Source organism: Lycium barbarum, chromosome 3, assembly GCF_019175385.1.
Source record: "Lycium barbarum isolate Lr01 chromosome 3, ASM1917538v2, whole genome shotgun sequence".
NCBI lineage: Eukaryota > Viridiplantae > Streptophyta > Magnoliopsida > Solanales > Solanaceae > Lycium > Lycium barbarum.
Window position 1 is genome coordinate 9249460 of NC_083339.1, and position 71910 is coordinate 9321369.

At 35.4% G+C, this 71910-nt stretch overlaps 6 protein-coding genes and 1 long non-coding RNA gene across 8 annotated transcripts; 3 read left to right on the forward strand and 4 right to left on the reverse strand.

The window, feature by feature from the left end:
* Positions 1-8892: 8892 nt before the first annotated feature.
* LOC132630190 (uncharacterized) lies at positions 8893-11528 on the reverse strand. 2 transcript variants are annotated; one of them, XM_060345770.1, is made up of 3 exons: positions 11266-11528; positions 10621-10741; positions 8893-9305 (listed from the first exon to the last, which is right to left on the reverse strand). In XM_060345770.1, the coding sequence occupies exons 1-3, from the start codon at positions 11296-11298 to the stop codon at positions 9148-9150; spliced, it is 312 nt and encodes a 103-aa protein (XP_060201753.1). In that variant the 5' UTR covers positions 11299-11528; the 3' UTR covers positions 8893-9147. The 2 variants fall into 2 exon arrangements, with proteins under 2 accessions (XP_060201753.1, XP_060201754.1); XM_060345771.1 differs by having other exon boundaries at positions 10621-10726; positions 11266-11523.
* Positions 11529-20837: 9309 nt separating this feature from the next.
* Positions 20838-23204, forward strand: LOC132633713 (uncharacterized). Its single transcript, XR_009579755.1, has 3 exons — positions 20838-21187; positions 21938-22061; positions 22780-23204. It is a non-coding gene; the product is annotated as an uncharacterized LOC132633713 (long non-coding RNA).
* Positions 23205-23688: 484 nt separating this feature from the next.
* On the forward strand, positions 23689-24369 carry LOC132630250 (uncharacterized). The gene is made up of 4 exons (XM_060345838.1): positions 23689-23712; positions 23833-24003; positions 24102-24134; positions 24235-24369. Exons 1-4 carry the CDS (start codon positions 23689-23691, stop codon positions 24367-24369), a joined length of 363 nt encoding a protein of 120 aa, XP_060201821.1.
* Positions 24370-25381: 1012 nt separating this feature from the next.
* LOC132633714 (uncharacterized) lies at positions 25382-27961 on the reverse strand. Its single transcript, XM_060350216.1, has 2 exons — positions 26017-27961; positions 25382-25878 (listed from the first exon to the last, which is right to left on the reverse strand). The coding sequence occupies exons 1-2, from the start codon at positions 26326-26328 to the stop codon at positions 25840-25842; spliced, it is 351 nt and encodes a 116-aa protein (XP_060206199.1). The 5' UTR covers positions 26329-27961; the 3' UTR covers positions 25382-25839.
* Positions 26344-28529, reverse strand: LOC132630251 (uncharacterized). Its single transcript, XM_060345839.1, has 4 exons — positions 28469-28529; positions 27409-27964; positions 26695-27245; positions 26344-26627 (listed from the first exon to the last, which is right to left on the reverse strand). The coding sequence occupies exons 1-4, from the start codon at positions 28527-28529 to the stop codon at positions 26344-26346; spliced, it is 1452 nt and encodes a 483-aa protein (XP_060201822.1).
* A 5665-nt stretch (positions 28530-34194) lies between these two features.
* Positions 34195-55570, reverse strand: LOC132630252 (serine/threonine-protein kinase AFC1-like). The gene is made up of 14 exons (XM_060345840.1): positions 55557-55570; positions 54462-54613; positions 53557-53681; positions 45147-45318; positions 43861-43887; positions 43161-43314; positions 43027-43075; positions 42797-42911; positions 42493-42581; positions 40565-40724; positions 40421-40485; positions 39208-39305; positions 39015-39120; positions 34195-36798 (listed from the first exon to the last, which is right to left on the reverse strand). Exons 1-14 carry the CDS (start codon positions 55568-55570, stop codon positions 36646-36648), a joined length of 1479 nt encoding a protein of 492 aa, XP_060201823.1. The 3' UTR covers positions 34195-36645.
* A 373-nt stretch (positions 55571-55943) lies between these two features.
* LOC132630254 (uncharacterized) lies at positions 55944-58235 on the forward strand. The gene is made up of 4 exons (XM_060345844.1): positions 55944-56323; positions 56603-57063; positions 57222-57775; positions 57888-58235. The coding sequence occupies exons 1-4, from the start codon at positions 55944-55946 to the stop codon at positions 58233-58235; spliced, it is 1743 nt and encodes a 580-aa protein (XP_060201827.1).
* Positions 58236-71910: the final 13675 nt, after the last annotated feature.

The following is a 71910-nucleotide window of genomic DNA, read 5'->3' on the forward strand; positions in this document are numbered from 1 at the left end:
ATTGCTAATTTGTCTGCGTTTTGGATTGTGTGTGGCTTAAAATTAGGTGGAGGACCTATGATTCATGTAGGATTAGAAAGGGGTAGATTCTATCATTTAGGATTACCGCTCTGAACATTAAGTACTTATTTTCACCATATAGAGTGCATCATTCATATAATAATATTTTAAACTTATGTTAGCTATAAGTTATTTTTTTTTCTCAGAAGCTATTTTCTTAAATTTTAAACCTCAATTAATTAACCTAAGATTGGCCGGATACCCGTAGTTAACGGATTCTAAAGGATGCCTAACCCCTTCCCTTTAGGATAATATAGAACCCTTACCTAGAATCACACTGATTAAGCAGACTATTAACAGAGGTTTAGTTAGCTTTGCCTTAGTTAATAAATTAGGTGTCCTAATTCACCATTAAACTAATTAGGTGACGAATCCTTAAAATAAAGCAATATAGGAATCTCAAATATGTTGTACTCCGCTTCAACCCGGTTAAAATGGGGTATAACATTATACGACCAATTATACAGTCCGTATAATATTATACGGTCCGTATAATGGTTCGCAGAATCATCACAGTGAAGGTCCCCCACTGATGGGATTATACGGTCACTTATACGGACCATATAAATTTATACAGACCGTATAATGTGCGGTATAATGGTCACAGAATGAGTTGCTGATTGGGATGATTTTACGGTCACTTATACGGACCGTATAAATTTAAACGGACCGTATAAGTGTCCGTATAATTATGTCGCGACAGATTTTATGTTTTTAAATAAGAGACCCAAGTTCATTATTTTCATTTCATTTTCATTCTCCACAACTCAAGAGTTCTCTTGAACCTTCCACACACTTCATATACAAGAACCCAAGAGAAATTGGTAATCAACTTCTTCAAACCAACAAAATTAAGTGTGAGAAACACATTAAAGTTCATCCAAGTCAAGAAATTCCATAAGAAGTGGAACTAGGGTTTTGCTCAAGTGAAGTATTTCCACTTAAAGCTCATTCCCACACTATCAAAGGTAAGTTTTATGGTATTTAAATGTTATTTAAGGTGTTGAAAAGTTGAAACACTTGGATTGTAGAAGGGTATAGGAAATGGGTCATGAAAGTGGGAATAATGTCATTTTTTAGTAGTAGTTTGGAATGAATCATGAATATTGATATGTTGAGATTGTAATTACGTTATGAAGGATGTCAAGAGCATGATAGAAACATTAGATGAGAATGAATGTAATGTTGTACTCTGATCATGATTATGGATGACCTTGAGAGGAAATTGTGGGGATTGGATAATGATGAATTTGATAGAAGTTATTGATGATGATATTATGAATGTTGTTATTGACGTTTGGGAGTTGATATATGATATGGAGAAAGTAGTATAAATAGAGGAGACGCTGCTCAAATTTCTCTAGCTTAGTTCAAACGCGCTTATGTTATCGATTATCTAATATGAGTATGGACTTTCTTGAAGGTAGAAACGCGAGCAACGAAGAAGAACGATCAAATGATGGAATAGCTAAACGAAAGAGGTATGTAAGGCTAAACCTTTCCTTCTAAGGCATGAATCTTCCTTATTTTCCACAATCTTCTTTAATAATGGAAATTATGAGTCCATGACTATAGAAAGCTACTTATGCACATGATAAAGAAAGGAGACACGATATGAGCATGTTAATGATGATGATGAATATAAGTATGAGGAATCCTAGAGTAATATAAGATGTCCATGAAGCTAATGATCCTAAGTATAGTTTCATTGATGATTTTCCTTGTGTACACTCACCTTAAAATGCTAGTCCCTCCAAGGTGAGACATGACGATTATGATCACTCCATAACGTAGTCGAGGGTTCACGACCTTATGTCACCTCGACCTAGCCATGGTTACCTCCAAGTTCTAATGTAGGATTAATGATGAATGTATGATGATGTTAAGTTATGATATGCCTATGAGATGTGTAATAATGATGAGTTATGATTGATTATATGATGATACGATTTCACCGTGCCTAGTTGGCTGGGCATGTCACCGCGAAGGCGGGCTGCATACGATTCCACCGTGCCTAAATGGCCGGGCATGTCACCGCTAAGGCGGGCTGCTATGTTTACACCGAGCCTAGAGGGCCGGGCATGATCACCACTGGTGGGCGGCATATGATGGTTACCCGGACGCGAGTTAACGATGATGATTTATATGATACGATGATGTATGCGCTATGATGATACATGTACTATGATTATATATATATGATATATGTATGAAATGTATCCACCCTTAAAAGTTACGCAGGTTGTATCTTTACCTAATGACTTATGATTTCTCTATCATGTTCATTCCATTCATGCCTTACATACTCAGTACAATGTTCGTACTGACGTCCGTTTTCTTTGGACGCTGTGCTCATGCCCACAGGTAGACAAGGAGGTGATCCAGACTCGTAGAAGTTATCAGCAGATATACAGGAGCACTCCATTATTCCGGAGGTGCTATTTGGTTTATTCTTTTGTGTGTGTATATATATATATATATATATATATGTATTTTGGGCACGACGGGGTCCTGTCCCGTCCATATGTCTAGTACTCTAGTAGAGGCTCGTAGATACACATGTGTGGGTAGTATGGTCTCACGATGTTACTATTGTATCTATATTATTATTTTGATAGCCGAAGGGCTTATGTTTATAAAAGTAAGCATGTTTCAAATGAAAATGGTTTTCCTATGATTATGAGCACAAGACTAATGAATGAACGCATAGTGAGTATGATAAGCAATAGAATGAGTGGTGCTCGGTGGTTAGCCCCGGGTACCCGTTACGGCCCCTAGTCGGGTCGTGACACCTGCTCCTCTCCGTTTCCTAACATACCATAAAAAACAACAATGGTATGCCTGAGTACTTCGTACTCAGTGAGTGCCTCGGGGACAATAAGTAATAAGAAAATAGAGTACATAATACATAAAGAAATTAGTCTTGCCAGTCATGTGAGAGCAATGTAAGAACAGTTATTCAGTTCATGTATCTCAAAAATAAGTATCAAAACCGATTATAAAACATCTTGTCAAGTTAAAACTTCAAATATGCCTTTTAAATCAATTAAGATAGTCATCAACAATTCCATAAAAGAATAAGAATGCCACACATGCCAATACAGGCCCAAGAATCAAGCATACCGCGCATAGCGCACCATACCGGAACATATAATTCTCGGTGGCTATCCTTCCTCCCGAATAGCTAGGCATAAATCACACCCCGGGTAGCGAACCCAGCGGTGACTATCCTTCCTCCCGAATAGCTAGGCATAAATCACACTCCGGGTAGCGAACCCGGAAGTGGCCACTCTTCCTCCCGAATGGCTAGGCAATGACACACTAGGATCCATAGTGGCTACCCTTCCTCCCGAGTAGCTAGGCCAAACACAACAACAAAGTTCATAGCATAGAAGCCGATTCACAATTTGTTTCAAAGTAGTCACTCCATCAAATAACATTAAAGTTCATTATGCCATTATGAAAATCCATAATTTCATAGATAATCTTGAAAACGTTTCCACTTCTTTAAACAATATTAATTTGTCATAGTTCCTTTGTAAAATCATCAATACCAACAATTAACCATCATCACTAAGGATCTCTCATAGAGGGAAACATTCATAATACCTTATACATATATAGGGTTTGTTACAATCTAGGTTTAATGTGAGCTTGTCCCCTCACGCACATTAACCATTAATCAAAGCGTGTAATAGATTTCAAGAATGTAAAACCAATTCATCATATCATTCAAAACTTACTTTTATAAAGAACCAATCTTTCAAGAGAGTTTGTAAAAGAGACATATGAATTACCTTTATATTAAAAAAAAAAGGATTTTATTTTTAAAGAGACATACAAATCATCTTCATAGTCAAAAGAGTATGTTCAAAAGAGACATACCTTAATCCCGCTAAAAAGCTACTAAATTGGATTCCCAAGGTTCAACAATCATAGATGAATTCCACACGCCCCTATCTTCTTCTTCTTGAAAATACAAGAACTTAGGGTTTTAGAGAGATGATTTGCTATCAAGAGGGGATGGATATGGTGTGGGAATGATCAATATTGAGTGAGAACTCACCTTAGGTTTAGAGAGACTTTTCTAGGGTTCTTGTCCTCAGAAATATTGATTTGAAACGAAGTGGGAAATAACACAATGAATTAGGACTTAAAGGAAATTCGAAATCAGAAAATAATTCCCGATCCGTGCTGAGTCCGCGTCGCGGGTTCAGCACCTGATCACTTTTTTATTTTGGTCTGCAGCTGATTTTTCCGTGTTGGGTCCGCGACGCGGGCCCAACACAATATTTTTCTTTTTCGACAATTGACCTTCGCTCAGTAAAACGATCATAACTTTTTGTACATAACTTTTCTTGGGCTGGGAGACCTACCATTGGAAATCTATTTCAAAGATCTACAACTTTCATCGAGGAAGTTTTTCCAAATTCGCAACACATTTTCATGAAAATCGCCCAGAAGATAGACCTACCAAAACTTAGGCGAATTTAAGAGCCCTTAAGAACTTCAATTGTTGGTTTGACTTCAAAACGACCATCTTCCACCCGAATTCATCAAGAATGGATTCATATAGGTATAATATCATCTTAACACTAGATTTTTACACATTCACACCTAACTCGAATTTACGGAATGTGATAGCAAGACTATGTTGTTGGTAATGATAATGACTTATCCGACGAAGATATTGTGAATTTTGCTCTATTTGCAGACTGTGATCCAGTTACTTTTGAGGAAGCTGCGAAAGATGATTGTTAGATACATGCAATGAATGAAGAAATTCATGCAATTGAGAAAAATAACACATGAGAATTGACTACTTTACCACCTTCGAAAAGGCCAATTGGAGTCAAGTGGGTATACAAGACCAAATACAAATCAACTGGAGAAGTTGATCGCTTTAAGGCAAGATTAGTTGTTAAAGGATACAAGCAGAAAGCAGGTATTGATTATTTTGAGGTATTTGCACCTGTTGCAAGACTTGATACAATTCATATGATTATTTCTCTTGTTGCCAATAGTTGTTGGAAAATTTATCAAATAGATGTGAAATCTGCTTTCTTGAATGGTGTTCTTGAGGAAGAAATGTATGTCGAGCAGCCTGCAGGCTATGTCAGAAAAGGGTCAAGAAAATAAAGTTTACAAGTTGAAGAAGGCGTTATATGGGTTAAAACAAGCTCCTAGAGCATGGTATACTCGTATTGATTCTTATTTTATTCGACATGATTTTCATAGATGTCCCTATGAGCATAAACTATACATCAAATTTAATTCTGGTGGAGACATTCTCATTGTATGTTTATACATGGATGACTTAATATTTATTGGCAATAATCCCAAACTAATTTCTGAATTTAGGGAGGTCATGATTAGACAGTTTGAGATGACCGATTTGGGACTAATGTCTTATTTCCTCGGCATTGAAGTTTCTCAATTGGAAGGTGGAATTTTTATCTCTCAGAAAAAATATGCTGGTGATATTTTGAAGAGATTTAATATGGACAAAGCCAAGCCAATTCTGGCCCCTGTTGAAAAAAAGTTGAAGTTGACTAAAAATGGAACTAGTGATTTTGTTGATGCGACATATTTTAGAAAATTGGTAGGGAGTCTAAGGTACTTGACTTCTACAAGACCTGACATTACTTATGGAGTTGGATTAATAAGCAGATTTATGGAGTCGCCTCGTCAATCACACTTGCAAGCAGCTAAGAGAATTTTGAGATATATTCAAGGTACGCAATCTGATGGCATATTTTATTCAAAGACCAATGATAGTAGTCTTGTTGGATTTACAAACAATGATTGGGCTGGTGATATGATGCAAAGAAAAAGCACTTCTGGTATGCATTTTATTTGGGGTCTGGTATATTTTCTTGGTCTTCAAAAAAGCAACAAGTTGTTACTTTATCAACAACTGAAGCAGAGTACATGGCTACAACAAGTAGTGCTACACAAGCATTATGGTTGAGAAGGATGTTTGGATTTCTTCAACACAAGTAAGATAGTCCTACAAAAATATTTTGTGATAGCAAGTCTGCGATTGAGTTAACAAAGAATCCAGTTTTTCATGGCCGCAGCAAACACATTGACATTAAATATCACTTTATTCATGATTTGGTTCAAGATAAGGAGATAGTTGTCGGTTATTGCAAGAATGAAGAACAAGCTGCTGATGTTTTCACAAAGCCACTAAATTGGAGTTGTTCATAAAGTTGAAGAAGATGCTAGGCATGGTCAAGTTTGAAGATCTTGGTTTAAGGGGGGTTATGTAGGAAATAAACCAAGAGTAGAGAATCTAAGTTGTTTAGGATTTAGTTTATTTAATTCATGTCTAGTTAGTATTTATTTATCAAATCCATAGTGGAATAGGTTTTTTCTAGTCCTAGTCTATTTTGGTTTCTAGTATTATAAATAGGGATGCTATGTCACATATTTTCATTGTAGTGAGATTCAAGAGTTTTGAGTTATTAAATAAAGTCTCCTACCTTCTCTCTTTAGTTTGATAAATTTTTTCTATATAGTCATTGTTGAGTCTTTCGCGTGTGCTTATATTAGGCCTTAGTGGGTTTTTTTTTTTAAAAAAATTATTTAATATGTAAGCACTAAAATAATTATAAAAATATGATAGTATGATACAACTTAGAAGACGATATAAATTTAGTAAATGACACAATTTTAAAATAAATTTCAAACTTAAATTAATAATATTGCAAATTCAAAACATACAAACATGATTTTTCTAATTTAAGTGGGATGAGACAGTTAAATAGAACGGGATGAGACGGGAAACAAACTTAAGGAGATAGAAAGGACCGGGATAGAAGTACATATGATGGGATAGGAGGGATGAAACACTAGTCCCGTCCCGTTTGACGAAATGGGACGGGACGGGACGGGACGGAGATATCCCATTTCATTAGACAACCTTAGTTTGAACATATACTGGTGAATTAAATATGACATGATGTTATAAATACACTGTTATAAATAACCGTATTGTGGACGTCCATTCAAACACACAATTCTCATTGATAAAACTTACAATCAAGCAGACAGCTCACAAATAGCTTACACAGCAACTTGCAAGTAGCTTCTCATGAATAAGCTTGCAATCAAGCAGGCAACTTACAAGTAGCTTACACAGCAGCTTCAGTTCTTCTATAAATAGGAAGTTAATTCAGTTCATTTGTACATCAACTAAAAGACCAATAAAATCCCCCCCCCCCCCCCCCCCCTCCAAAGCTTTTTTGGTTATATTTCTTATTATCGTGTAGTTTTAATATTGTTTTTTAACTATCATGTGATTTTAAATTATTAGTCGAGATGCCGCACAACTAAGCTCAAACATCACGATGTAAAAAAGATATACCATTGTATCCACGTGGAGCTAACTTATACAAAGCTCGAGCTCTTAAAATACTTGTACGAATCCACACGGAGCTAAAAACCTCGAGCCCTAAAGTGTTATGGACCCAAAGATGTCACATATATGATGGCCATTAGAAAGGTCACTTTTCACACAATTCAAGATTATATGTTGCAAACAAATCCGTCCCCTTTTTGTCACTTGCCCTGTTATTTAAGTTGCATATATAAACAACTACAGAAAACCAAAACAAAGATGACAACATGGACTATTTTAACTTTGACACGTGGACGGAGGAGGCAATGGAGTCTGTAGGACATGGCAATAACGTGTCAAACAGTTTTGCTTGTCAGCTTCACAAATCCCAACTCTTTTATCTTTCTCACATATAGTAGTACTCCATAAATACTTAGGTGTCACTTTTGAAGAAAGATATGCAAATTTTCTTTTTACTTGTATTAAGGGCGTGTAAAATTAAATATATATTCATAATAGTTAATATTTAACTTATGTGCATAGCGTAATTTTCGGCGAAGAGTGTGCACCTGACCACTCTTCGCCTAAGGTGACTCCGCCCATGATCCCAGGATAACTTATCCTTATCCACTCTTTCACAGAAATAAAATAACACTACAATTCCGAAATAACTAATTTCGGAATTAGTTATACCGTGATTTCATTCCAATCAAATGTGGAATAAACTCATCTCAAATATAATCTAAGGATTATTTATTCTTATCCCTCGTACGAAACAAGCCCTCAGTGATTCATATTACTAACATCAATTATGTGATATTGAGGATGTTCAGAGGGTCAAAGTTGTTAATTTTTTACTTGATTTTAAATACTGATTTTTCGAGTATATTTTACAATAAAATTTACATATTTAAAAATATATAAAAAATATAATTTTACAATATATAAAAAGAGTTGAAGAAAATCATAATTAAAGAAAAACCCTCGTATAAACTGAAAAGGAGGAGTACATCTTTTTATCCCACGAGAGTGAACTTAAAGCTTGTGGACTAACGAAAAGTAAGATTTAAATTGACCAATTTTTTAATCAATAAAAATTACACGCAATTAGTGTCATATCAGTCATGTAAACCAAATAATTAAGTTTTTCCCAGGAATAAGCGGTAGCTCAGCCACATGTATATAAGGGGTGTTAATTGACACGTGTAAAATTATATTATGTAATTGGATAAAAATTTCATAACTCCTCTTAGCTTCTTTGTGGATGTACTTCTTTACATTTTAACACTCTCTTAGTAAAATTCATGTCTCCACTTTGTATACCGAGGATAGATAACTGATGTCACCAAAGGTTACGGTTAAATTTGATGGTAAATCTCCTTCTTCTTTTTTCTCTCTCTCTCAACTATATAAAAGTTTCAAATTCGAATTTTAAAAATTTAATTGTCAGTAAAAAGTGTTTGCAAGTAAATTTTCCAACACAAATCTAAAGAAGTAGTAATCATAAAGCAAATACCAAACATTAGATTTGTATGAAAACAAAAATTGAATAAGACAACCTAGTTAGGACTTAGGACTACACCTTCCCTACAACCCTATCTTGTTTTATTACCCTAGAACCGTTTTGAGGTGCCAGAAGTTGGTAATATGCATGAATGAACTAACCCTTAAAGCTAGTTTAATTTTGAAAGTTCACATCAAACATCGTTGTCCCAAGATTAAAGAGGAAGGCAATATTGTTGTCACTTGTTATTGGAATCTTTAGAAGAAGAATCCAATACCATATTAAGGATTCTTTGTCTTGTCGTCTCCAATAATTGTATTGATGATCCTTTTTCCTCTCTCGTTTTCTTGTACGCCACAAAGAACTCTTTGTTCTCCTTCTCCAACTCCTTCCACACTGCATACAATTTAATTATTCAAGTTAAAATATACATACAACAATCTCTCTGATCTATTTTATGTGATAATTTGTTTTTTCCGATTATTTGATATATATGTGTGTGTATATATATATACTTTTGAGTTTTGACTTATCAAACTGCACTTTAATTTGTAATTATAGTTGAGGTTCAACTCAGGCTAAACTAGAACTAAATTTTCAATCGTATAAAACTAAATAATGAATCCTATACTCTACAGTATTTGAAGTATACATTTGGATTTTGATATTTTTCGAAGCCAACTTGAGTCGACATTAATTTATAATTTTGTCTTTATCCTCGTCATACACGATACATAAACGTGAATTTGTGCGTGTTCATATTTGTTCACTATATTCTCCGGGAAAGCTGACCAAAATTGTGAAATTCAATTCAAAATCTTAAAAATAGTGTAAAAACTTCAGAAATTTGTTTTGTATACCATTGTTTGCCTGAAATGGGATATAATGAAAGCTAAAGTAATATTTGCGTTTCTTACCGCATGGTTTAAATAAATTAGGAAATATATTTATTCTTTGTTGAAATTGTCAATATTGTTTAGGAATTAAAGAATAAATTCCTCCTAAGGCCTACCAATGAGTAATATTTATCAATTCGGCGCTAAAACGTAACTAAGCAAACACAACCCTGCGTATGAGAGATACTATGTATCATTTAATTATAGAAATCAGATTTTAACATGCCCAAAACAAACCAACAAGTTATAATACACACATCTCCACATGTACATGTTCTCTTCCTTAAAGCTCAAATTATTCTCGACTGTGAATGTGCGTTTGAACTCTTCCCAACTTAATTATCAGGCAAATGAAGCTATACTAACACTAAATAGTATTCATAATAAAAGGGAAAAGAATTAATGGATTTATCTTTATATTCGCTGAATTTTTAGGCAGTCAGTGTAATTTAATTTGTCAGAGAAGGTCACTTGATCTTTTGATAAAAAAACCAGGTAATTCTACTGATACACATAGGAGATGTGGTAGGATAAATAAGATTCATCTATCCTTTATTAAAATTTTCGAGTTCACACCCTTAGAACAGAAAAAGTCCTCAGCCTTATATATACGGCGCGAATCTAAATTAATCGTGATCCAAGTAAGGGATACCAAGGAATATATACCATATAGTTCCACGAAAAAACAAATAAATCCATTGACTATATTGTTATAACTACCTCCCCCAACCCCAAGAAATTATACCCAAGCAAAGAACAAGAGAAAAAGGAAGCAAGAAAAAAAAGAAGTATAAAAAGTAAGCTGGTGGAATTACCGGTGGAAGTAATAACAGGTTGAATATTTGCATGTTTGGAAAGTGCTTCCATACATTCTTCTTGGCTCATATTGAATATTATACATTCTTCTATCAAGTGTTGCACCTGCATCCACCACCCCTTAATTTCTTCATCACTAAATATTATACATAACCCCCCATCATTTATTATCACCTAAAAACTTACCACTGAAAAAGAACAATTCAAAACCAAAAAGAAAATAGTAGTAGAAGAATTAAGAGAAAAGAAGTTTAAGCTCTACACATCAATAGTATAAAAATATTTATATAATCAAATCAATTAATAGATAATTGCAAATAACTCTATTTAGTAAGCATTTCATGATAAGTTACCATAAATAACAAAAATAATCTGCTATAACAAGTTAAATTACACTGATTTTGACGAAATTCATTACAACTTCAATCGGTGACGCACCCAAAAAATGATTTATAGATGCACGACTATCGTTAATCTATAATTAGTCCCTACGATTTGGTGCTCGGTCAATATCTTTATATGTTATTGAGCCCGCAATGGCCTCAATATATAGTTCCCATTGCCGTAAGTGCATATAATTTAAATCCGATTCAAAAGAAAAAATTACAAGAGAAGATGTTAACTGGTAATACTTAGTTACTTACCATGTGGATGTATTGAGCAGAAGAATCACCCATTTCTTCTATCTTGCACAAGAAATGATGAAAAATCAATTGATTAAGACCTCTCTATTGAGTTCTTTTTCTTGTTATTTTAAACATGAAGAGGAGAAACAACTAGAAAGAACCCCAGTTAATTAATTAACAAGGCGAAGAAATCAAAAGGAGAAACATTTGAGTAGAAACTATGAGAAAGATGGAGAAAGGGATGATAAAGAAAGAAAAAAAAAAGAGATGTTTTTTTTTTTAGGGTGAAGAAGCAACTAGATTTATAACTATCAGAAAAAGGCTAAAGCTACATTTGGGTTCAACACTTTTTGGCAAAGTTGGCCATATGTTAGCGACTGCACAAAACAAATATGGAAATATTTTATTTTTTGTGGGAAAAAAATACTCTCCGTCCAAATAATACTAACTAATTAACTGGAAAAAACAATCATCAAGGTTGTGAGGATTATCCTGGTTCAATTTTTGGGAATGAACAATGAAGTCACACCTTTGATAAGAGAGATCTTTCGATTCGAATTCGAATTATTCAAACCCCTAACAAATATATTGGGCACGAATGATAGGCCAAAACAAGAAAATTAAATACAAGGATCAAACTATTTTACATCGTTTATATTATTCAAGCAGCGATTCCAGAATATTTTAAAGTAAAATACATTCAAAATCATATAGAAAAATTGTAAATTATGACTTTTTATTCTTATTTTTAGAAAATTATGAAAAATGATAAGTAAATTAAAAAAAAATTATGTTCCCTAGACAATACTCCTTATGATAGTGAATTATATTTATTAATTAAATTATTTCAACATATCTGAAGTTTCCAAAAAGCAAAGTCATTTTCATATGTTTTTCATCATCTATCCTTATTGTTCAGGTAGTGAAGTGCTAACTAAATGAAACTTTTAAGGGGAATAAATAACATTACTACTAAATATCCTTATGATTAAGATGTTATACATACTTTTTGAAAACTTAAAAGACCATTTGGAGAAGTGGAGTATCATTCATTGTGAAAAGAGGCGGTACATTACGGTTTATGTGGTACACGTTCTATTATAAAACGTCACATTTTTATAATTATAATTTTAGAATTTACCCTTAATGAAACCATTTATAACCACATCTAAAGTTTGTTTCATACAACAAATTTCAAATAATTTTCTTTCTTTTTTAAACTCTATGCCTAGTCAAACAGTGTCACATAAGTTGAACGAAGAGAGTATTAAATAACAATAATAATACACTAGAATAAGAATAATTTTGTATGTACTTTATTAATTTATATAATTGGAGAAAAAGTTTTGATTGCAAAGCAATGTACCAAGAAAATAACCTATAGCTATTATGAAACTAATTTAGTTAGGATCTAACTAGTTACTTGGTAACCAAATATTTCTCTTCCTATAAATATCTCTTATTATTTGCAATATGAATAAGATCATTATCAAGATTATCAAAAAAAAGTTATAGTATTAACTCTCTCTAAATTTCACTTTATTTCTATTACTCCTTTAGTCTCACTTCAAGTATCTTACTTTTCTTTTTGGTCCGTATCAAAAAGAGTTTCTTTCTATCTTTGGTAATTATTTAATTTTAAAATCCTACTTGATGGGTTTAAGACCACAAGATTTGAAGGAAATTAGCGCACATCACACACACCTTTAGTTATAAACCACATAATTCAAAAGTCTTCATTATTTTCTTAAAAATTTATGTGTGGTTAATTAAGATCCAATTTATGTGATACACTTTTCTTTTTAGTCTATCGCGAAAAGAATGATACATTTCTATATTTAGAAATAATTTAATTTAAAATTTTCCCGTTTAGCTTTAATGAAATGATTTATAACCACACAAATATCTATGATTTATTTTAAATCATAAATATTTAAAAAAAAATCTTTTTAAATTTCATATCTAGTCAAACTATATCACATGAATTGAAAGAGAGGTAGTGATAAGGTGATGTCATTGTGTGATAGGGAGACAAGGCCTACGTGGTATGAAACCTACGATTGATTGTGATGGAATTAGGCCAGATATTTATTCAGCAAAGTCCACGTGACAAATTAGGCCCACATGACTAATGTGTTTAGCCCCAAAGCGGTTACTCATCTAATCACGAAGATTTGTTGTACAAATGTCTATTTCGGGGTGATCTTTAATTTTTGTCCCCTAAATTTAGGGTCTTTAGTTTTTTTCCTTCAACAATTTTGCCTCAGTATAAATTAAATTTTAATCAGCATAGTTAACATTTAGTTTCAGCATATATATTACAATATCTCACAAGTTATATTGGATTTTATCTATCCCTAAAATTATGTGTGCAATTTTTAAAATAAGAACAAACTCCAGAAAGTGATCACAGAAAAGACAATTCTGTAACTCATCCCTTCTCGTTATTCATAACTCTACGGCATGAAATAAAGATACATAGGATAAAAAATAAAAAAGAGTAGCTTGATGCCCAAAACATTCCATATTAACAAAATTCGGAGAAGGAACACATCAAGGGTGTGATATAAATAGTCTTTTAATACCTTTAAATTAATTAGAGTTAGTAATGTATCACTTTCTACCTCGGTATGCACTTTCTCTAAACTTGTTTCATTCGGTAGGGATGAGAAGAAAATTTACCTTTTAACTCATTTCTTATATATATATATATATATATATATATATATATATATATATATTAAGCTCGTATTGTTACTTAATATTTAAATGTAATATAATTATTTCTACATAAAAAAATTAAAACATACATTTTAATTAATTAAAAGTTAAACGTGTTAAATCATATATCACATAGACCAAAATTGAAATTTACTAATTACTGAGGGACCTAAAATACTATTCTCTCATAAATAAATAAATCGAAAAATAAAGGTGAAGGTGAAAATCAGGCCAAGACCTTCGAACTAAGATTCGAGTAAGAAGACATATACCTAACCTTACATAATTAGTAATTTTGTATCCAAAATATTAACATCATTTGCACACAAAAAGATTCATATCTTGTTGACGCTAAACACGTGCAGTTTCAATAGATAAATGGACCATTATCCATGGAGTTAATCATGTTCCAATCAATATTCCTTCTTAGTTCCTCACATAAATGCTTGTTCTAAAAAGTTGGGAAGCCAAATTGGCAAAGATGACAAGAACTTCCTCCAAACTTCTAACCAATATAAACCACAAAAACTACATCAATCTGTTTAAAAAATAACTCAACCAAAAAAATCATTTATTGTTGATTGAACGTATCATTGTATGCATCACAATATTGTAACGTGACAAAATTATGACCTGAAAAAGAGAGGGCAATTCGCAGGAGTGCCCTTATTTTGAGGTGGTCTTTAATTTTTGCCATTAAATTGGTGGTCTGTAATATTTGCCCTTCGCCTAATATCATGAGGTTCGGGGTTCGAATCTCGACTCAGTAAAAAAAAAATTAAAAAAATCGCAAGGCAGAGTTTGTAGCAAGTTAGGCCTCAGGCAGAGTTTTGAATGCAAAACTCTGCCTTGCGATTTTTTTTAATTTTTTTTTTGATTGAGTGAGGGTTCAAACCCGGAACCAAAGGGCTTCTAGTGAAGAACAAAACTTAAAGACCACCAATTTAAGGGGAAAAACTTAAAGACCATTGCTTTTGAAGGGCAATCTGCACAAAAAAATGAAAAAGAGATATCTCCGAAAAGTTTTGTAGACTTAGGCCTCATTTGTTTGCACTTAATGGAGGTCTGAATTTGATTGGATCAGATCTTGTGCCATTAAGGCATTTGTTTACATTAAGATCTAAGCACTTATTTGATCTGAATGGGTCTTAATCATTAAGATTTTGAACAAAGTCTTAATATCATTAAGAGGTATTTTGTATGATAATTTTTACCACCAGCTCCATCCCTCCCTCACCCCCCTTCTTCCCACCACCACCCCAAACCCCCCAACCCACCACCCCAACCCCACCTACCCTAACCACTACCCCCCATCCTACAAACCCACCCTCGCCCTATCCACCCCACCACCACCCACCCAAACCCTCCACTACCTACACCCAACCCTACCGCCCACTTACCACCACTACCAACACCACCCCAACCTCACTTACCCACCTCTCACCCCCACCTACCTTACCCCAACTCCCTTCTCCTCCAACCACCACCACCACCCCTACCCCCATACCCGCTGCACCACCACCACCCTCACAACCCTCCCACCACCATCCACCCCACCCCCCAAAACCTAACCCACCACCCACCACCACTATAAACATCTCCATCGTTACTAGCAAATATAAATGTTTCATTTTTTTTATCAAATAGTATTTTTATTTTATTAAATTTGTATTTATTTTTTAATATTTAGTTACTTTTTTATTTGAATTATATATTTATTATGTTTAAATAAATACATTATGATTCAGATGTTGAAAAACAAACAGTCTTAACCATTCAGCATTCAGATCTAGAGATAACATCTTAATCATTTAGATGTGCGTTCAGATTCAGACGTCTTAATCTTAATGAAAACAAATGAGGCTTTAGACAAGACTCTAATGCATCGTCTGTCCCACAGCCTATATTTTCACGTCTCTTAAAATAGGAACAAAATGTAAATGGTAACGTAAAAAAGAGACATTTCTGTAAATCAGCCCCCTGTTTTTTCTAATCACCCTTCTAGACTCTCCAACTTGAAATAAAGTATTCGATAGAATATATGTAAAAATTAAATGTGAGTTCGTATGGCTTATTACCATTAAAATATATAGGTTTGTTAGTGTGTCACTTTCTTCCTCTGTGTGCAACTTTTTAAAAATTTCTCCATTCGGTAGTGACGTAAAGAAAATTTACCTTTTTGCACAAATTATTACCGATAAATATTTAAATGGTCAAACAAATCTGGTGTAAAAATATCTTTCTTTATTGGTTAACCTCATTTGTTTACTTAATGGAGGTCTTAATATGAATGGTTCAGACCTTAGACCATTAAGTGCATTTGTTTACATTAAGATCTAAACACTTATTTGGTCTGAATTGATCTTATTCCTTAAGATCTTGAACAAAGTCTTAATATCATTAAGAGATATTTTGTATGAATAATTTTTACCACCGGCTCCATCTCTCTCCATCCCCTCACTCCCACCACCCACCCACCCACTACTTACCCCCCTCCACCACCACTACCCACCCCAACCCTCCACTACCCACCACTCATACCCCAATCCCTACCCCCCACTCACCACCAACACCACCCCAGCCTCTACCCTCACACCACAAAACCACCCACCACCCCTACTCCACAAACCCACCCACCCCTACCACCCCACCACATTCACCACCCACCACCTACCTTACCCCCAACTACCTCCTCACCATCAGCCGCGCAACCCCCCCAACCCCAGACCCCCCCCCCCCCCCCCAAAAAAAAAAAAAACACCCACCATCACTACAAACATCTTCATTATTACTAGCAAACATAAATGTTTCATATTTTTATCACATAATATTTTTATTTTATTAAATTTGTATTTATTTTTTTGTTCCGATTTTATTTGAATTCTATATTTATTGTGTATAAATAAATACATTATGCACATTCAGATGTTGAGAAAACAAACAGTCTAAATCATTCAGTGTTCAGATCTAGAGACAACATATTAATCATTTAGATGTGTATTCAGATTCAGACGTCTTAATTTTAATGAAAATAAATGAGGCCTAAAAGTTTATAAAGGAGGTGGGAAACCCCAACTTATAGCCTGTTTGGCCAAGTTTCTAAAAACAGCTTATTTTAAAAAGTACTTTTGGCTAAAAACAATTTGTGTTTGGCTAATTAATTTAAAAAGTACTTTTAAGCAGCAATTGGTGTTTGACCAAGCTTTTAAAAAGTGCTTCTATGTGTATTTTTCTCAAAAGTACTTTTCAAAAAATTGCTTTTGGGCAAAAGCTATTTTTTTTAGCTTCCGAAAAAATGCTACTCCCCAAAAGTACTTATTTTCTCCCAAAAGCTTGGCCAAACACATCACTTTTTTTTTTAAAAAATAAGCACTTATTGAAAAAATAAGTATTTTTGTGGGAAAGTTCTAAAAACAACTTATTTTAAAAAGTACTTTTGGCTAAAAACAATTTGTGTTTGGCTAATTAATTTAAAAAGTACTTTTGAGCAGCAATTAGTGTTTGACCAAGCTTTTAAAAAGTGCTTCTATGTGTATTTTTCTCAAAAGTACTTTTTAAAAAAGTGCTTTTGGGCAAAAACTATTTTTTTAGTTTCTGAAAAACTGCTTCTGCTACTCTACAAAAGTACTTATTTTCTCTCAAAAGCTTAGCCAAACACATCACTTTTTTTTTAAAATAAGCACTTATTGAAAAAATAAGTATTTTTGTAGGAAAAATAAGCTTGGCCAAACAGGCTACTAGCCAACTAGAAGGCCACTAGAATTTGAACTTGTAAACCTCAATTCCACGTATTGCCTCTAGACCACAAGCTCGTACCATTTTTTTTTTTATTATTATTTGAATTACTCTTAAAATATTACTTTACTTTACTGAGTTGGGACACTTTATCGTCGTCCGTCCTTAATTAAAAAACAAATAGTGGGCCCCATATATTGGCCCCATATATTAAAGGGAAAATAACATAGACTACTAACTTAAGACTTTTTATCACAAAATATAACGATGCTTTTTCTTATTTACGGAACATAACGACAATTTACGAAACATGACGGATTTGGGCTTTAGTACTGTACCACGTTTTGGGCTTTAGTACCGCACCACGATTTTGGGCGATTTTGGGCTTTGGCAGTTCATCTTAGCCCAACTGCGAATGCAATTTTTCTCTTCCTCTGCAATATTCCCTCTCTACTCTTAACCCACCATCTCATACAATTTTTTTTTTCTCTCTCTCTCTCTCTCTCTACTGTGTTTGCAATGTTGATGTAAAGTGTGTGATTCTCCATTCCATTTTTCCTCTGTTTCGTTCCATTTCACCACTAGTAAAGGTAATCTAGGGTTTACAATTCCTTTAGTTTTGATCATATATTGTTGTGGTACTTTCAATTATATTTTCAATCATATATTGTTGTGTTAGTTTCGAATATCTATTGATGTGTTTCTATCTTCATTTCAATCAATTTCATCTTGTTCAGTCAATTTGGACGGTTTATTTAGGGTTTCTACTTTGTATTTCCAGTTTTTTTGTGTGCGCATGTGTGAGATTCTCCATTCCATTTTCCTCTATTTCGTTCCATTTCATGATTAGTAAAGGTAATCTAGGGTTCACAATTCCTTTAGTTTCGATCATATATTGTTGTGTTAGTTTCAATCATATAGTTTCAATCATCTATTGTTGTGTTAGTTTCGAATATATATTGATGTGTTTCTATCTTCATTTCAATCAATTTCATCTTGTTCAGTCAATTTGAACGGTTTATTTAGGGTTTCTACTTCGTATTTTCCAGGTGTTTTGTGTGCGCATCATTCTGTACCAACTTAAATTGTTGTGATTCCAGTCCTTTTTTTGTGAAAATGAGTAAAAACAATTCGATAAATTCTCCTATGCGCAAAAGCCCTAGATTTTTGGGGGCCCCAACAAGCCCGAAAGTAGGGCCAATTCCAAACTTCAATTTACTCACTCAAATCCCGGTAAAAAAAGGAGGAAGGGAAAAGCAAGATTCTGATGATGAAGGATTGTTTGTTCAAAATGAAATTAGGACGAAAGTTCTAAACGATCCTTGTAATGTTGGTCCCACTATTGTTGAAATCAAATCAACCCCCCGGAATGATTCCAAAAGGAAGCGAAAAGAAACGTCAACTAGTAAGTAAAAAAAAGTCACTGACGACTCTAATTTCGAAGAAGAAACTGAGCATCCTGAAGCCAAAAAAAGTAAGGTTGAGAAAGGTGGTGCAGTAAAGAAGACGAAAGTCGAGAAAGGTGAAACAGTAAAGAAGACGAAAGTCGAGAAAGGTGAAACATCAAAGAGGAAGAAAGTCGAGAAATGTGAAACATCAAAGAGGAAGAAAGTCGAGAAAGGTGAAGCATCAAAGAGGAAGAAAGTCGAGAAAGGTGAAACATCAAAGAGGAAGAAAAACAACCCGACAAAGATGGTATAAAAAAGCATTTACACTTTAGTCTTTGAATATTTGGTTACTTGCATGTGTATGATTTGTGGTATAAAAAGGGTTTGATTGGTCTTTTTATATGCTTTTTTGAGTTCCGGAGGTGTATGGAATATGTATGTAAAGTGGTCTGACTGTATGATTTCTCTTAAACAATTGTGTATAACTTTATTTCTGAATTGGTACTGTATGAAAAATGTAAGGAAAGTGTTCTGAGTTGGTTTTTCAGTATTGAAAATAAGTGGCTAATGTCTAATTATTTGTTTTAGATTTAATTAAATTGGTGTATGATAAGTGTCTTTTTGTGGTCTTGCATTGACCGTTGGGCCTCATGATCAGCAATTCCCTTTTTGTGTTCTCTGTTCCTAAGTTATCAATTTATCTAGAGAACAAACACTGAATTCTAGATTTGGTGGTGTATGAAATATGTATGAAAAGTGGGCTGACTGTAAGATTTTTGAGTAACATGTTTAGTTATAAAGTTGTAATGCATTTTTGTGGATATAATGTGTCTAGATATGTCATTGGATTCTTGAGTTTGGTGTATAAAATATGTATGGACTTTGGTATATCTCATATTTAGATGATTTGACTAGCTTTATAGTTATGTATGCTTTCTTTTTTGTAACTATCTCTTATTTAATATATTCAGACACAGACTCATTGGTGTTCTTACACCAACGTGGAAGCCCCACTTGAAGTTAAGGACCGCTTTAACGACGCGCAATTGAAGCTGTTTAGGGAGTCCCCTTTTGGGTTATTTCTGGATTTGCCAAAGCTGAATGTTCAGCCACAGCTAATTCGATGCCTGATGTATGCCGAGACAGAGCATGATAGGGATGATATGTTTATCATCAATTTGAATGGGAAAGAGCTTCATTTCAGCATTAGAGAGTTTGCCATCGTGATTGGTTTAAAATGTGGCATGGACAGCGAATTTGTCTCGGACCCCGATTCCCCCAACAGACTGATGGATAAGTACTTTAACGGACTAACCAAAGTGCCGAAAAATGATTTGATTGAGCTTTTTCATGACAAAAAAAAAGGAAATTGGGGATGCTGATGCTTTTAAGATAGCAATACTTTATTTTATCAACACATTCTTATTCTCAACTGAGAGTAATAGAGCATTTGTTCCCAAGTTACACTTTGACTTGGTTGAAAGCGGAGGATATATGAATTATCCATGGGGAAATGATTGCTTCAAAGCGCTGTTGTAACACCCCAAAATTTTCTTTTTTGAAAGTAACACCTCAAATTTTTTAGAAGAAAAAAAATATATATTTTTTTTAGTTATGTTTCGGGTGACCTGACTTCGGGAGGTCGTAACCCCATCCGAATTTGTTAATTTGGGAAAACTCATAAAATGAAAGTTGTAGATAATTGAAATACATTTCTAACCATATATTATGGGCTTATAGGTGACATCTGGATAAGGAGATATGGACGATGCAAGTTGGGCTGGCGGAACAGCAACTTGAGACCCAACCCAAGCATTTACATTTCGGCCCATAAGTATATTTTGACCCATGAGGCCCATTAATGTTAACATATCTGGAAAATTCAGTAAATGGCTGATCATTTTACATCTAGGAACTTCCAAAATATTAGAGAGAGAGAGAGAACTCCTAGGCTAAGAAAAGCCATTTTGACCCAAAATCGGAGCCCCGAATTCCGAAGCTCGTGAAGAGAAGAGTGTTGTACGTTGCATTGCCTTCATTTTGAGCCAAAATTCAGCTAAGAAGGAGAGTGGTGACTTGGTTGCTGCATACTTAAGGTAAGATTGAGGTCCCTTTTTCATTGTTAACAAGTTTGTTTAGAGATTTAACGGATTAGAACGGAGAAAATGACATTATAAACTCGTTTGTTGCCTTATTGCAATTTATGGATTGGGGGCTGTTTTGTTGGATTTAGATGGGTGGAATTAATGGAGTTATGATGTATAATAATTGTTGATGTTGTTATTGATGTTGTTGATAAGTTGTTGTTCTTGAATTTGAAAGAATAATGTGTATGAAGATATTGTATACAAACCCGTTTTTGGATTGGGACTGCTGTTAGTGTTTTTAGCATAACTCCTTGTATACAGCTCCGTTTTGAGTGATTCAAGATGTTATGGAAATCTATTTCATATACCTAAAACTTTCATCAAGGATGTAAAACCTAGTTTTGCCTTTAGCTACCCGAAAAGAGGTGATGAAGTGCAGGGGGAGGTGCTGTTCAGATTTCTATTTTGAACATCCTACATGGACTGCTGTTAGTATTTTGGGCATATCTTTTTGTACAAAGTTTCTGTAGGGGTGATTCGAATTCCTATGAGACCCTAAGACATATATCTACAACTTTCATTGAGGACACAAAGTCCAGTTTTTCCATTTACCCCTTCGAAACTGAGCAACAATACAAGACAGTAGCGCTGTCCAGAATTTCTGTTTTGATGGTTTGGGCTGATTTCCGTTGATTTCGTGTTTAGTTGTGATGTGCTGGGACTTTTGAACTTAAGTAGATATTTATTTGTGTATTTAAGGTATATATGCTCCTGTACAAGCTAAGAGGAATTATTTGACGAAGTGGACTTTGATTGGTCTATGGCGTAGATGATTTGAACTCCTCGAGTTGTGGTAGAACTTGTTGTGTGGTAAAACGCCAAGGTTTGTGTATAAACTTGAACTTAAAATATCTTTATTTTTCTGGAATTTTGAAGTATCTTGATGAGTTATTTCTTTACTCTTCATCTTATATTATTGTATGGTTATTGTGTCAAGTATTGCAAGACTTTTGCTAAATCGCCCACTTGTACGAATTGCTTGATCATTTTGCATTCTTGTTGGGACTTTGTCCTTCTTGTTATGGTGACTAGTCATCGATATTGGCATGCCCCTCGATTCGGATCTTGCCCATCTTGACTTTGGATTTACATTTCGTCTTGACGATGGATTTTCGTCCATTTTCGAGTACGAGTGGAAAGCCACTTTCAACATGGTTCTTGATTCTCTTGATATTGGGTGACGACCCTTCTTGATATGGGCTTCGGTCCTTCTTGATTTCGGGGCTTCGGCCCATCTTGATATTGATTGTGCTTAGTGTGATGGCATGACGTACATAATGGGCGAAATTGGTTATTTGACAAATTCTCTTGAATTGAATTATAAGCTTTCTTGATACTTGAGCCTTAGAATATTAGTATTGATATTTTGAAACTCTTCAAGGTTTGTATTCGATACTTTGATATACTTGTTCACTTGGGCTTATTGTTACCTTATTGAGCCACCTACGGCGAACAAGGGAATTGGAGAATTTAATGGCTCCAAGCCCAAAGTTTATACACCACTAAGCTTCATGCTTAGCGATAGTTGTTTTCTATCGTAGGTAATGCGCGAGTTGAGGTATGAAGATGGCCAATTGGAGTAGACTTTTTGGGAGCCCTTGTGAAGATCACATTTGCATATGCATCTAGTTTTTGTAAATTTTTGGGGACTTGTACATGATACATGTGTGGCACTTACGTATGAAATTTTGAAGGCTTGTGGAAAACCAGACCATGTGCTTGTAACTTAAACTTGATGACTGGTTTTGCTATTTTAGGGTGTGTTTTTTTTAACCCAAGTCATGCCATATACTGAATTTGTATTTTGTCTTGTAATTATGTACAAAGGATGATAATAGTTTTGTGAAAATCACTAGTTTGAGTTTTGTGCATATTATGGACCCGTAATGGTGTTGATTTGGAAATAAAATTTCAAAACGAAGCTTCTTAAATGTGTTGACTATTTGAGAAGGGAATTACCATTTTAAAATGATACTCTGCTATTGTATTTCATCTAAGAAATTTTTCGGAGTGCGCAATGAAAAATAATAATAATAATAATAATAATAATAATAATAATAATAATAATAATAATAATAATAATAATAATAATAAAATGCCGTACTTCCAAATTTTTCCGCATGGGCCTTTTCCGCTATTAAATATATTTGTGAATATCTTTTGGCATAAGTTCCTTCTAAACGGTGTAAGTGTAAAATTGGCTTTTGTTCGTAATAGTGTCCTCCCAAAGGGGGGTGCTACAGCTGTTGTCTTCAATCAGTCACAAGTTGGCGAATGATCCAACCTACTATAGGTTTGAGGGTTTTCCCCTGGCCATTCAAGTATGGTTTTATGAATGCTGCTCGAAGGTAGATCCTACGGTTGCGACCCGTATTGGAAACCATTTCCCTCGTATTTTTAATTGGCGAACAACTTCGCAAAGAATCTACTTTGCCCATCTGAAGAAGGGGATGTTCAAAAAGTACAGCAATAAGGTAACAATACAAGCTAACTGGTCACATATGTTTTTCATACATTAATCATACATATTTCATTCATTCTTTTTTTTATACATGCTAACTGGTCAGCTTATACATTTTTTTAAATGTTGGTAGCTGGTTTTTACCAACATTCTCCCAACAGATGAGGAGAAGGTAGCTATCAACTTTATGGAGTTTCCAGAAGAGACAACGGTCAAAGATGTGTTAGAACCACAAGATCCCATACAGTCGAGTCCCTCTGTACGTGGTTCTGAATTTGATGCGTTGAAGAAGGACGTTGCAAATGTATGCATGTGTTTTCACTAATTGCATTCATATTTTTTTTTATGAAATAGTTGTATTTGTGGTTAAGACATTCATTAATGTTATTCTACATCTTTCAGGTCCGCAAAGATCTTAAATCATTTGAGAAAAAGGTTGACAAGTTTAATATAATTTTCAAAGTTCATAATTTTATTCTCATTGTAGTATATAGATTAGCTTAGGTTTCTTGTCATATTTTCCTTTTTATCCCAGGTCGGTGAACAGTTTGTTGACATGAAAGACTACATGGACAAGTCAATTATGAATTCACTTAAAGATCTAAAGTCCATGTTTGGCAGGCAAACTGAAACTCCTGAAGCTAAGGTTATTTATCAAAATTTGAGTTAATGTCTTTTGTATTATCCCTTTCTATCTAAATGTGTTTATACATATCTTAATAAACAAATGTCTGGCAGTGTTAAGGATGTTACAAAAGAACCAAAGACAAGCAACAAGAATGATGGACTTCAGCACAACCTATATTTTCATTTTGATGAACCGATAGGTGATTTTGACATTGGTGGGCAGGATGTAAGTGAGCAAATATCCAATCACATGGTAGTAGATGCATCTTCTTTGAAGAATGGGATTAATGCTTCTATTCCAGGTATAGTTTCCTCTATATTTTACAAATTTTCAGACCCATGTGAATGTATGCAAAATGTAGAAAAATAAGAAAACTTACGCCTTATGTGAAACATGAAGTTGGTGAGCAAGTTGGAGATGGTGAAGCATGTGATAAATATATAGTTGACCCAGACGAATTGAAGAGTCATCCTATTGATACTCTAATTTCAGGTAATGAGACCACTCAGTTTTCATTTTTACTATATGCATTAAACAAATATACATTTTACATGATAAGATCTTAAATGATTTGGTTAAGATTTTGATATGAAATTTAAATGTTCAAATTTTACAAAACATAATCTAGATGATGTGGTTGCTGGAATTGATAAGTTGGGTGCTTTGGGCAATTCTGCCACTAAGATCCCTACCCTTGATGATTTTGAAATGCCTCTACTTACCGAGTCTCAAATAGTAGCGATTGAAACCAAAGGTGGTGACATCGTTACACCTGAACAACAAGCAAGAAATAGAAATCCTGGACCGTATGGTAAATGACCATACACTGATTTTAGTTCAGGCGGCAGCAGCACAATCAATTATCCTACATACTTTCACATTAAACACCCATTCACAAATTGCATTGGCTTTGATGTTGACAATGATCACAAATTACATTGGCTTTATTATAGCCAACCAAAACCAAACACGTAATGTTGATAACCAAATTCATATCAACTTTTCAACATTATTATTATTAAAATTGTACTCAGTTTCTACTGTTACTAAAAAAAAAAGTGTTTCAACTGTCATTAAAAAAAAATCACCGCCATAACATTGTCGACTATTTAATTTCCCTTTGGAATATTGCTACAGGTCTTCTTATTGTGGCCTTCTGTACAACATCTGCTGCATGTCACTGTTGATTTCTTAAATTTCCCCTCGTGGAATGGTTTCATTCGTTTGGTAGCTGGTCTTCCTGGTGGTCTTTTACCATCTGGTGGCAACACAATCTCTTCCTTTACATGCCTCGGTATATCCCATGTACTTTCACATGGAAGAGGCACAACTGGTATTGCATATGTATCTAGGAAATTTTTATTGCTGTAGTAGGCAGAGGTATATTCCGCTCCATGTTGGTGCCTATACACTATAGCAGCCATAGCATGCCCGCAAGGTATCTCATCCAGTTGAAATCTTCCACAAGTACACGTCCTAGCTCGAAGACACACTGTGAACCTCCTAACACCATCAATCACTGTATGTAGAAAATTCAGTGGAAGCTCGTACCTGCAATCAAAATTACATTTGTACAAGTAATTCAGAAATTATACACTAAACATACAACATATATACACATATTATAGAGTTTTCATACATATGACAGAAAAAAAAGAAGGATATAAGTTAACAGAAGGATTATCTTACAGTCATACGGTGTGATAATACCCCATTCTTGTTGATAATTTCTTGATACTTTTTAGTAAGATCTGTGAATGTATTCTTTGCTTCTTCATTGTGCGTCGCATTCCATCTTTCAACCAATTCCCTCATGAAATCCAATAATTTTTCCACCGTCAATTCCCTAGCATTCACTGTAGCATTGCTTATAGATTCAGCTATGTTTGAAGTCTGTGTCCATGTTCTTTTTACTGTTGCATGTATCCGTGTCCATTTATGATAACCGATCTCAAACAAGTATCTCCTCAGCTTCCTATCTATTTTGGTCACCCTTCCCATGCATTCGTTAAACTCTTAGAGGGTGTATGCCTTAGCCATTGCATAGTATAATTTCCTCATTTGCTCTTTGTTTCTGTGGCATTGCTTAATTAAATTGTTCCACAAATGCCAAATACAGGCATAATGAGGCAGCCTAGGGTACACTGCTGCACTCGCATTCCATATACTTTCATGCCTGTCCGACACAAAGCACATGTTCTCCCTCTCACCAAAAGCATCCCTGAACCGCTCAAAGAACCATGTCCAAGATGAATCATTTTCGGAATCAACTATACCATATGCAAGCGGCAGTATACTACCTGTTTCCATACACAAATAATACAATCAGTTATAAACTTAAAAAAAAAAAAAAGATAAAAAACAAACCTCCTGGATCCAATGTACAAGCAATTAGCATAGTCCCCTTGTAAGTTGATTTAAGATGGGTTCCATCAACCACCACTATAGGTCTGCAATACTCCCATCCTCTAATACAAGCTTCCAGTGCTACAAAGGTATACAAGAAACGGTCTTCCTCTGTTTTTTCCAATCTTACAACCGATCCCGGATATGTCTTCTGTAAAATGTATAAGTAGGCTGGAATTTTACTGTACGAGTCGGTGGGATCCCCTCGTAACATAATCATTGCCTTTTGCTTCGCTCTATAAGCTTGCATGTAGGTCAATGTTACACCATGTTGTTTCCTCATGTCCCTAGATATATCCTTGGGTGTGTATATTGTTTTTGGATCTTCATACTTATCCATTATAATAATGTTGACGACATTGGAAGTTGCTTGACGTTGTTCATAAATTCTATCCTTTAACAAGCATGTGTGCACATCACAGAAATTCCTAATCTTGAAAAGCCTTGACTCATTTAGACTTGAGGCCTTTAAACACCATGAACAATTGTCACCAGGGCATACGAGATGATAGCTATTGATGAAGAAGTACACATCAGAAACATTGAAAATATACATTTTTATACATATATCATACAATATTCATACACCCACCTATATTATATATGTGATTTACATACATACATGCTTCATACATTTTTTATTTATCTACAATAAAGAATAATATTTGTTCGTACCTTTTTGTACCAGACCTTTTCACCCGAAATTGAAACTGCTTCATAAAGGCATATTGCCTCATAACTGCATTGAGTGTTTCTTTATCCTTGTAAATCTGTTTTTCCACAACAAATTCATGTCGAGGGTCGCTTATTATTTCAGTTTCACAACTATCCAACAACTCAATATGTTCACTTGAAGCCATATCAATCTGTTCAATAATATTTCCCATGTATGAAGATTGAATTTCTCGACCCCAATTTATTGAACTGGAACTACTTTCACCATCATGATGGAATTCAATTCCCTCCATTTCACTATCCTCCAATGTGATACTTAAAGGAAACCTACTGAAGAAATCTTTGTACTTTTTTTTTTTTTTATCTAAATATACCCAAACACCCATGTCGTTGTGTATGATCATTGGTGGGCATCGGTCACTAGCAATGTATTTAATCATTATGGTTTGGACGGTGGTATCTATCCCCAGTTGAGCAGCAATTGTAGAAATCAATCCATTATAGTTCGAATTTGAATCGTACTGGATTCCTTCAATTTTGAATTCTACATATCGACCTGTTACACGAAGTTCATACAACTTTAAACCAAAATTCATACATACTAAAATAGACAAATTTTGTCTGAACCAAATCAGTTCCACACTACAGACTCTACCTAGTATACAGAGTTCATACAACTTTCAACCAAAATCCATACATACTCCAATAGACAAATTTTTCCTGAACAAAATCAGTTCCACATACAGAATCTACCTAGTATACGGAGTTCATACAACTTTCAACCAAAATCCATACATACTCCAATAGACAAATTTTTCCTGAACAAAATCAGTTCCACACTACAGAATCTACCTAGTATACGGAGTTCATACAACTTTCAACCAAAATTCATACATACTCCAATAGACAAATTTTTCCTGAACAAAATCAATTCCATACTACAGAATCTACTTATTATATGAAGTTCATACAACTTTTCATACAAATTCTTTCATGCACGAGATTACATGCTTTTAATTGACTTCAAAGCATAATGTATTTGGAGTTCAAATATATTCACCTGATGCGTCCCATCTTCCACTGTGTTGTATCATTATTGACTGCATTGTGCTATCCGCCATTGTTACACTAATAAAGCTTTGATCCGTACGATTTTGATTATGACTTCTGAAATTTCAATCGCGTATAATTGATAATTTGTTTAGGTAATTGATGCATCAATCGACTTCTATTAAATCAGATTGTATTCTTCCACAAAATATCAACAACAAAAAAAGGAAAATACCTGCTCCTTTTTTTTTTTGGAACTCGAATATGTATTACTTCTGATACTTCAATGGTTTTTGATTGAGGAATTGATTGTTTATCAACGTTGCAGTTGTTTCTTCAATCACATTCGAATCCTCAATGAAAACTGAAGAGATAGGGCGAAAACATTGAGCGAAATTGGGGGAGAAAAATCGCAGGGAGATATCATGGGAAGAGTAGGAATCAACGGTATTCTACTGTGGGTGAAAAATCGCGTGTGTGATTCCGTGGGTTTGGCCTCTAATTGGGTTTTGTATAGGTTTGTAAGTATTCTACTGTTATATTTTGTAAACTGAAAACTGTTGTCGCGTTTTGTAAATATTTACTTTAAAGATGTATATATATATATATATATATATATATATATATGTACTTTGCCCTATATTAAACACCTATAATTCTAATATATAAGTGCACATCCGTTCCAATTTTTTTAAATTTGTGGGCCCCATATATTGGCCCCATATATTAAATACCCATAATTCTAATGTGGGCCCCATATATTGGCCCCATATATTAAACATCCATAATTCTAATATATATAAGTGCACATCCGTTCCAATTTAATTAAAAATAAAAAAATTGTGAGCCCCATATATTCCCCATATATATTAAACAACAACTAATATTAAAAAAATAGTGTAAATTAATAATGTCCAAAAAAAAAAAGTGCACCCCATATTAAAAAATCAAACAATATTCATGTAATTTCCAAAGTATCTCATTAAATCAATAATGATAGATTCATTGTCACGTGCGTATTCGTAGCAAATACTAATATAATAAAGTTTTAAATGCGGAGCACAAACTACAATGTTATATTAATCGTGTTTTGAACATAGTATCCCATATTGACAAAATCAAGAAATATATAAAATAAAATAAAAGTGAATTCCATATTAAAAAAACAAATAATGTCAAAAAAAAAGTGCAATATATATATATATATATATATATATATATATATATATATATATATATATATATATATATATATATATATATATATGCATAAAAATAGTGCAAATTAATAATGTAAAAAAAAAAGTGCACCCCGTATTAAAAAATCAAAAAATAAAAAGTGAATCCCATATTAAAAAAATAAACAATGTCAAAAAAAAAAAGTGCAGACTTTGTATTCGTAGCAAACACTAATATAATAAAGTTTTAGATACGGAGCACAAATTACAATGTTATATCAATCATGTTTTGAACATAGTGTATATATATATATATATATATATATATATATATATATATATATATATATATATATATATATATATGCATAAAAATAGTGCAAATTAATAATGTAAAAAAAAAAGATGCACTCCATATTAAAAAATCAAACAATATTCATGTAATTTCCAAAGTATCTCATTAAGTCGATAATGATGGATTCATTGCCACGTGCGTATCAATCCATTAGTGGGAGCAAATGTAATTACTTTTTTTCAAAAAGTTAAGTAGTCAAACCATACAGTTTTATTTTTATTTTTTATATTAGCCTGGGATCTAATCTAGATATTAAACTGTTATATTTGCTATTCCGCCATGTCATTTATTTGTTATGTTCACTAAAATAAATATACTTAAAATATTTTAAAATAAGATAGAATTTAATTACTTTTTTATTTTTATTCTTACTCTAATAAATGTGAAAAGAGATTAATGTCATAAAAAAAATATATCAAATGCAGATCAAATAATGAATAAGGTAAATTAGTCAAATTATAATTCTAATTGACGATTTCTTAAAAAACCATGCAAAAGACAACTTGACAAGTAAAATGAGCTAACCCAAGAATATTTACCAAAAATTAAAAAATAGTATTTCTTCGTTTAAATAGAAAATCAATTTCTACTTTGTTTCGTTTTAAATATGTAAAATTAATTTAATAATTTGAATTAGAATTATCCAAATAAAAATTTGATAAAAAATAATAAGTATTTTACACCTTTAAATTAATCGAATTAAAATTGAACATATCAAATAATGCTTAAATATTGCTATTATTTTATCTCAAAGAGAAGAAAATAGTTTCCTTTTAAACAAGTCTTCTCTTTTAAAAAATATTAATAAATTTGCCGATTTTGTATTCGTAGCAAACATTAATATAATAAAATTTTAGATACGGAACACAACTACATACACATAGATGCACTATAATCTAAAGTATTGGGCTCGTGCGCAGCACGGGCATGGACCGTCTAGTATTATAAGATTACGAGATCAAAGAAAGTTTCACCACAAAAATTAAACTTTCCTATTTTTCAGTGGTGCGGTTTTAGTTCTACACCTTCTTTTTTTAATGTTCTCCTCCCTATACTCCCTTCCCCTATGTTCCTTCTCTTTTTCCCTAGATTATATTTTAAAAAAATAATCTTTGAAACCTAATTTTACCAGATTAGCATACTACATTAAAAATATGTTTTTTTCGATATCAATGGTGTTCAACCTAATTTATGCGCACTTTAATCGTCCAATTGTACATGGTACCTCCCATCCCATGAGCACAAATACTAAATTATTCTGCTACCTAGACTTACTTGTCAGTAAAATCACCATACGCGATTGATTTAGAGCCTGTTTGGATGGGCTTATGCCTATAAGCTGCAAACAGCTTATAAGCTAAAAAAAATAAGTTGGGGTAGTCTAACTTATTTTTTTTGGCTTATAAACTGTTTTCAGCTTATAAGCTGCTTTAGATAATCTAAGTCAAATGGGCCTAATTATTTTTTTGAGCTTATTTTAAGCACAAAATGACTTTAAGCTGGCCAGCCAAACACTCAAAAAAGCTGAAAACAGCTTATAAGCAACTTATATGCAACTTATAAGCCAATCCAAACGGGCTCTTAATTAGAAAGAAAAATAAAAGGGCACGGAAAAATTAGTCCTAGACCTTTCACAAATACGATACCAGAGTAAGAAGGCATATACATAGAAGAAACTAGATTAGTATCCAAAAATAGTAAAGATCATTAGCCAAAAGACCACCATATCGTTGACGTTTGAGCATCCTGCTATCTCTTTCATGATGTATCATGAAACTGAAATTAGAGTGGAACTAACTGTCAAATTTCCATTGACTCTAACAATGGCACTTTCAATAGATTAATGGACCGTTGTTATTGTTCGAAATGGAGTAATCAAATTTCAACCATTATTCGTCCTTAACCTCTCATATCAATGCTGGTCCTAGAAGTTAGAAGCCAAATTGGTAACGATGACAAAATCTTCCTCTAAACCTTCTGCCTAATATAAACTACAAAATCTGCATCAACCTGTTCAAAAACTTAGACCGAACAAATCATTTGTGGTTAATTGAGCGTAACATTATATCACTAACACGTGAAAATTATGAGCCTAACTTTAATTTACCGATTGTTTAAAGTTTTTACATGATCAAAATCATTTGAATACATGATCAAAATCATTTGAACACTATTTGTACTTAGTTATCCAATTGTTATGTTACTAACACGCCCCCCCCCCCCGCCCCCCCCCCCCCCCCCCAAAAAAAAAAAAAAGGTAAACAATAGGTTGGGATTAATCAAATTACGCATTCAACCGTATCTTAAATCAAACTGTGAAAAAGAAAATACGTCTAATTTTTATAAAAAGGAAAACTAAGAAGCAACGACACACGATTCGAAACTTGGTGGATAATTAGCCGGTTTCTCTGTCTTTCTTTGAAGCCGATTTTACATGTGCTAATGTTCAACTTTTATCTAGTGCTGACAAACATTATAGTACCTCCATGCATCACGATTTTGTGTTTTGTCAATGTATCAACTGATAGCAATGGAAAGTATGGGAAAAGACTTTCGTGGCAAAACCAATTGTTTGTGGTTCAATAAAAATTAGAATCACCTTCAATCAAGGAGGTTTCAATAACAATATCAAAGAAAATTTCACATCACAAATTAATTCTTTCTGTTTTTTAGTGATGCGGGTTCGTTTCTACACCTTTCAAATTTTTGGTACTCAAAGTCTTATTCTCCACCTTGTAGTCATCTTCCCCATTCTCCTCCCGTTTTGCCCCATATTATAATTAAAAGAATTATTTGAAACCTAATTTTATCAAATTATCATACTACAACATATACTCCCTCTATTTCAATTTATATGAACCCATTACTATTTGGAGAGTCTACGAGGTGGTTCTTTAACCACGTTTTTCTTACATTTTTTTTCAAAATTATTTGAATTATAAATTATCATGACTTGTAGTGCTTTTTATATAGTTTTCAAATATATAAATTTTAGTTTTACAAACTTGAAATATTTATGTCAAATTTACGGTCAAAGTTATAAAGTTTGATCCTCATACGCCGAAAAAGTTCACATAAATTGAAACGGAAGGATTATTGTTTTTTCTCCAATAATGGTGTTCAACCTAAATAATTGACACCTCAATCATTCAATTGTAGATGCTACCTCCCACTAACACAAGTACCGAATAACTGAATAACTCTGCTACCACCCAGACTTAAAGTTTGTCAATAAGATCACCATACACAATTGATTTAATTGAGAAAAATGAAAGGGCATGGAAAAATTAGCCCTGCACCTTTGAAGAAATAACATCCTGAATAAGAAGGCATATTTGTGGAAGAAACTAGACTAGCATCCAAAATTAGTCCAGATCATTTGCCAAAAAAAATTCATATCATTGACGTTTGAGCATCCTGCTATCTTTTTCGAGATGTATGAGACAGAAATTAGACTTGAACTAAGAGTCAAATTTCCATTGACGCTAACATTAGCATTTTCCATAGATAAATTGACCGTCGTTATTATTTCGAAATGGAGTAATCAAACCCCAATCAATATTTGTCCTTCATCTCTCACATAAATGATGGTCCTTAAAAGTTGAAGCCAAACTAGTAAAGATGTCAAAATTGTTCTCTAAACCTTGTAACCAATATAAACCAAAAAAATTTGCATTAATGTGGTCAAAATTTATTTAGACCAAACCAATCATATGCGGCGCATTGAGCGTATCATTATGAGCCCGTTTGGATTGACTTATAAGTTAGTCAAACCAACTTATAAGTCATTTTTAACCTATTTGAGTGTTCGACAAAAATAGAAAACAACTTAATTAAGTTAAAAAATACTTAAAATAAGTCAAAACCAAAAGGTTGCTCAGCCCTAACTTTTTTTTTTAGGGGGGGGGGGGGGGGGGGGCTTAAAAGCTATTCTGATTTGACCACCAACTTTACCCTTTTATCCCTTATATTTTCTATTAATTTCAATCCTTACTTCTAAAAATCCTTTAAGCACTTTTATCCAAACACGTAACTGTTTATTCATAAAATAACTTTCACCACTTAAAAGTACTTAAGCACTTACGCTTAAAGGTCAGTTTTTTCCAGCTAATCCAAAGGAGCTCTATATCACTTATTTTGTGGCGTGTCAAAATTATGAGCCTATCTTCAGTCTACCGATAGTTAAATTTACATGATAAAAAATTAGTTGAACACCAATTGCACTTGGTTAACCAGAAAATGGTACATAAAATGTTGAGCATAATCAAATCATGCATCCAATCGTATCTAAAACACCAAACAGTGAAAAAAAACATCTAGTTTTCAAAGAAGGAAAACCAAGAAGCAGTGGCGCGATAAACCCGGTGGATAACGAGACCGTCCCTCTACCTTTCTTAGTAGGATTTCACCAAGTAGCCAATTTTCAATATGATAATATTTACTTTTCGCCAATTTTGACAAACGTCATTCCTCCTCCATTGCTTAGCAATTGTGCTTTGTTAAAGTACCGACGGAGAGCAACGCAACCTATGGGTAGAGACGATTTCGTGGCAAAATCTAATTCATCAATAAAAATTAGATTCACCTTCACTCAAGGAGGTTTCGAAGGCCGGCTTTGAAATAGCACGATTTAATAGGAAGGGCAGAGACACATTAACTCAAACACAGCTATACATTAAACACTTGGTAGTTTTCAGTTGTCTTAAATAGCGGTTCTCCAAGCTGCTATCTGTTCACTTGCACCCCTTTCTCCACTGAAATACCAGACTTCTGTTTGTAGTGGACCTGAAACCGACTATAACTGATGTCCGGTTGAGTAATGCTCGAGTAAGACACATTTACTCAACCCCAGATAAAGTAAAATCACATGCATTATGTATCTAGAGTTTCAAACCAGAACAAATACAAAAGAACTCTAAAGAGAGCAAGATCTCGTTCCCACAGCTTTTGCCTTGTCAATTTGTGACAGCAATATAAAAGAAAGAAAAACACATGGAAACTTTAGTAGGGAAAGAAAGGTTGGTAACTCAAAAGTTGAAAGAGTGACACACACTTTTGCTAAAGGAGGCCAACTACTAAATCTCTCTGGCATTAACAAAGATGGGAATTGGGATTATTATGATAGATCACCAAAAGGCAGCTTATAATACTCCAATCTTTGTTTCTTGGACCCTTCAAAAATGCCGCTGGGTGCGTGTCGAGAGTCCTCCAAGAGTAGTGCAGTTTTTGAAGGATCCGACACGAGTGTGGTAGCATTTATGAAGAGTCGGAGCAATATAGATTCCATTAGGTATACTACATTACTCTTGTCAGCAATTACAGCTCAAAAAGGATGCAATGAGAGCATATTAGGTTAGATATTGCAGTGAAACCATCACAAAAACTTGAGAAAATGGAAAGTTCAACCGGCAATGTCTCTGCTACAATTTGAGCCTTGTCATCACTCCAACACTTAACGGCTATTTTATACATACTGTATACACGCACCAGAGAGGAATCAACAAGATGGTGCTTGCTGTTACGGAGGCCAATGTTTAGGCTTTTACAAAGAACATTATCTAAAGTTTTATCTAAGTGTTGTCCTTAGAAAAGATTTTGCTCAGTTACAACAATCAAAGAGCACTAATCAACCATTCAAACTGCCTCCAGATGCATTGCATAGGGGACAACATTTATATCCAGGAAACTTAATGACAATGAGCACTGGCAGACCCAGCTATGTAGCTCTGGGTTCGGCCCAAGACAGTGGTGTTCAGCCAGAAATATAAAAATTAAACTAAAAGTAAGTAAAAGAACAGGATACGAACCCATAGCATTACGTAAATATGTGGTTTGATAGTAAAATCCTTGAGACCAGAGGTTAACCACATGTTAGATGTTGCAACGAGTCTCACAACTCACAAGCTACATTCCTTTATATAGTTTTTGGTAGCTCCAACCATTAGTAGAAAACAAGATGTGCAAATCCTGGATCAGTCACTATCAACCGCTACACCACCATCCTCCAAAAACAAGATTCCCAAACCATTGTGCTCAAAAAACAAAAAAGAAAAACACGAAGATTCCCAAGCTGTAAAAGAGGATATAAAGGTAATGTGGTAAGGGGTAGTTGTTTCCTTTTTAAAGAAACAAATATTTATAAGGAATAGGCCATAGTGTGTTTCATTTTAAAAACTCAAGGAAAGAGACAACAAAATAAGAGATTAATGAAACTAAAGGAAGAAAGCAACTGAACAAGCTGTAAGCTGACAGATACACACATGGTTATTCCAAGTGTATTAATTTCGTTAATGTGAACTTATTTAAAACTGCCAAAAGAAATGCAAAATTTAGCATTCCCAATGAATTACGTAACTCCAGGAAGTAAAAAAACTCCACCTCACTTTAACACTTCAATCACTTTAAGATCCAACATCTACAGAATTTCTGCACTGCTGGTCCAACCACTCACCGAAATTTAACAAGAGAGAGTGCTATCTAGATCGGGAAAGTAAAACGGCACCTTCTTGACCATTTTCAATCACTTCCGCAATCCAACATCTACTAAATTCATAACAGCACTCAGGCCCACCTACTCACCACTCACGAGTATTAAGCAATATTTCAACACTTGTCTAAATAATCCACCAACATTAATTTCATATTATCACGCCATTAAAATAAAAGCTGACGAGAAGTAACACAACACCAGGACAGGCATACTGGAAATATGACACGCGAATTCCTTACTTGATCTTCTATCTTCTTCCCTTGCAAAAGATCAATGAGATCTCCAGCAGAGTGATCCACGTGTTGTATTATCAGGTTCTGAAATATGATAGAGATAATATAACAACTAATAAAAACAATTCAATTAATGGAAAGGGGTTTAAAGAAAAAACAGAATATTAAAGCTCCAAAGCACTCATAGATCAATTATCCGTTTGGCAAATTTGGCTACATACTCAGAAATTAATGAATGAACCAACCAATTCTCAAGGATATAAACTAATGGATCAGTACCGCTAACAAATTACAATATCCAATCATGCATTTCTTTTAGTCAAAACTATTCAAAAATGTACAGGGAGTTGGGAAGCTTCTCGTATCAAGATATCACTCATATTACCCAAATTCAACATTTCCCTTGTAGAACAGGAGAAACCTAATCAAACGATCGTACAAAAGGCCGAGCGTGAAAAAAAGAACACCAGAAAACATGAAAAGGTATTATTCACAGCATTCATACTATATCTTTTCAAACTACCAACTCAAAGGTATGAACATATATATTGTCACAGGCCGACTCCTCCTAAGCGGCAGCGGCACATAAATAGCCCGTGCGGCGCTCGTAGTCCCACCTGACTACAAGCCAGCCTTTCCTTATCCTAGGTTTTCTTGGCACGACCCCATGCCTATGGTGAAGCTTGCCTTAGAGGCTTAGCTTTCCTTGTGCCGCCCGTTTGATGTCAAGGCTTCAGCATTGTCTTGCTATCATACTCTTATGGCGCATTTCATATGCTGGGTCTCGTCTATGCGCACCCCTTGGGTTGGCTACAAACATGCATATCCCTCGCCTGGCACTGAGCGTCGCTCCTGCGCGCACAGTCCTATCCTCAAGCTTGACACTTGCCTTGTGTCGTGCCCGAGTAGGGCAACTTCCAATCCTTGGCCTTCGTCCGGTGCGATCCTCTTTCATGTGCCTATGATTGTCTCATGGCATTGGCAAACATAGCCCTCGCAACTTACTTCCATCCCTCGTAGTGCAGCGTCACCCCACGACTGCACGTCTAGGCCAACAGACCCTTGCTTGTAAGGCTGAACCCAAGCCAAGCTCACAAGTCAATATACGAGGCTCTTGAGTGGTGCCTCGAGTACTCAATTGGCATGGAGGTCTTTAACATCCATAAAGATAGCCCACGGGGCATAATCAATTCCTACGTCAAGCCTCCAGCACTCGTTGTGCGCCCAACGCGGCCCGCAGGCACGGCGCCGTCCATAGAGTGCCCTAACTCGTATGGATACCTAGGACACTCCTATGATGTGCCTAGGCAGGCCCTTGAGGTCCTCCCTCAAGGTTGCTCACTTAGTGCGACTGGCCGACAGCACGCACAGGGGAGGCTGGCTGAGCTGTAGACACCTCTGCCCCCCTTATATATGCTTTAAAAAGAAAAACCCAAGTTCTAGCACTGGACATCATTTTGCCAGAGAATCACACTTGGCCTTTCTCACTCTTCCGAACTCCAAATGAGGCGCCGTCTATTCCTAACTCTTTCTCTTGACTTCCTTCACTCCTCCATGAAGTTTCATCTCATTCCCATACTCGTGGATCGAGATATAGCCTTCGGGAGCTTTATCACTGACACTGCTCCTTGGCTAAGTCAAGCCCTTAGGTGAACGATCTTCAAATAACGCCAAACTTGGTAAGCACATTCCATAACATCCTAGGAAGGGTCCTCTCACCCTAAATCCCAAGATTCCATCCATAGCTCGGAAACGCACGGGACTGACACTCAGGCTCGCGTGTGGCCTCGTCCACCGACGGCCGATGGGCTCATCCCAGACCCTTGCTAAACTTCCTTGGCACTCTTATAATACGCCATAGAGCATCTCTAGATTCTTATTGACTCTCGCCCGTCGGAGCCCCTTGTCAGTGCACGTCGCCCGCGCACGGCTAACACTGCCTGCACGGCCAACCCTGCCTGCGCGCGACGGACACTCATGTGCGCACTTATCCTGCACGACTGACACTCGCTTGGCCCTCCTGGGGCGCGCAGGGGTTATGGGCGCCAAGGCACAACGAAGGCAGCCCGTAACAATATATATATTTGTCAATGCAGTTGCTAAAAGCTAGGGAAAACCAAAAACAAAAGAAAAAAAAAAGATAAATGAGTGAGATATATCCTACATACTAAAAGCAAAATTCACACATCTGCACTTGTGCTCGTTGAGAAGTTTATCGCAACAAGGCCTTATGAAAATTCTCACAAGATTAAAAACAGAAAGATTTGCACCACTAGCTACAGCTTAGACTCAGGAATTACCGGGAGACGAGGCAATTTCCAGACAACCCTCATACTTTCACTTGAAGTTGCGCGTTCTGGCCAATCCAACCTTGCACCCCTTCTAAAATATTTCTCAGCACGACGGCTACAAAAAAATGAGGCAAATAAAATTTGTTCTATTTGATGAAATAACATAAACAACCAATAAAACCAAAAGCAACAAAAATCTTACTCAGCTCTCACATCCATGTGCTGAGGAAGAGGCCCTAGTACCTTTTCCATCATCGCAAGATGCTCCAAGTTCTCATGTGTTTGGAAAAGAGCCTCACCCTATGTATGCATTGAGGTTTTGAGGGCTCATAAGTGAAAGTCAGAAAATCAAATGTCACAAAGCAATCATATCAGAGCCCGGGTAAAGTGCAACTTTTGAAAGCAAAACCACAAATAAATATAAATAGCTTACAGTGCAACAAACAGAAGTGTGGACTCCATGGCAAGAATGTTTAGCAAAGGAAAAGATACCTAGACCTAAATTAGACCCGAGATCACAGGAATAAAGCGATTCCAAGAAGAAGGATTTAACTCCTCCGCTGGCATGCAAAATGAGAATCCTTCCTTTAGAAAGAGAAACAAGAGTTCGTGTCAAGCATTATTGTCGTCACACCCAGTCTTTTTCAAATAATTTACCACATTTTCGAACAATGCTCATTATATTTGTTTTGAGAAAGAACAAGGGATGCTCATTATATTCCTGCAGTTGGACCCAAAATCTTCTAAAATATTAATAGGAAAAGGAAGTTAACTAATCCAATTAAATGCAGAAACCATGTAACAGATGATGAACATTTTTCAATGTCTAACCGAATGGTCTGAACCTTTTTCGGAAAGCAAGCACCTGTGCATCACTGGATCATGACAGCCTTCTCAAACAAAAAAAGATAAGCCTATTGATTATCATGGAGCACACATTCAGGGGTTACAGGTCGAAAAGATGATTTGACCATGGATTTTCGTTGAGTATATCCACTGTATTCAACAGGTCTAGGGTAGTTCACAGAAATCACTGTAAAACTGTGTCATAACAATTTTCTCCAGTCATACCTCATTGGGTACTCGTCAATGCTAAATAATCACTTCATAACCCTCGGTCTTGGGGTTTTAGGTGTATTATGGACAAAATAGCATTAGGAGCTATAGTCGTGTATTGTCTTGCCATTTAAGACGATTAGGACAGATCAGAGGGCATAATAGTCCTAGCCTCAACCTTCACGTAACTAAGTTTGGTAGTAGTAGGTGAAGAAGATCATGATAAATATCCCAGCTTTTCAATAACATAGATGCTCTACTTAGGAGCAAAAAGAAAAAAGAGAACAAGAAAACTATAACAAACAAGATAACTAACAAACAAGGATGTAAAATCATACACATAATTAACTCTCACTTACAGAGCAAAGCTCAACAAGTATGCAACCTACACTCCATACATCACAGGGATAGTTCCATCCAAGACCTATAAAACAGCATAAGACAAACTAAAAGACTGACAAGATGCAACTTAAAGATGCAAATCTGAAAGAGATAGGAGCTACCTAAAATAACCTCTGGAGCACGGTAATGGTGTGTAGACACCACATAAGTATGATCCTGATGTTCAAATGTAGTAATGCCGAAGTCAATGAGCTTAATAGCACTTGACTTGGGTACATTCTTGAAGTAAGAACCATCTTTTGCAGGTCGCAGCAGGAATTTCATAGCAGACAAGAAGGGGAAAATGACATCAGTGGTAAACACTTTTTATGTTGCAGAAAGCGGAGAAATCAAAAAACAATCACGACCTGGGCGATATGCCATTTCAGAAACAAAGGACATGCTATTTTTTTTCCCGAAAAAGAAGGTAATAATGATAACACGCTAATGTTATACAATCTCTGAGCTAGATCCTGGTTTCTACTTCCTAACCAACCAAGTAGATGGAACCATTGGTAAGTTTACAATACATACAAAGGCAGTTCGTATGAAAAAATTGAGCAGAAGGATAGAAGAACAAAAACAAACTTGCTCGATCTCCTGTTTCAGAGCTAAAACACGAAAAACTGACAAAGCAGAGAAAATGTTACTTCAATAAAGTATTCTACTTTCTTTTTTGGGTTATTCCAAAGAATAACACTATCTTCTTCTTCTTCTTTTTTTTTTTTTTTTTTGATGACATGAGAACCCGCAGCCGCTACCCTTTGGGTGCGCACAGGGTAAACCCAGCTCCTGTGCAATAGCTCGCAAACCATACAGGAGAGATAATCCGCACTAGGTAAGTCCCGTGCGACGAGCTCGAATCAGAAGGCAAACCAACAGCAGGGGTTTCGAACTTGAGACCTTCATTATGAAACCCCATGCTCAACCAACTGAGCCACCCTTGCGGGTAGAATAACACTATCTTAAAAGATCAACATTTTCTCCCTGTACTTTAATACTTTTCACTGTCCCAAAAAAGGCTAAATGGCAGCACTTCTATACACCACATTTGACTCTCCATTATAAACCGCAGACTCTTACATCAATGCAGGTGCTCATAGTGAAAAAAAAAAAAAAAGGAGGAAATTGGATGGAATACTAGGTTAAAGATGTCCATTTACCTCCCTACCTCATATTTAATCTTACGCTTTATTACTTTGACAATCTGAACCGATCAAGCGGGTGCATAAAATATGTATCATGTATTCCTGTCATGACATTAGGCAACAAGGTAGTGCTGTTTAATCTGTTTAAACGCTGAAGAGCACAGTGAAGTCAGAGACACTTTGATTATTTTAATCTTTTGTTCTTATTCCCTCATTCTAAATGGATGACTTAGTTTAACTAGGCTGAGTAAAAGCTTCAATAGATTATCATTGTAGCAGACTAGATTAGACTTAGACCTTCAAAGAGCAAAGTGAAAAATTTGTCACACCAAAAACAAGACAATAAGATTCAGTATCTTTTTACAAGAGCTGGAGTTATTTAAGGCAAAATTTTGTATTACAAGAAATGGCTCTATTTACTGACAACAAAAGGAGTCAGAAAAGTAGCACAGCTGCTGATGATATATAAAATCTGTTACTTATATATTTAAAAAAAAAAAAAAAAAAGAGGAGCCAGAAAAGTAACTTGAAATGAAGAAAATCCATTGCTAAAATTTGGAAAATAACCATCCTATTTTGAAACAGTAAGCATTAGCTTTTACATGGTCCAGGAGAGAAACCATAGGCGCAATGCAGATAGACTAAACACTACCAAGACATCTCTCTCCCTATCCCCTACATGTGCCAATTATTGAGAGAGAGAGACTAATAAAGCCAAAGAATAAGAAGAAAATGCCCAGAAAACTTCAGTTTGCATTGTCTACGTTGATAGAAAGGCCAAAATGCTAATCCACAGGTTATTCTTTAGCAAACCTGATTACACAAATATTGAGTTGATTCTCATAATCACAATGCTATTGAAAAGCAATTTCAATAAGACATAGTATATGATGGATTACCTTGTAATCTGGAACTTTGACATACTCTGATGAAACAAGGAGAATATTTTCTGGCTTCAGATCAGTGTGAATCAGTCGCATATCATGCATAACTGCAAGAAGAAATAGGAATGAGCAAACTGCTAGAGTTTATGAACATCAATATTCCTAGAATAAATATTCGCAAGCATATAAGTAGAGATGCTCCCTTGCTCCAAAAGTAATCATATGTGCAACATAAAATCCAACTTAAAATGGTAACACGATCTGAGCCTCATAAAGCTTCTGAAAATTAACAGAAAAGTATGGTAAAGATTAGTTCGCACACATGCTACAGACTCCAAAAGTTGTCTTCCAAACTCCCGTACAAGATCAATGAGAAATGAACGGTAGCTGTTTTTGCGAAGAAAATCGTATAAGCTTGGACCAAGCTTCTCAAAAACCTGTTAAGACCAATTAAATCCATCCTCAAGTTTTTACACCCAGAATTATCATACAAGAAGGAGCTTAGCTGCCCCTCCAAATCCAATCAAATCATAAGCACTAATAATTACTTACAATACATATATGATTACGATAGTCAAACCAATTCCTTATTTGCACACAACTGCAAGAATAAAAGGAAGTGGTACTAGAATCACTTCAATTTCGGCTGTCAGTAAAGGAACACAAAAGGAAACAATAATTCCTACCGTTTGCCACCAAGATCATGCCTGACAAGTTTCTGTAGGACGTCTATCTCAATCATTGCTGCTTCTCGATATTTATGTATTGAACGAACAACTTTAATTGCCACAAGTTCCTTCGTTTCGTTGTCGAGGCATTCAAGGACTCGTCCAAAAGTCCCTGCAATTAGGTACCAAATAGATACAGCTAAATAAATGAACTAAAATATGTTCCACATGAGCAGTGCAAGAAGTGCACTATTAGAACTTAGAAGCTTCTCAAGAAGTAATTTAATATTCCTGTATCATTTGGGCAATCTGTCAATAGACACTACCAAAAGTATCAACCTTGATAAGCGGACACGTAGTCATGATCTGTCAATGCTCAGTGAAACTGAATATAAAAATACTGAGTAACAAAGATCACAGGCCATTTCTTTTTTTAACCATATTTTAACTCACTAAATGGAAAAATAGCAGGAAAAACCGACAAAAACATGTGACCATTTAGCCAAGATATCAAGAGAAAAGCAGTTTGGCAAAATGATCTTAATCAGGCTAGCAGGAAAAGAAAAGGATTTATTCAAACATAATTAAGATTGCTTCAATAACAGAAAGTACAACGACATTATATGTGTATAAAACAAAATAACCACCCCCTGCCCAAAACATAGAAAGAAAAGGAGGCAAGATTCAGGAAAGGAAAAGAGAGAGGGGAATAACTAACCTTCCCCCATTTTGCTGAGTATCCTATCTGCAAACACAGCAAGGAGTGGATTAGGAAAGAGAAGCAAATGTTACGAACATAACTCTTTCAGGATAATCATTTTGGTGCAGTTGCATGTGATCATCCCGCTAATTGTAGATGTCAGTTCACTAAGCCGATTGCCAAATCTAGGTTAAGGTGATAATTGGAAAGAAACTGTACCATCCTGTATTTACTCTGATAGAAAAGAATTGTTATGATGGTACTTGAACAAAATGTCCAAAACACAGGTATAATAACCCTCAAGAGGATAGTCAATTAATTTTCAAGGGACTGTGTTACTATGCCCTAAAGTATACTTAGTATCTCAGTTGTGGATAAGCCGCATCACACAAATAATGGAGAGAATGATGACCTCAATACTTCATCATTTTGGACTAGAGCATATTTGATAAAAATCACCAGGGAACAAAACTAGGCCCCACAGAAAGCCAAGAATTCTCGCTCTGCCAGAACAGAAATTGGGATGATTTCTTTTATCAGTAAAAAGAAAAAATTCTAGTAACCAGTTGGTACAAAAAAAATTCTAGTAACCAGTTGGTACCTTATATCCTTGGCCAAGGCTAATTCAACTTTGCAAGCTCATATCATAGTTTGCAGCATTACAACTCACATTCACTTATAAGAGCATATCTCCATTCTCTTAAGACACTTACACAAGGACATCTAGAATGATTAGTACTACTTGAAATACTGCTAGCTTGTGCAATTTGTCAAGTGCTAGAATCAAGTTAAAAAATACAATTTAGATGCTAAGATTCTAAATCTTTTTTAATAACCACAAAATCATCGAAGGCCAGTGGCACACGGTTCAAAACATGGTGGATAATGGAGCCGCCCCTCTATAACTCTTCCCCGCCTAAATACCATGCTTTTATTTGTGGTACGGTTCGAACCCGTGATGTGCTATTAACCAAAACATCACAATCGTGCTCTTACCACTAGACACTAGACCAAAGCCCGAATACTAAGATCCTAACTCATTTGATAGAAGGGAAAGTAAGATGTAGATCTTAGGTACGAATAGTCAAAATCTGAAAGTGCAACTTCTAATTAAAAAAATAGAAAGGCCTTTTTATTGTTTATAAATAATAGAAGGCCTTTTCAACATGGAAAGACAGAATCACTTGCCCGACTGTAACACATTAGAAATCCTGGTACACTTGCAATGTGGAGTTACCAATAGAAATAAACGTGGAGTTACCAATAGAAATAAAATAATTTACGAGAACAAAAAGGCAACTTACAGCGAGGAGTTAAGTTCTCCCCAATGGAAAACACATAGTGGCCATCTTTATCATCCGGTCTCCGAGGAGGGAATCCAATATGAGGGATCCCTTTGTAATATATTGAAGAATAAGCATAATTCAGCCCTGCTCCATTTCCAAATTCTTGCCCATAGTATATTGTTGGAAGAACCTAAATTTTTAAAAAATATTATATTCCGTTCCTTCCCAATGCCTTTTTCTCAAAAGACATAATTCAGAGATTTCACTTATAGCATATCAAATGATACCGCATATTTATTGACTGATTTGGACTACATCATGATTTGCAACACTATGTCTATAGCATATGAACACCTTACTCCTATCCTATGTGTGATGATAGGAAATGATACGAGCATGATATTTAGCAGGCAAACAGAAAGGCACAGAATTGACATTCCAAATGGTATCTCCCCAGCACTTACCCTTGACAGATAAGAGAGTAATGTTATTAAATGCTCGATGAGATACAAGAACATGAAACCTCAAATGCTTGATAAGATATAGGAATATAATGACTGCATCCTGTTCCAGAATATTGAGACTTGCTAACTGATACACTCATCAAAAAAGAAATGTAAGAGACTCATCAAGAAAAATTGCTAATTGATACAAGTGCCAAACTTTTCAGACCAAAACGCATGCCATGGAAATATCTAACATTGTTAATTTGCGATGGCAATAGGATAAAAGATACTGCTAATTTCCAGAAAGCAACACCATATAACACATCTTATAGGTCTCCTTCTATCAGTAGATGGCCAGCCATTTTTCCAACACATTTTTCTATACGCTTGGTAACAATTTTGCCAAAGCTCCATTGATAGCCTCAAACATTCCATCTACGTTTAACATTCAAGTATGCATGCTACCTCTAAATACCTCAAGTGCGTTCAAAATGAAGATAACTCATAATAGACCATTCATTTCCAATTACCATGTAAGGTCTTTCTGGACTTTCAGAAATTTTAAGGATTAATTCAAGTTTCCAACGAGAAGGAAAAGAAAAAACCAAACATATTCTATGCATAAGCATTTTTTTCTCAAACAGATATTCACGCATAACTAAAAGCTAATGAACACTTAGTATCGCCACTGTATCATTTCCTGAGATTTAGGTGCTTCTAAGCCAAAATAGCTTTTAAGCACTTTTCTAATGTTTGGGTGATAAAAAAGTGCTTTTAAGCACTTGTTTTTAAATCAAAATAACAAAAATAAGCCAAAAGCCATAACTTAGGATTCCTAACTTATGGCTTATGCTTTATAAGCCATAAGTTATAAGCCCATCGAAACAGACTCTAATTTGCAAGCCTTATCAGTGTCAAAAGTGACAATAGTTTCCAGTCCCTTATGTAGACACGGGAAGAGGACAAGGACAAGGTGACATCAGTTTCTCAAAACATAGGAGTTTACATGGTAAAGATTCCAAAAGCATAAATTTATTCTACTGCAACTATATAGACATACATAGACTTTCAGATACAACTTTTGGAAAATAACTTTTGATTTTTGGTCTTTGAAACAAATTTTTTCTTTTCTGATCAAGTAATTTTTGGTCTTTGAAACAAAATTCTCCTACAGTAGTTAAGGTTCCTGAAAAGAACACAAGCAGCCAACCACTAACCAATAGCTCCACCTAAACATGGTTTTTAAGGGTTTCATTCATTTATTTTTCCGTTTTGAACAAATTTTCTTGACTCAGTTTTCTAAAACAAATTTTAGTTCAGTTTTCTAAAACAAATTTTAGACACTCACTCTATAAGACATCTGGAAATGCATAGTTACCTTCATCCCATACAACAAAATTCTATTTACCTATAAAGTAAAAAAGCCAGTAGTAGCGCAAAAATCAACTAAAAAAGGTATCAGTGCCCAAACTGTAGGCAAAGTTCGAGCCATGGAGGATGTTGTCATAATAAATAACCCTTTCAAGCAAATTTGCCTCAAAATATAAACTTTATGCCCACTACCATTTTACGAAAACGACCTTGTCATTCTCTCTCTTCTGCCCTCTCTCTTCTGCTTTCTCTCTCTTCTGCCCTCAACGGTAACATCTATCTCCCTTCTCCCCCCAACCCCACCTGCCACCCCGTCCGGCGACCAGACCGCGTCCGGCGACCAGGTAACTCCGGCGATCAGGTAACGCCGGCCACTTTTCCGGCCAGATTTACTTTTTTCTCCCCTCCCTTTTCTTCATCTCCTATTCTTCTTCTCTTCTCCTTTTTTAGCTGCTTCTGGCGCTGCCAGAACTCAGTCGCGCCATCGCCGGAGACTTTTCCGGCACCATTTTTCGGCCAGCCCCCTCTTTCTCCCTCCTTTTTTCTCTTTTTTTCCTTTTTCTTTTCCTGTTCCTTTTTTTTTTCCCCCTCTTCTCTTCTCCTGTTTCAGGTCTTTGTGATCAGAATTCCGACAGTGAACAGTAACTCGGCCGTTGAACAGTGTTTTCCGGCGGCGACCAGGTTCAGTTCACCTGGAGTTGGTACCCCCGGTTGCCATACTCATTATTTGTCCATACACTTGTAGTTACATTTTGCTAACTTTAGACTTTTGAATTTATTAGTTCATACTCATTCTTGTGGCTTTGCTTAGTGATGGTAGACTAGGGTCATGTTCTCGTTCGGGGACGGGGGCGAGGGGTAAGTGGGTTAAAGGAGCGTCTAGGTTGAGAGTAGGTTCTTGGAACATTGGGACGTTAACGGGGAAGTCCATAGAGCTAGTTAAGATTCTTAAGAAGAGGAAGATTAATATAGCTTGTATCCAAGAGACCAAATGGGTAGGTCCTAAATCTAAGGAGGTAGACGGGTATAAGTTGTGGTTCTCTGGTAGGTCGAAGTATAGAAATGGGGTGGGCATTTTAGTAGATAGTGAATTAAGGGATCAGGTGGTAGAGGTTAGGAGGGCCACTGATAGGATGATGTCGATTAAGGTGGTCGTTGAAGGACTCACTTTGAACATTATTAGTGCATATGCGCCGCAAGCGGGCTTAGGCGAGGAGGAGAAGAGGCGCTTTTGGGAGGATTTGGACGAGTTAGTGGAAGGCATACCGCCTACTGAGAAGCTATTCGTGGGAGGTGATTTCAATGGACACATAGGGCCTATTTCGGGAGGCTATGATGATGTGCATGGAGGCTTTGGCTTCGGGGACAGGAATGGAGGAGGAGTCTCACTTTTGGATTTTGCAAGAGCTTTTGGGTTGGTGATAGCCAATTCGAGTTTCCCAAAGAAGGAGGAACACTTGGTAACCTTCCGTAGTTCAGTGGCTAAAACTCAGATAGACTTTTTACTCCTTAGGAAGGATGATAAAGGTCTGTGCAAAGATTGTAAGGTCATTCCGAGCGACTATCTTACAACCCAACATAAGCTCTTGGTGATGGATTTAGGGATCAAGAGGACGAGGAAGAAGAGGGTCATGGATGACCGACCTAGGATCAGATGGGGTAGTTTGACCACGATTAGTGCACTGGAGATGGGAGAGAAATTGAAGGATATGGGGGCCTGGGATAGTAGTGGGGATGCGACCAGTATGTGGGATAAGACGGCTAGTTGCATTAGGGTGGTAGCAAGGGAAGTGTTGGGGGTCTCGACAGGTAGTCGTGGTCATCATCGAGGGGACTGGTGGTGGAATGGAGAAGTTCAAGGGAAAGCGGAAGCAAAGAAGGTGGCGTATGCGAAGTTGATAGAAAGCAAGGATGAGGTGGAGAAGTGGACGAATACGGAGCTTTATAAGATGGCGAGGAAGGAGGCGAAGTTGGCGGTTTCGACGACAAAAGCGGCAGCTTTTGAACGCATGTATGCTGAACTAGAAGAGAAAGGAGGGGACCAGAAATTGTTCAGGCTAGACAAGGCGAGGGAGAGAAATGCACGTGATGTGGATCAAGTAAAGTGCATCAAGGACGAGCATGGCAAAGTATTGGTAAAGGAGACTCTCATTAGACGGAGATGGCAGTCATACTTTTACAAACTCTTGAATGAAGAAGGGGACAAAGACATTGTGTTGGGAGATTTAGAACATACAGGAAAGTGTCGTGATTATGGGTATTGCAGGAGTGTTAAGGTTGAGGAGTTTAGGGGTGCTGTTCGTAGGATGCGCAGGGGAAGAGCGATCGGAGCTGACGGGATTCCTGGGGAATTTTGGAAGAGCGCGGGGCCGGCAGGTTTGAAGTGGATGATTAGGTTGTTTAATGTCATCTTCAAGACGGCATTGATGCTCGAAGAATGGAGGGCGAGTGTAATGATCCCTCTATACAAGAATAAGGGAGATATCCAGAGTTGTAACAACTATAGAGGTATCAAACTGCTAAGCCATACTATGAAAGTGTGGGAAAGGGTGGTGGAGATGAGGGTGAGGAGAGGTGCGTCTATTTCAGAGAACCAGTTCGGATTCATGCGGGGACGCTCAACTACAGAAGCCATCCATCTTGTGAGAAGATTGGTGGAGCAGTATAGGGAGAGGAAGAGAGACTTACACATGGTATTCATCGACCTAGAAAAGGCTTATGACAAAGTTCTAAGAGAGATCCTATGAAAATGCTTGGAGGCTAAAAGTGTACCTGTGGCGTACATTAGGGTGATCAAGAATATGTATGAGGGAGCCAAAACCAGAGAAGGACAGTAGGAGGAGACTCAGAGCACTTTCCAGTTGTGATGGGGTTGCATCAAGGATCAGCTCTTAGTCCGTTTTTATTTGCCTTAGTGATGGATGGATTGACACGGCAAATTCAAGGTGAGGTGCCACGGTGTATGCTTTTCGCGGACGACATAGTCCTGATCGACGAGACTCGTAGCGGAGTTAAAAGTTGGAGGGTTGGAGGCATACCCTGGAGGCTAAAGGGTTTAAGCTAAGTAGGACCAAGACAGAGTACTTGGAGTGTAAGTTCAGTGAAGCACCTCAGGAGGCTGGCTTGGAAGTGAGGCTTGGTACCCAGGCTATCCAGAAGAAAAGTAGTTTTAAGTACCTTGGGTCTATTGTGCAAGGCAACGGGGAGATTGACGATGATGTCACACATCGTATTGGGGCAAGGTGGATGAAATGGAGGCTTGCTTCCGGAGTGCTATGTGACAAGAAGGTGCCACCAAATCTTAAGGGCAAGTACTACAAAGCGGTGGTTAGACCGACTATGTTGTATGGGGCGAAGTGTTGACCAGTTAAAATCTCTCACGTTCAAAAGATGAAAGTTGCCGAGATGAGAATGTTGAGATGGATGTGTGGCCACACCAGGAGTGACAGGATTAGGAATGAGGATATTCGGGATAAGGTGGGGGTAGCCTCGGTGGAAGACAAGATGCGAGAAGCGAGATTGAGATGGTTTGGGCATGTGAAGAGGAGAGACACAGATGCCCCAGTGCGGAGGTGTGAGAGGTTGGCCATGGATGGTTTCAGACGAGGTAGGGGGAGGCCGAAGAAGTATTGGGGAGAGGTAATTAGACACGACATGGCGCAATTACAGCTTACCGAGGACATGACCTTAGATAGGAGGGTTTGGAGGACCCAAATTAGGGTAGAAGGCTAGTAGATAGTCTCGTTATCCGTTCTTATTAGTAGTCGCAGTATCGCAATTTAATTTCTTGTGCTCCGATTTATGCTATAATCTGCTATTTCCTGTGCTTTAATTACCCTGTGGTATCGGTGTCGCTTGCATTATTTTATTTTATATTATTTCATTTTCATATCGCTTTAAATCTCTTAGCCTTATCTGACTTTTTTTTATGCTTTTATGCTTTTCTTGAGCCGAGGGTCTTTCGAAAACAGTCATCCTACCTTGGTAGGAGTAAGGTCTGCGTACACTCTACCCTCCCCAGACCGCACGATGTGGGATTTTACTGGGTGTTGTTGTTGTTGTTGTGAAGAAAGGACATAAATGTTCCATTAACTATGAGAGTAGGTTCAAAATAGTCCCTTAACTATGCACTTAACGGTTTTGGTCCTTTAACTTTGCCATAAGTTAACAAAAATGGTCCCTCAACTATGAGGTTTGGTTAAAAATAGTCCCTTAAGTATGCACGTAACAGTTTTGGTCCTTTAAGTTCGCCAAATGTTAACACTTTTAGTCTCCGACAAAATATACATCGAACTCTGTTTGTTAGATTTGACGAGAACTATGAAAAAATTAGCGAGAACTCACATTTGGGTGTACGCATTACTAAAGAAAAGGTCAAATACCTTAGGATAAAACCGACGGACATCAGTCGGTTATAGGTAAAAACAGAGGGAAAACCTACAGACTTGATAATGTCAGAAAATAGTGTCTCGGAACACAAAGACCAATGGACTATGTAGATTAAAATCGAGGGAGTCTATCAGCTAAGTAAAATACACCAGACCTTAGAAATAAATTAGAAATAGCAGAAACTACAAAAATTATCACTACTAAAAACAAGCGAAAAAAACGATGGACGGAAACCGATGGATAAAATCGAGGGACACTATTTTTTTATTTTTTTTTTAGTTTTTATTATTTTTTACGAAAACCAACGAACGTCTGTCGGTTATTTTCAAGGAAAATGCGCAGAAACTATTTTTTTTTTTTAAAGAATCACTATGATGGAAGAATTTATTTTCGGGTTTTCAGTAAAAATGAGTCTAGCGTATTTTACTTAGCCGATGGAGTTCGTCGGTTTTAATCGACAGAGTCCGTCGGTCTTTGTGTTCCGAGACACTATTTTCTGACATTATCAAGTCTGTAGGTTTTTCCTCTGTTTTTACCTATAACCGACTGATGTCCGTCGGTTTTATCCTGAGGTATTTGGCCTTTTCTTTAGTAATGCGTACACCTAAATATGAGTTCTCGCTAGTTTTTTCATAGTTCTCGTCAAATCTAACAAACAGAGTTCGATGAATATTTTGTCGGAGACTAAAAGTGTTAACATTTGGCGAACTTAAAGGACCAAAACTGTTAAGTGCATACTTAAGGGACTCTTTTTAACCAACCCTCATGGTTGAGGGACCATTTTTGTTAACTTGTGGCAAACTTAAAGGACCAAAACCGTTAAGTGCATAGTTAAGGGACTATTTTGAATCTACTCTCATAGTTAAGGGACCATTTATGTCCTTTTCTCTTGTTGTTGTTGTTGACCTGGTTTTCTCCCATAAAACTCCATATTAAGAAGTTTGACTTCGGACGCAATCCTAGTCTAAAAACTACCTCAAGTCCCGTAATTTTTTTTATTCTTTTTTTGGAATAAGCTACTCAAGATCCATAATTTTTAGCACCCTTTTAATGGCAAAAATGAACTGCCTTACTAAACAACCTACATCTTCTCATAAAGAAGGTACTTCAAATTCAAGCTTCTAGGCCTAACATGGCTTTTATCAACATTCTTGATGAACGTTCATGTCTAGCTCATCTTTCACAAGTACCCCTCCAGCTACCTTATGATTCTCACATTACAAATTTCAGTTCCAACTCAAAACAAATGAACTCTGAATTCACATGTTATACCAATGGGTTAATAGCATTTTTGTTCCCTAAATTATAGATATACTCTGATTTTGACAAGCACATTTAACCTTCACTTAATCGAACTGTGTGTTTTTAGTCCTTTTATGTAAGAAGTATGTTGTACATGAGTCACTTTTAGAACTATATTACCCTCAAATATGGAGTAACAGTACAAGCTTAACATAATAAATTGGGCAATTAAGTGGCAGAGCGACTAATAATTATGGTAAATTTGTTAATATTCACAAGCAAAGGGATCAAACGTGCACATTTCTATTAATTGAAGGTTAAATGTGCTTAGTCAGATATTACAAAGATCAAAATTAGAATTTATCAATAAACAAACTTCAAAATGTAACAATTCATTTAGCTGAAACTGAGCCCTAGCTGATACAAACAAACTTCACAAATCTTTACATAATAAAACAAAATAAATAAAATACCAGCACAAACTAATACTACATTTTTAACTAATTTTCAATTCTTTTTCAAATGAACTCCAAATTCACATATTTTAGCAATTTTCTTGACATAAAAAAACTTCAAAAGTGGCGAAGCGACTAATAACTGTGGTAAATTTGTGAATATTCACAAGCAAACGGATCAAAAATGCACTTTTCTATTAATTGAAGGTTAAATGCGCTTAGTCAGCTATTACAAGGATCAAAATCAGAATTTATCAATAATAGAGGCACCAAAAATGCTGCTATTAACATAAACAAACTTCAAAATGCACCAATTCATGTAGCTAAAGTTAAGTCCTAGTTGAAAAAAACAAACTTCACAAATCTTCACATAATAAAACACAATAAATAAAATTCAAAATGCAATAATTCATAACTAGTTCAAAATTGAGGCCTAGTTGATACAAATTACAAACAAACTTCACATAATCAAAACACAATTAAAAACAAAATACATATTTAAGTAAATAATTTTCAAATAAATACCTTAGGAATTGGAGGTTGAATAATTGGTGGTCCCACATCCCATGTTAAACGAGGTCGTTTTCGAGGTCGCTTGTTATCAATATTTCTCCTTTGAGAAAATTCCATTAATGGTTGAGTCTCCATATATAATCACCAAAAAAAAAATTATAATTAAAATATTTGATGAATTTTATTCGAAAATTTAACGATTCGAAAACCCTATGGATTGTAACAGATCTTTGAAATGAAATGAGAGAGAAAAGTAACCATAGTTAGTTAGTTAATCATTAGCCTTAGTTAGAGGTAGAGTTGGGCTTACGGGTTTGTTTAGTTGACCCGACTTTGTCCGGCATGTATTATAAAGGGAATTTTACATAAATGACTACACTTTGGGGGTTTAAAATTTCCCATAGCTACAGTTTCAATATTTACATTGCGTAGCTACAGTTTCCCCGCTGTATTCAAAAAATGGCTCGCTATATTCATAAAACGGCTAGCTGTATTCAGGAATACATCGAATAAAAAAAATTCAAAAATTCTTTTCACTGTATTCAAGTCACATGTATTCATGAAATAACTATCTGTATTCATAAACTGGCTTGCTGTATTGATGAATGCAACAAGTAAAAACTGAATACATAAAAATATAGATAGACCAAAAATTAACAAATACACTCTAAAAAAAGAATACATTCTAAACATTTAACAAAAAAAAGCTCAAAAAAGTGAATACAATCGCCGTATTCGTGAATACAACAATACCAACCACTAGCTCCGGCCAGATCTGTCGACAATTTCCGACTAGATCCGCCAGAAATTTCACAATAACAACAACAACAGAGAGAGAGAACAACAACCAACAACAACAACAGCAGCCATCGCCGGAGCTTACTTCTCCGGCGAACCACAACAACAACAACACCAACCAGGTCTGGAGGATGAGCAGGCGGTGGTCACGACGGAGCTATGGCGGCAACGAGAGACATCGTCGTTGCTAGCAACCAGATCTAAGGGAGGCACTGGCGGTGATAACGGCGGAGCAAGCAACACATTTAATCTTGGATGCAGAGCACTGTAGCTGGTAATAATACAGATAACAAAAAAGCAATACAATCTTGTGGCACAACTGAGACTTATGGGTTCTCATTGTGTGTTTGAATCCAAAACAAGGACATGTACATGAAGTTCTCCTTAAAACAGTGTGGTCCTTATCGTTTATGCCTGGATTCATGAATATGGTTTTCTTCGTTGAATTAGCTTTTTCTTCTGTGGAAATTTTGAAATTTCTCTTGTACGGATTAGAGAGAGAGGTGACGGAGGACAAAGAAAATGGGAGCAGATTGTGAGAGAATAGAGAGAATATAGTTTTCAATACTAAATACAATATGATTTTAGTGCACTAGTTACCTTGTGTAATTGACATACAAAATTTAGCTATGAGATGTAATTTTGGCAAAGTATAGCTACTAAATATAAATAAGGCCAAATGTTCTCTATACCATATAGATTTCCCTATTATAAAGGGCTTATACCCATCACGATTTTAAAAAAGGAAAAATTTCACAAATGACTAATATTTGAGGGTTAAAGATTCAGCGTAGCAACACTTTCATTATTTACGTATCGTAGCAAATCCAATCCACTTATCCGCGTGTATCCAACATTGGTTTCACGCTGTATTCAGGAATACAGTTAGTTAAAAAGTTGATGAAATCTTGGAACCAAATCTTTTTAAACGTGGCAAACAAAAATAAAATATTCCTAAAATCATGCTTAACAGATATTTTCCAAAAATTAACACGGCTCTTTATTCCTCCATACATTCAAATTTGAATTCAAATTTGCATCATCAATAGTTGAAAACAGAGCAATTTCAGTCAAAATTTAGAATTCAATTTTACCAACTCCATGCATAAAACTATCTCAGAATTAAATTGCGAATCTCTTGCGTTTGTGTATGTCAAATTCGGTGTTGTATGTATCAGTTTCTACGTAAATCCTTTTTGTTGACGTATACAGACATTGTTGGATTCATCTCGTCGCCATTATATACAGCAAAAGGTAATTAATAGTTCAATTTATGTTCATGACCAATTTATACAGATATAGATGATACAACAGTCTTACGGATGATTTTGTTGCTAATTTTTTGCAGTCCTGAATTTATCGTTCTAAATTCAAGTAATGTCTAATATAACAGCGGTAATTCGACATTCTGGTTTTTGGAACGATGACAATTGTTTCGTTAATTACTCTATAGATGCAGTAGTGTTCAAAGAGTATACCTCGTATGATGAGTTAGTTGATGCAATAGCGAAGCAGGTGCGAATAGATACAAGTATCAAAAAAAAATCACTATCAAATATATGATCGATGGTAATTCCATGCCTATGGAAATACACAATGACATGAGTGTCCGGGTGTATGTTGAACTGAAGAAAGAGAATAGGCAGTTCGGGATGTATCCGTTGTGTATCACAACAACTGATGGGACGCGTGAATACAGTCTATCAGGAGAAATTGTTATTCAAGGTAGCCTAGCAATAGCGGATACCAATGGTATTCTAGAAATGGATGCTAATGATTCGGTAGCACTGGCGGCATCAGCTTCTAGTAAGGAAATAGTTATATTCGGAAGAGAGAATGATTTGATCATTTCAAACCGTAATCAGAAAGAAGTCATGGTAAATCAGGTATACAATGATAAGGAAACTTTGAAAGCTGTGATGACGAAGTATGCTATTGACAATAGATTTCAATTCCGAACAGAGAGGTCAAATTCTGTAAGGTCAGTTAGTTACTGATTTTTTTGATGTATTTGTATGTCTCTATAAATTCAATACAATTATGTTAGGGTAGTGTATTAAACTGCTTACATGTATGTCTACTAATTTTGAATACATGATTATATGTGTGTTTTGATTATTATATATTTTCTAAATTCACTGTCTTGAATAATCATATGATGTGTATTTTTTGACTGTATATGTATATATACATATCCGGTATTGCAGCTACACCCTTGCATGTCTTTCTAGACAATGTGAGTGGAAATTGAAAGCTTCAGGTATCAACAGATCAGCTATGTTCAAAATCAGAGAGTTCGTGGAGAAACATACATGCCATTGAAGGATAAGGTGTATACGCAACATCAAGCTAGTGGTGGTTTTATAGCTAGCATTATTAAGCCAAAATTTAGAAATTATAAGAGAAAGTATGTGCCTAGTGATATAGTAGATGATGTTAAAAATGATTTTGGGATGGATGTGCCATACATGAAAGCATGGCGTGCTAAAGAAAAGGCTATGACGGAGCCGGGATACGTATACATTTTGGATAAAACATACCCAGGTTCTCATATAAGAATGAAGAAAACATCTGAAAATGAGTTCTTGTATCTTTTTGTAGCATTGTATGCCTTTATAAAGGGCTTTGAATGTTGTCGACCCATCGTGGTTGTAGATGGCAGCCACATCAAAACAGCATACAATAGGACATTTGTTTCAGCAAGCATGATGGATGGTGCAGGTATTTCAAAATCGATCATTTTAGTTATATAAAAAGCTTATGGAACTCAAAAAAAAAAAATTATGTATTCAACTGATTTTGCAGGGAATATACTACCTTTGGCGTATGGCGTGATTGATTCAGAAAATGATAAGTCTTGGACATGGTTCTTCGAACAGTTCAAGGAAGCTTATGGGCTACGGGAGAGCACCATGTTGTATCTAATAGGCATGAATCCATCATCAAGGCTGTATCCAAAGTATATCCTAATGTTCCCCATTTTGCATGCATATGGCATCTTTGGAAGAATGTATACAATAAATATAGAAAAAGTCACAAGGTGCTGAGTGGGGTGTACTATGCAATGGCAAAAGCGTATACACAGGATGAGTTTGACATGCTAATGGAAAAGGTTGAGACGGTGGATATTCGTGTAAAGGATTACTTGGAGCTAGCCGGAAAGGAAAAGTGGTCTAGGCTTTATGCTCCAGTCAACCGAGCATGGACAATGACGTCTAATATTGCTGGGTCTATCAATTCAGCTCTCGTACAAGCAAGAGAATTGCCAATATTTGATTTTCTGGAAGAAGTTAGGATTATGTTTGGGCGCTGGAATTACACTAACCGACAAAATGGTTCATATACATTCACAACACTTGGGAAGAAATTCAATGAAATGCTTTCCATTAATGAGTGTAAATCTGCACGCATGACAGTTAGTTTCTGTGTATCTGTTTGTGTATTTAATTTCTTTGGTATATTTTATGGTCTGTATGACTCTTATATTTATATATTAGTCGAAATACGCCTGTAACATGCTAATATATTTTTGTATGGTTTCTTAGGCAATACCATCAACCAAATACGTGCACACGGTAATTGATGAGGGGCGGCGTTTCATAGTTTGTATTGAAAAGAAGACATGCAGTTGCAAGGAGTTTCAGATGGAGGAGATTCCTTGCCCACATGCCTGGGCTGTTCTTAAGAAAAAAAATCTCACAGCCGACAACTATTGCTCAAAAATATACAAACCTGAAACTGTGATGAAGACTTATGATATCCCAGTTTATCCTCGACCCGATGAGAGTGAATGGAAAATACCTGGATACATTTTGGAAGAGGTAGTTTTTCCACCGAGATACAAGAGACCGCCTGGAAGGCCAAAGAAGAAGCGCGATAATTCTTTATCTTAATGGTTTTCAACTAAACATACAAATTCGTGTAGTAGGTGTGGACATGTTGGACACAATAGGCGTTCTTGTACAAATGAGCCTCGAAGAAAGTAGTTGGTGTTTCCGTTCTAAATCTTGTTGTCTAATGTTTTCCAATATTGGACCAAATCAACTGCAAAGGACGATTGTCGTTTATGTTCCCTGATTTTTGGTCCTGTATGTTTGTTTGGAACACTGAATAAAGGAAACGATTTTATATGAAAGCATTGAAGTGTTTGTGGTGTATTTTGTTCATGATTTAAAACTGTACCGATACTAAAGCTTAGTACTTAAACAATACTAACGATCTGAAAGCAGAAACAGATTGTTTGAAGGAATGATATCTATCAACTATGTTCTACAGCTATTTGAATGATTTGTATCCAAAATATCCCAGAACCAGAATACAATTTTATGTGAATACAGTTTTGTGTGGATACATTACTGATTGCAGATATACAAAATCTTGTTTCACTGTATTCAACATATGCTGATTGCATACACAGCTATGTGTGAATACAACTCTGCATACAAAAAATAGCTAGTTGCACTAACTTGTATCCAGTATATTCTGAATCCAAAATACACCTTTTGGGTCAATACAACTTTGTGTGGATACATTACTGAGTGTAGATGCAAATTCTGTCTGTGGATGTATTCAACATCTGCTGATACTAGATACAACAACGTGTGAATACAACTCTGAATGCGTATACAACTATTTGCACTAACTTGTATCCAAGATATTCTGAATCCCAAATATAATATTTTGTGAATACAGCCTTTAAATGAATACATTACTGAGTGCAGATACAATTTTGTGTGGGTGTATTTGACATATGCTGATTACAGATACAACTATGTGTGAATATTACTCTGAATGCAAAATAATTGCTGCTTCATTCGATGAAATACAGGTCCAAAAGTTTCTTAACTACAAGGTGTGTGTCCTCATTTTATTCAAATAACCATCAAAATTGTGTATTGTGTATTCATACTATGAGATACAACACTGTATCCAACATATGTTGTATCACACGCAAATGATTCAACTCTGAATACAACTATGAGATATAACAAAACATGAATACATTGTAAAAAAATCAGAATGTATTCATTAAAAGAGTAGCTGAACATTGAGTATTCATACTAACAATTGCCTTTTAGTCATCAAAAAGTCAACAACATAAAGGATGAAAACACCATCATAATCTGTTTTACAGTCAAGAAACTTGAATCTAATTAACTATGTTTAATTCAACTTGATCAAAATCTATCACTGCTCTAACTGGCTTTGGAGGAGCCTCATTGTTGCTTACGACATCGACTTCAATATTCTTCTGAGCGTAAACCCACAAAAGTGCACCATATCTCCTCCGAAGTAACTCGGCATCAAGATCTTTGGGTGGAATATCCTCTCTATGACTCAAATACTCCGCAAATGCAACAACATATATCCCGCAGTCCCTACAAATATGAAAAAGATATGTATTTTAAAACAATAATTTATCTGCGTCTATGTAAGTATAGAGAATAAAGAAACCGACGTACATGCTACCGGGACTTTGCTATGGCAGATTGTCAACAAACACAACTTCAAACTTATCAACCAGTGCTTTGTCTTTGTATGCCGGGTGATGAGTAAAATCAATTCCTTTTTTTTCAACATAGAAGTCAGTGAGATGTAAGTACAGAGGCAACAGTGAGGCCAGTTTGTCTATTTCCGCCTTAACAGCTGCATCATGACCCGCTGATCGGTAGGAGTCATAAACATATAAACGTCTGTCCATGAATGATAGGACTGCCAACAACCAATGATTTTTATCTTTCATGTTGACTGGGATAAATACATAGTCAACAAAATGCCACGGGACAGTGCATTGCAACCGATGGCCTTTCACGTATTCATATAAAATATCTTCCTGTTTTCCACCACTTGTTGCACCATCCGGGTCAGCATACACTTTGTTTATTGCATCAATTTTTGTCATGAAAACACAGTCGACAGTGGTAAACTTGAATTTGCTACTTGTGTCATACTTTGCTTTCTTTCGGAAGTAGTAAAAGATGACATCAATGTGCTGCATAAAAAAAAGTATACAAACAGTAAGCAGGGAAGACATACTAATATATACTATATTTGAAAAATAAAGATACATCGCACCTCATCATTCCACATCTATCCATCCATTGACAAAAGGTAGAACCAATTTTTGTCATTGATTTTCTGAATACCAAAGTCCATAAAATTTGGCAGTGTTGCCTTCCCTTTTTTGTAATGGTCCTCTTTGTTCTTTCTATAAAGTAAATAAAAATACATGTAACAAAATTATTGAAAAAAATCTATTAAAACAGCTAAGTGTGGTAGATAAAATAACTTACTTGGTATCATGTCTAACAAGCAACCCCTCCCTCAACCATTTTGAGAAGTCAGCAAAGGGCTTTTCATCATGTCACCCCGTGTTGGAATTATTCTCAAATGGGTGTTTTTCATCTAATATCTCAGTCAGCTTAACTGAACTACCTGCTTGAATTCAGTTAAATCAAATTAAAATACAAGAAAAAATGGAATACAAGCATACAAAAATGAAATATGCAATAATACAAACCCGAAGTTGAGCCAAAATTTGTCATATTGGGGATATTTGCAATGGCCCGGGACGTCTATCTTTACACAATGTCATCACAATTCTTGATATGGTATTTTGAGATGGAAGCAATTCGTCCGCCAACTCAAACTGAGCCACATGTTGTGGTCCCTGAACAATCTGTTTGTCATCACCAATGTTCTACTTTTTCTTTTGTTTTGGATCAGCTGCACCATCACAAACTGTAGTAGACGATACACCTTTATCAGGGCGTAAATGGACAGTTTTGTTACCAACTGACATGAGACTCCCTTCATTGCTATGCATGCCATCAATAGCAATGTGGACAACATCAACTGTTCTTTGAGATGTCTCAATTGGGATCTGAGATCCGAAGCCCTACGATAACATTAGATGACACTTTTTAACGGAATTAAGCAAACTATAAAATAGTTACCAAAACTTTGAACAAAAGAGTTATAGAACAGGATTAAATACGGTTTAATACCTCTGATTCAATGTGTTGTCCAAAAATGACACCTCCTTCGTGAATCTCTTCTGTATCAGCCCTTATTGTATCTCCACTAGAATTACCCTTGGTGACACAAGCATCCCCCACTAAGACCTATGTGTAAGGAAATACAGTATTAACATTGTATCGATGTTCAAAAAATTGACAACTGTATCTATATATACATGTTGTTAGTGGTGAATACATTAAGTTGTATTTGTTTGCAGATTTAATCATATACAGTCATATATACACATTATACTTATATTCATATATACAGTCATGTATACACATACAGTCAGTTGTATCAAATATCGATATTCGTATACACAGACAGTACATATGTAGTTTAAGTTGTATTCATGTATATAGTCAGTTCGGTAATCAAGAAATATTCTATTCGTTTGCAGATTTAATCATATACAGTCATATATACACAGTAAATTATATTCATATATACAATCATGTATACAATACAAGAGATGCAGCCACTTGTGTTCTCAGGTTGTATTCATGTATACAGACAGTAGTTATCTACATGCAGTTGTATTCATGTATACAGACAGTAGATATCTACATGCAGTTGTATTCATGTATACAGTCAGTGTAGTTGTTTTCATTTATATTCATGTATGCACATAATTAGACATCAACAAAATTGAAATACAATGAAGTATAAATAAAGAATACTGATAAAAATGCTGATACAGACAAATTACCTCAGTTAGAATATGAGTTGTGCAAGTCTCATTTTGATTTGGTGGTGTATCAAAGATGTTGTCATCAAATGAGCGATGTATTCCAATGTCATGCCGCTGAAATGGAGATTCGCTGGCAGCCCCCTGTAAGGAAACAAATATATATATTTATTTGACTTGAATATAGTAGTGTTTTTAATTGTTTTGTTTTACCTTGTCCGAATCATTATTCCCTTTGATAGCTTGAAGAACCTTTGTGAAGTTGTCATTGATTGTTGTGCGAAAATCATTCATCGTTGTGCGAAGATCATTAAACTCGTCCTTGACCTAAATTTTGAATTAAATATCAATATTTATGCTTATCATACACTTTCAAAACACATGATATAAAACTAATTGAAAGCTATAAATTACTCTTACCAACTTCTTAAAATCATCAAATTCTTGCCTTATGAGAGACAACTCGTCTTGTTTGTTGGTTGTTGGGATGTCATGCTGGACAAATGGGGTTTTGGGATGCACTTGCTGATTGGAGTTTGGAGAAACTGGCATTTTAGATTGTACAAAAGACATCTTCCTAGGGGTATTAATATTGGAAGTTGGAACTGTTTCGGGGCGAGGACTTGTTTTCTTGGATGAAAAACCTTCAACAGGTCTCTCCTTACGTTTCTTGTGAGGAGGGGTAGAACTAAAATCATCATCTACAAGCATCGGGGCAATGGTAGTTTGTGCCATACCAATGACAAGCGGGGCCAATTGAAGACAAGCAACCTCATTAATGGTCGGCACTATGCTGTCAAATGAATGCATCTCTTAAGCAACATTTCAATTTCTATCAGTATGTGTATAAAAATATATAATGCAATTTGTTATGTTTTTGTAATTTGTATACATACACCATTTTATGTATTCATGATTATGTATGTATACAAAATTAAAATAGAGAAATTAAGATATAAAATTCAAAGAGTTGGAACAACAAATTACCAGGTTGTTATCTTCTTTAAACATGCCGTCCATCAGGTCTTTAAAAGTTGGTTGGCTTTTTATGGTCCTCCAATTAAGAATTCTGGGGATGTTGTCACCCGACTTAACCGCAAGAGTGTTGTCAACACATGAACAACACTCGTACAACCATACTTGCATGGCAAGGGGCATTCCATGAAGCCTATAAAACTTTTACTCAACAGTCATCTTCTGGCTGATACTTTTGATCAAATCGCAGAATGCTAACTTAACCCATGGGAAATCTCTGTATCTACCAGTCTCCACCAATTCAAAATGTAGCCTTGGTATCCTTGTAGCATTCTTCTCATTGGACAAGATATCCGTATGTATGAAATATAATATAGCAATCTTAACGACATCGCCATCATTGAGGCCCCAATTTTTGTCCATGAAGCAATCAACCAAATCTGCCTTTTTTGGCAATTTTTTAGACTCACCAAAATATTGTTCCAATATCCTGTTTTTCCGTTTTCGGTTGACTTTAAAATCGTCTTCATCGCCAATACACTTCAAACCAGTAATGAGTGTGAATTCCCTAATAGAAAAGCGCAATTCCCTGCCCTTTATGTCCATCAAAAAAGCATCGGTAGAACTATCTGTGAGATCTCTCACCATGCAGCACCTCAAAATATGTGCTTGGACCTCACAGTGCTGCATCTGGAGGAATACACCAAAGCAAGTATCCCCGAATAATTTGTACTGCTCATCGGTTAGTTTGTCCTTAAGCTGTTTAAATACCTCCGTATTTGTGTAACAACTCATGTGCACCGAACGTGTAGGAGGATCTTTCACAAAGAACTAATTAAATACAATATCGATAAAAACATGATCAATGATAAAGTATATCAAATCTAAATACAGTCATATATACAGTGTATCTTTTTTTTGCACTGTGTTCACAGCTATGTTGTATTCACACCCACTACAAAGTAAAATACAAATGCAAAAACTCTAAAAAAGGTAAATGGCAAGGTGCATAATGTAGAATACTCATTACAAAATATATTGTATCAAATCTAAATACAACCATTTATACAGTGTATCTATTTTTTTGCACTGTGTTCACAGCTATGTTGTATTCACCCCCACTACAAAGTAAAATACAATAACTCTAAAAAAAAGGTAAATGGCAAGGTGCATAATGTAGAATACTCATTACAAAATATATTGTATCAAAACTAAAATACTCAATTTATACAGTGTATCTATTTGCATTGTATTTTCACCAGTAAAATCATATACAAAACACATACACAGAATATGACATTGTATTCACGACTAAAATCAAATTAAATACACTATCAATAAAAAGGGGAAAAATTGTATCAAACATTGAAAAACTAAAAATACACAGATACATTGTATTCATAACTTCATGAAAAGAAATACAGTACCTCCACTGTCTTTTGAGGCACATCTACAACAATATTTTTTCCCTTTCTCCGCTTATCAGTACTAGGTATGGATGCTTTGGAATTTGATGGAGTCTGAACTACATCTTTTCGTTTGATACTACTACTCTGGGCAGCCATTCTAGCAACGGAGCATGCAATTTCTTGTTCATCTTGAGAGATACACAAATCAAAAGATGGAGCATCATTAAAATACTGCACATTATTGGGTATACCTCTAGTTATTCTGCTTGGAGTGCTTCCGTCCGCCATTAACCCCAAATTCGAAGCTTCTTCAAAAACCCTAACAATGGCGGACACTTTTTTTGCATAAAAACGCAAAAACCCTGGCAATGAAGTAAAATTTGTTCCTTAAAATTATAGAGGGCAAGATTGTAGAGAACAAAATACACGATAGAAAACTAAAAAACTACCCAATAACTTACCTATTAGTGTGCGGCTACAATTTAAGATGAGTGAATCAGGTGAGGATCATGTAGAAGGGAAATGGAGAAAAATTTGGAGAAGATTGCTTCAGGATGAGAGAAAAGAACGGTTTGAAAAGTGTGAAATGGGGATACAGATTTCTTTTACTGTGTTTTACCGTATCAGTTATTAAATGTGATTAACATATCGATGTTTGCTATGGAAAGTAATTAAGACAAACTATAGCTACTAAATATAATTACCTAGTATAAGTTTGTCATGCCATGTAGATTTCCCTTTAAAAAATTTAGGGCAAGTTAAATATTTTGTCAATCGATCAAAAATAATTTCATTCGCTGCCCAAATTCAGTATTATTTTGTGTCAAAAAGTATATTTTATGTAATCATATATTAATATACAAGAAATATACATTTGATGGCTATTATTTTAGTGGGTGGCTATTAATGTTAATTTCTCAAAATATTACGGGGTGTTATATTTGGGTATTTATTTTAAAAAATTAATTGGTATTTCTATTTGAGAAAACTATACTCTGGGAGAAAATATTTATTCGCTTTAGCTCGTATTTTGAGTTTGTTGCCCGGATTTAGTTCATATCTGTGTGTAAACACCTTTTATACACTTTTATATAAGGTAAATATTATGTATAATGTTTTCCCCAGGTATTACGTTGTATAATATTGTATAAACTGAAAATATGAATGCATAGCGTAATATTCTATGTTGGGCGGTATATTTCTGAAAATTTCAAATTCTATTATATGAAAGAGTGAAATACGGGACGATTACAGACATAATTATAATTTAACTGATTTGAATTAAATTCTTATTACTCTGATAACATGCATGTTCTTACCGACATTCTTCATCTCGAATTCTGTACAGCTTCCAATCTTTCAACTAGCTTTCTTTCGTTGTTACTTTGTTAAATTATATCATTAATATTGCTTAGACCTTTCTCTCTAACCTATACCACCTCGTGCCTTCGGTCTAAGTTTGACTCGTAAGATGGGGACATAATGGAACCAAGATGGGAAGTAAGGGAAGTGTTTTGAAACCTATAAAAGTTATAAGAAGAGTTTTTGGACGAAGTAAAGTCGGAAGTTACTCTACGAAGCATGTTTTCAAGTGAGTTTGCACTAGGACTCGCTTAAAGTGAGTATTCGGAAAAATCTATAAGGTATTTGAGAAAACTTAAAACATGAAAGTTGCAGCCCTTCGAAATACATTTACCACATATGGTGGCGCGTAAACGAATCTCTGTACAAAAAGTTGTGTACGTTTTACTAAGGAGAAAGAGAATGGGTCTATATTATCCAAGTATGTTGGATCGGTCAGTGATGAGCTTTTGTAATGGTATTTAAATATACTGAATATTACAATATATAATAAGGGGCAATCCAATGATTTTTGTAGTCTTCAGTTGCATCTCAAACTATTTAGTTGAGCATCTGTCTAATCAAAAGAAGAGCTCTTCCAAATTTGCCCTTGTACTTGTTATTTATTGCATAATATACTAAAGTATGTTTCAAATAAATCAAGACACTTCCAAACCTTTTTGGTAATTATATGGCCCTTTAGTTAAACTTTTTGCAAGTGAAGTATGTACCGTGACTTTTAAAGTGCTTAAAATTTTGTGAATGGTGATGATGTCATTTAAAAGAAACAACGGCAAAAGACGAAAATTGACCCTTAAACTTGTCCCCAAAAGTCATTTTCACACTTAACCTATCCTGGCGACCCATTACACACCTAATATATTTCAAAGTGATATTTTTTATCCCCTAGAAGCTGATGTGACAACAACAACAACAACAACGTACCCAGTGAAATCTCACAATGTGGGATCTGGAGAGGGTAAAGTGTACGCAGACCATACCCCTATCTCGGAAGATAGGGAGGCTGTTTCCGAAAGACCCTCGACTCAAGAGAAAACACAACGAGAATGGTTAGATAGGCACAAGCAGTTCAAAGCAAAATGCAAATGAAACTAAAGAAAGCGAATAAGTCAAAATAGAGCAGTCTGAAGAAAAAAAAAGGGAGCAGTACCTACCACAGATAAATAAGATAATCGAAGTACAAGAAACAACATATAGTAGCAAGAAACAAAGGACAATAGACTATAGATCAAAACAGTGACTACCTACTAGCCTTCTACCCTAATCTGAGTCCTCCAAAGCCTCCTATCTAAGGTCATATCCTCGGTAAGCTGAACCTACGCCATGTCCTATCTCAGCACCTCTTCCCAATACTTTTTCGATCTACTCCTACCTCTTCTGAAACCATCCATAGCTAACCTCTCACACCTCTTCACTGGGGCATCTGTGCCTCTCCTCCTCACATGCCCAAACCATCTCAGCCTCGCTTCCCTTATCTTGTCCTCCACTAATGCTACTCCAACCTTATCTCGGTTATCATCATTCGTAATCCTATCTCGCCTGGTGTTCCCACATATCCATCGCAACATTCTCATTTTCGTAACTTTCATCTTTTGGACATGAGAGCTCTTGACTGCCCAACACTCTGCCTCGTACAACAATGTCGGTCTCACAACCACTTTGTAGAACCTGCCTTTAAGTTTTGGTGGCACTTTCTTATCACACAGAACTCCTGAACAAGCCTCCATTTCATCCACCCTGCGCCAATACGATGTGAAACATCATCGTCAATATCCCAATTTTCTTGTATAATAGACCCAAACCCCCACAAAAACAAAAATTATAATTCAAAAATAGGCAAGTGGAGTCCAAATTAAAATAAAAAATAATTTTTAAATAATAGAAAAACTAATTCCTCCACCACCACTTACCCCCCCCCCCCCCCAAACCCCACCCCACCCCCTTCTCTTCCAGCTTCAAACCACCACCACCCCGCCCTCCCTTCTCCTCCACTTTCACGCCACCTTACCCCACCCCCAAACCCTTCTTCTTCATTTCACCAACATCACCCCCCCTCCCTCCCCCCTATTGAAAGAAAAGTTTTAAGGAAGAAAGTTGAAAGTAACGGAGAAGACGACGACTTCTATTGAAAAATTTATGATTTCTCTCCATAAATTCTATGATTTTCTGCCCAAACTCATCGGAGAACCCACCGGAAAAAACCATTAGGAAGATGACGAGTCCTACTGGAAACCATGTGAAATCTCTGCATAAAACTCATGATGTATTTTGCTTAAACCCATCGAAACTCATCGAGAGAGACACCCATTAGCCACTGCCTCGCCGGAAAACTCCCATCCTTACAAAAGGACTTCAATGGAGGTAAAATGAACTAGAAAAAACATGAAACCCACTCCTTAGAAGAACAAAATGAGTAAAACAAAAAAAAACCCAGAAAGATCAACCTTCTCGAAAATTAGACTTTTCCGACCAAATCGCATTTGGAATTTTTTTGATCAAATCCTACCAAGTTAAACAATAGAACCCAGAAAAATACATAGTAAAATCATAAGTCAATCCATCGTAAAACGATTAAAGTCACAGGCAGAGAGGAATGGGGGTGGATTGATTCTGGTGATGAAAAAGATCAAAATTATTTAGGGATTTAGTAGTTAATTAGGGTTAACTAATGTAAAAATTGTGAAAGCAAAAAAAGAATAAAGAATTAAAAAATAGTAGACGTCGGAAACAATGGTGGTTATACAATAAGAAATGGAGCAAGGATGAAGAAGAAAGGGAGGGCGGGGGGAAGGGGAAAGGACGTGGCACCGACGTGGCACTGACATGGCGAGAGAGTGTGTACACTCTCCCCTAGTGCAACTGGTTATATATGCATCAAGGGGATATTAATATCACTTTTAAATATATTAGGTGTGTAATGGGTCGCCAAGACTGTTTAAGTGTGAAAATGACTTTTGGGGACAAGTTTAAGGGTCAATTTATGTCTTTTGCCAAGAAACAACTATCCATAAAGACAAAAACAATATAACACTAATAACTTCGAAGACCTCATTTGGTATTGAGAGAGAAGTCTTTAAATGATATTTTCACTTTATAAATTCTAATATTATAATTAAATTTCTCTTTATGTTATCTCTTACTAATAATCTTTTATTTTGAAAATATAAATTTAGGTATGGTAGGAAATAAAATCAAAATCGATCCTTTAGAAAAATAAAAGCGAGAACAAATAATTTTTTTAGGTACGTTGTTGTATTGAGACATGATTTAATTTCTTAAATTTAGTTGATCCTAACTTTCTTGGGGCTGATGGTAGAGTTATAATATTATTATTGACGTAAAGTTTACAAATTAATATTCCACTTAGACTTCAAGAAAAAAGGGGGGAAACGGTTATTTCCACACATACATTTTTTTGAAAGAAAAAAGAAAGTTTAAATTAAGAAACGTAGCTACTTTACGTATTTTAGATATATATGATTTAAGAATTAGGATATATTAATATCAGTATAAAGTGTCAATTTCTTAAATTTTAAATTTTGTTTTATTTATAAGTGTTGGGGAGAGGTGATTAGATAGGACATGGCGCAGTTCTAGCTTACCGAGGACGTGACCTTCGATAGGAAGTTATGGAGGACTCATATTAGGGTAGAAGGTTAGCCCCACTTATCCTTTTTGTACTAGTAGTTGCAGTTTGCTCTCTTTCCTTGTCCTTTGATTCGTGCTATGTATTATCTGTTGTTTCTTGTACTGCAAGTATCTTATTTATCAGTGGTAGCTAATGCTTCTTTTTTTAGGTTGTTGTATCATGGTTTTCTCGCTTTCATTATTTTCATTTTCATACTGCTTTGAATTGTTTGTCCCTAACTGACCTTTTTGCCATGTTTTCTCTTGAGCTGAGGGTCTTTCAGAAATAACCTCCCTACCCCCCTAAGGTAGGGGTAAGGTCTGCGTACACTTTACCCTCCCCAGACTCCACATCGTGAGATTCCATTGGGTATGTTGTTGTTGTTGTCGTCTTATTTATAAGTAAGTTCACTAATTCCTCAACAAAAGAATAAATGTAGAATGTATAGTTTGATACTTTTTTCTTGAACCAGATAGTTCATAAAACATGGTTGTTACTAATCTCACATATGTAAACCACAAGTCTTTTTAGCAAACTTTTTTTTAAGATTTTGCACTGATGTATATTACGATATCAAAACTTTTTAAGAATTATCATATTAAGATATTTGAAAAAAAAAGATGATGATCTCTGAAAATAAAAGAAAAAAAGGTTTACATTTTATTCAATTTGCTTAATTAAGTTAGGGGTGGAGAGAATAACAGGGAAAGGGATGTAATTGTGCCTACTAAGTGGGCAGCTCCTTAATCCCATATTTGCATTTATTTTTAATAACGTTTAATCTTTTAACAATTTTGTAACTTTTGAAGTTTAATTTTGTTATATATCTTTTCTAACTCTTAAACCATTTTTAGTTTATCTAAACATCGGCTTTTACGGTGATATAATATATTTTTAAATAAATAAAGCAAGAATCTATGATGAAGAAATAAAAGGATCATTCTATATATTGAAATCTTATCTGAAATATAATATATCCTTCATCATAATTTCAGTATTTTACTTTCCTTTTCGGCATGTTCCAAAAAGAATGCATATTTCTATATTTAATACGCTTTTCAATTCCAATATTCTACATGTCAAGTTTAAGACCACAAAATTCAAAAGTTTCATTTTATTTTTTAAATCTCATGCGCAATCAAACTAATACACTTAAATAGAAACAGAGGGAGTAGAGTTTTTTTCTGTACCATTGTGAAGAAAAGCAAAACTAAATAGTCGACTACTCTTATAGTCATTTAAAAAAAATCTTAAATGCATCTAACTATATTTGTTTACAATTTATCAAATTATTTCTTTTCTAATTAAAATTATTGTTGAATTTTCTGCCTTGATCATGGACCCAGGCTCAGCACGGGCTTCAGAGGCATGTCAAAAAAATTGGCTCTAACACATAATGCACTCTAAATTCACATATTACAACAATTTTCTTAACATGAAAAAACTTCAAAATTCACCAATTCAGCACGAGCTTCCTAAGACTATTGTATGTGTGTGTGTGTAATATTTGATATCAGAGGCATGTCAAAAAATTGGCTTTGATACCAAGTACGTGGAAGCGAATATATAAACCAATTGGTTTCTCCTTCCGGTCTTTGGCTTTGATGCTATTCTTATTATTAGCAACGGTATTATCGAGGGACATAGTCTATGATATATTATTAACTAGGACAATTTTTAAATATTGGTGTCAATATTGACAACCTGGGATTTGATCAGTTATAGCTGCAAATACACTAAAGTCGGGAGTATTGTGCTCCCCATTATACAAATACTCTGTATACAGTCAGACCTCTTTCTAATGGCACCCGCATATAACAACACCTCTCCATAACAACCAACTTTTTTCGGAACCGATTTTTATGTTATATTTTACTTCTCTAAAACAACATTTCTCCTATAACAACAACGTCCAACTTTGTAACAGTATGTTCTTTGTAAAACTACCCTCATATAACAACTATCTTTTATTTTTGGTAATATAATAATCAACCATCTTTATAAAAATAGAATATCTATGATTACCAATAATAAGTGTAGAGATTTTGACTAAATATTTGATAATTTAATACACTATTACAACAAAAATATATTATAGGAAAAGAGGATGCAATTCAGAAAAAGAAAATAAATTGACAGACACACCAATATCTGTGATTGAGCAACAAAAAACATAGCAACAATAAAGTTTTGATAACAGTAGAACCTTAGTCTATAGTTTGGGATATTTAGAAAAAGTATGAAAACATTGGTAGACATCCTCCGTATCATTCACAATTTGATCAGACAAATGCAACACTTTGGTAGCAGACTCCACGATCTCACGGACATTTCGGGAGCTGTCAGCAACATTTTGGGAAATTTCTTCTCCAGATTTTTTAGGCAATTCTGCGATTTTGACTTGAAGACTAGCCAACCTATTAGCAGTCTCTTCAGCTGTGAGAAGATCCGGCCATGGCATATCCTCAATTTCCCCAATATTGGGC

What these genes read in the sequence shown, in the direction of transcription:
- LOC132630190 (XM_060345770.1), bottom strand. Translation starts at nt 11,298, where the DNA reads ATGGGTGATTCTTCTGCTCAATACATCCACATG. An exon ending in CTGCTCAATACATCCACATG is followed by an intron (nt 10,742 to 11,265) that starts GTAAGTAACTAA and finishes GAAGAAATTAAG; the next exon opens with GGGTGGTGGATGCAGGTGCA. An exon ending in ACCTGTTATTACTTCCACCG is followed by an intron (nt 9,306 to 10,620) that starts GTAATTCCACCA and finishes AATTGTATGCAG; the next exon opens with TGTGGAAGGAGTTGGAGAAG.
- LOC132630250 (XM_060345838.1), top strand. Translation starts at nt 23,689, where the DNA reads ATGTTCAAAAAGTACAGCAATAAG. An exon ending in TCAAAAAGTACAGCAATAAG is followed by an intron (nt 23,713 to 23,832) that starts GTAACAATACAA and finishes AAATGTTGGTAG; the next exon opens with CTGGTTTTTACCAACATTCT. An exon ending in TTAAATCATTTGAGAAAAAG is followed by an intron (nt 24,135 to 24,234) that starts GTTGACAAGTTT and finishes TTTTTATCCCAG; the next exon opens with GTCGGTGAACAGTTTGTTGA.
- LOC132633714 (XM_060350216.1), bottom strand. Translation starts at nt 26,328, where the DNA reads ATGGGAAGGGTGACCAAAATAGATAGGAAGCTGAGGAGATACTTGTTT. An exon ending in TATTATCACACCGTATGACT is followed by an intron (nt 25,879 to 26,016) that starts GTAAGATAATCC and finishes TTTTGATTGCAG; the next exon opens with GTACGAGCTTCCACTGAATT.
- LOC132630251 (XM_060345839.1), bottom strand. Translation starts at nt 28,529, where the DNA reads ATGGCGGATAGCACAATGCAGTCAATAATGATACAACACAGTGGAAGA. An exon ending in TGGAAGATGGGACGCATCAG is followed by an intron (nt 27,965 to 28,468) that starts GTGAATATATTT and finishes TTCGTGTAACAG; the next exon opens with GTCGATATGTAGAATTCAAA. An exon ending in TTGTACATTGGATCCAGGAG is followed by an intron (nt 26,628 to 26,694) that starts GTTTGTTTTTTA and finishes GTATGGAAACAG; the next exon opens with GTAGTATACTGCCGCTTGCA.
- LOC132630252 (XM_060345840.1), bottom strand. An exon ending in ATCGTAATCATATATGTATT is followed by an intron (nt 42,912 to 43,026) that starts GTAAGTAATTAT and finishes TGGTCTTAACAG; the next exon opens with GTTTTTGAGAAGCTTGGTCC. An exon ending in ACTTTTGGAGTCTGTAGCAT is followed by an intron (nt 42,582 to 42,796) that starts GTGTGCGAACTA and finishes TTCTTCTTGCAG; the next exon opens with TTATGCATGATATGCGACTG.
- LOC132630254 (XM_060345844.1), top strand. Translation starts at nt 55,944, where the DNA reads ATGAGTGTCCGGGTGTATGTTGAACTGAAGAAAGAGAATAGGCAGTTC. An exon ending in GAGAGGTCAAATTCTGTAAG is followed by an intron (nt 56,324 to 56,602) that starts GTCAGTTAGTTA and finishes TGAAAGCTTCAG; the next exon opens with GTATCAACAGATCAGCTATG. An exon ending in AAGCATGATGGATGGTGCAG is followed by an intron (nt 57,064 to 57,221) that starts GTATTTCAAAAT and finishes TTCTTCGAACAG; the next exon opens with TTCAAGGAAGCTTATGGGCT.